A 72,089-nucleotide genomic window follows, 5' to 3' on the forward strand; every position below is an offset into this window, starting at 1 on the left:
TAGCAGCCGCCTCAAGTTCAACCCCTACAAATACCTCCGCGGACACCGAATATATTATCCGGGAAATGAGAAAAATGGAGAAGATAATGGAGACAATGGAGAAGACAATAACCCAAAAAGTAGATGCTATCAAAGAATCTATCGAAGGCAAAATAGAAGCGCTAAGAGTGGACGCAGAAGCACATATTAAGCGCACCGCGGCACTGGAAACAGGTCTGGAAGACCACCAACAAAATGTCGTGCAGATCTACAAAGACGTAGAGGATATCAACGTTAATCTAACTGCTGAGATGAAGGGAAACTACAAAGAACTCAATACGGAGCTCAACGATATAACGATTGAGCTTAAGCGAATCAATGAAGAACAGAAAGCCAAAATATTCGAGATGGAATATCAAAGACGCAAGCTGAATATTCGTATAGTCGGTCTGGATGAGTCGGTGAGCTGCGCACACCCTGAAGAGTTTGCGACAGAATTACAGAAAATCTTGGGACCAGCGATCCTTCCTAAAGTACCCGAGGTGGAGCAGTGCTACAGATTGGGGACCCGATCCAGTGACAATAACGTTAGACCCAGAGTGATATTGGTTACCCTGCGCCAAGTCAGAATAAAAGAAATTATTATTCGTGAAACTCGCAGGATGAAAGGCAATCTGAAATACAAGGATATATCAATACACTGTTTTGAAGATTATTGTCGGGAGGTGGTGGAACTGCGAGCCAAATTCAAGACGGTGATGTCTCAACTCTATCTGGAGAAATACAGACCCCTATTAATATACCCTGCAATACTTCGCATCGTCGATAAACAAGGAGCAAGGGTATTCCTCAACTCGCCTGAAGATGCAGCCAAATACATGGCAGCACAACACGCAGGATAGTGTATAAATGGCCTTTTAATCTCTGTTATGCATGGACACCATATAGTATAAACTTTAATGAACCGATGATTTGGGACAGAGAGACCTACGAGCTCAGAGTTATTGAATGTTTTCCCCGTTGGGCTTCTATTATTGCGAACATATTGGATTCAAAATTGGAACGATACAGAGAAGATGAACATGGCGTTGAAGTGATCCTTATTTTAAGAGTATGGAATTCTAACAACACTCCAGAACATACTGGAACATTCGAACACTGTAAAAACGACATATTGGAATAATCTAGAACATCTAAAACATTCTTTGATATAGGGAACATTCTGGAATAACAGCAATACGTGGCCAGACATACTACCAGAAGCCCTTCGGGGGAATAACCAACAGCATCTAGCTGCAGAACCACAGAACCATCACAGCAGCGGCTGGCTGGAATAACATTCTTCACAACGGATCATCGCCCACCCCTGGCCAGGGGAAATGCTGCTTATACGTATTTAAAAACTGCTTTTTATTAATTGGAAATATTTCCACTACTTCTCCAATTTATACTTTAGATGTTTAAGCATAGCAAAGCTCTTTTAGGATTTAAGTTAATGTTCTCTTCCTTTTTACTTGTTTTTTTTCTTCTGTTTTCTCTGATTTATTGAGGTTCTCTTTTCAGTTCAATACCTCCATATTATTCATGGGTTATTATAAATTACACAAGTTCATATAAAATGTAAGTGATTATGGCATGATAATTGAAGCTTATTTTTGGTCTTTATTTTTAGTTTTATCTTATTTAAATTTTTATTTAACGGGAAAGTGGCCAAGCCACAGTTGACATTCTACTTATGGTAGAATTTAGAGTGTTAGATCCTATGGTATACATAGGAATGTTAATGATAATTGGATCATTCTGGGATATCCGGTGGTTTAAGGGAGGGAGTCATACGCGAAGGTTGTGTTCATGGAACACAATCCTGTACGACTCTCGGTGGGAGGGGAGGGTAGGGGATTTTTATATGTATGTTTTTAAGCTCGGCTCTCAACGGGACCTCACTAGTTGGATGTATATCGATAGGTTATGTAGATAACCTAGTTATATTAGTATTGGCTGAGCGTCCCGCTCTGAGCCTTATTGAGATACCCCTTATCTCCTATGATACCTACTGTATCTCCCACGAACAAATACATGCACCCCACCTGTATGGGGCCCCGCCCCCATGGTGGCACCGCCCATATAACTGTGACTCTGGTCACCAAACACTCTTCCTCGCCAAATCCCGTCCCAGGAAAAGATCCCTCAAGAGGGAACTCAGGGCCGCGCAGAGCGGGACGCTCAGCCAATACTAATATAACTAGGTTATCTACATAACCTATCGTTATATATCGTATTTGCTTCGCGTCCCGCTCTGAGCCTTATTGAGATATGGGGAAGAGCGGACGCGAGGCCCGACAAATGTACCCCCTGAGGACCCGTAAGCCCACATCAAGGGGTGCGGGGAGCCCTGTCACCCCATCCTTCCTAATGAAGGGGGGGCGCAGTCAACTCCACCTGAATGCAAACAAGAGGGAACTAGAACCCCTTGAACACACCGTACAGGCGGAACCACGTGTGACTCAACACACTGTGGCCCATACCCATACCCAGAATAGGCATTGAGATATCGTGTGGATTAATAGTTGAATTGTCATAGTTTGGCACTATACCGTCGAGTTGGACGTATTTCTATTAAGCTAATAATAGTCTATTATGTATGGTGCATCGTTCGGTTAGAGTTATAAAGTGAGCAGCACCCCCATCGTTCCTGACGTTATCTGGAGTCTTAACCAGGCTGGGCAGACCACTTGTGGTGCTTGCATCCGAGGAGCTCCGGGCCAGGACGAGTGGACCTGTACATTGGATTACTTTACCCGGACGACGGCGAGCCTTCCACGGCTTGGATTATCTACATGCTTTGGGTGCTTTGATTATTCCATGGATAACGGCCAACACTGCTGAGTGTTGGAACTACCCCCCGGAGAGGAGTCCAGGTGAGACGGCGCTCTACACCAGTGAGGTCGCCTCACGTCTCTCCGTTGTGGACCGGCAGCTACCGTCCACCAGAGGGTCCAGCTGTATTCATCTGCGGACCGAGGTTCTGTGGGCATCGTGTTCAGGACTCTGAATTCTCCCAAGAAATCGTCGGCCAGATGGGATACCGCCAGCGGCTCTTCTAACCCCCCCTCCTACTGTCTTACAACCAGCGGGACCCCCCCCCCCCCCTTAGTGTATCCAGCTATAATCATTTAAGTACCATCGCTATAGTTCCCTAAAGAACCGGGTTGTATACTTACTCCCTGCGTAACCAGAGATTGGACATTCAATGTTGATTTACCTACGAATACTCATTTGCCATACAAGTGCATTTCAAATCATAAATGTCATCAAGTGAACGTTGTATATACCCTTTGCTATATAAAATATTCGATTTGTACATTTGTGTGGACTTCGTTTCATCAGGTGGGAAAGTGTTCATCATATCTATATCATGTACTGGATGGCCAGAAGTTAAAGTACAAGAGGTAGTGGTTTAATAATACCATACCTATCAATACAGTCAGGGAATTGTACCCCTCAGTTACAAACGCGGTCTCGAAGGACAGCTGTCCCAACGGCGCCTGCTCGAGCGGCTCAAACGGGGCCAAGGACAACCGACCGAGGACCAATTGAAGATCCCAAGTCGGAGCCAAGGAGCGTTGCACCGGCTTAACGCGTCGAGCGCCAAGCAGGAAACGCTTCACAAGAGGGTGGCTGAACAAGACATCCCCTCAAACCCCTCATGATAGGAGGATATAGCTGCTGAATATACCCTCACCGTCGAAGCCGACAGTCTATCAAGGAGAGACTGGAGGTAACTAAGGACAGCATCCAGGGGGCAGGAGACTGAGTCCCGGCCCCCCGCCTTACACCACACTTGGAACATACGTCATCTGCCCGCGTAAGCGCGACAGTGGAGGGAGCATGCGCATTCCAGATGGTAACACCATCAGGATCAAGAACCTGCGCCCCTCAACGTACCCGTCCCAACAACTGACCTAACAGATGTATGGGGAAGAATCCCTGGCGGCACGGCATCGGTCCCAGACCTGCCTGGCCATGTCCAGACGTAATCCTCACCCGTCAGGATGAGGACCGCCCCGCAACAGTACACCTGCACCCACATTCTCCCTGCCGGGTATGTGGGGAGCCCTCAGGCCGCGCAGATGGAGGACGCCCATAGCCAGCCGCCCGCCGCCTGGTGCAGACAGGGGGAGCGTACTCCTCCCAGTCTGTCGATACACGACACTGACGTCGTATCGTCCGTCCTGATCAACACCATTTGTGGACCAGAAGGACCGCTTTCAACACCAACACATTGAACGTAGCGCAGACCGGGCAGCATGGTTTGCCAGCTGCCCCCTACTGCGTTGGCCCGACGCGTCACCAGCGAGGGAGGCGTCGGTGAAAACGCGACATGAGACAGCGCCGTAACCGTCCTAGGACGGAACCTCCCGAGCGTGTTGACAACACGCTCTGAGATGGATGCCCATAGCCCTCCAACCGTTGACTGGGAAGAGGAGTACTCTACATCCAGTCTACAGCAACCCCAGGCTGGTAGAGACCTGCCTGGTACGAGACCTGACGATCCACCTTGACCGCGAAGGACCAGAACGTCATCAGGGCAGAACACTCCGTAACCCCGGACGACGCAGAGGCCCCAGTGCGGACTCCACGCACTTGGTGAAGATGCGGGGAGCCAGAGAAAACCGAACGGCAGCCTCTGGTACTCATACGCTAACCCTGCAAAGGAAGTGTAGGTAAGCCCTAGGATGGAAGATCGGGGATGCGCATACGCATCCTACAGGTCTATGGAGGAGAACCAGACCCCCACCTGACAGTGTTCAACAGGTAGGAGACGATCCAAAAAATGCTGAACCTTCCCATGGGACAGGTCCAGCCTGGGTCTTACACCCCTCCCTCCCAACTTCTCGGGCAGAGAACACCGGGAGGAGAACGCCACGACGATGGCTTGCTTCGTCCACAGAGATTGGATCTCGTTGACCAGAGCTGTCACTGCTGGAGACCCTGACAATAGGGTCTGTACCAAACCTGAAAACGGGTGGGGTTGTGTAAACACAAGTCCCCGCCACAGCGTTCTCTCGATCCACCTCGACATATGGTACTGCCGTAGTCATATGTGACGACACTCCCAACGCACCCGCCGTCACGTGGCGCAGGTCCGCCAGGAACTGTAGATAGTTGGCCCGGTCCCCCCGCTGTGCGTAGCCAAACCTGGAACCGTGCGAGGAGCGCGTTCCGTGTCGGAACACCTGACCCTGACACCACCCACGAGGCAATCGCACCCAAGGGGGAACCCCGACAGAAAGGGCCGGTCTGATACGGGGGGCTTCCGATGAAAAAAGCCCCCCCACTGAACACCCCTCCAGAACATGCTGAAGGAGTTGTTCTGCAGCCGGACATGCAAGGTGTAAGCCCTGCAGTGATATTACTACCACCCCAAATCATGTGAGCTGCGACCACTTGCCAATATTTCAGGAGTGGGAGGCACCAACATGATACCTGGCCTGGCGAAGGCGAGGCCGGGGAAGCCCGCACTGTGTGCCTCAAAAGGTTTCGAGCCCCCCTGCTGACAACACTTAAGTTGACAGACGTAACACCAGGCTCAACCAACACAGTTCAAGGTGTGGGAGCCGCTTGACAGCACAACATTCTCACGGACAGACCCAGGCTCAGCCATCAACTGGGTGTCAGCCCCTGTCCCCATGAGAAGCGAAAAGGGGGGCCGCCCGCGCATCAACGAAGGCACGCGGCCCGCAGCCAAAGGAAACAATCAGAGCCCACTTCTTCCGCTGGTGTTGGGGAAGGGAGTGATCGGAGAGCGGGCTGCTCGCGGCAGGACGGTGACGGCTTGTTTGTTCAAGCCGAACCCATCCTACATGGCCGATCCCTCGGCCGCCAAGGCTGTCGGCCTTGTGGACACCTGTCGAATCAACGCCCAGGATACCTCCGGCGGGGAAAAACATGGCCGCCTGTCGAGGGCCTCGTCATCGCCGCTGACGAGGCCGTGCTCTCTCTTCTTCTGGCTGCGTGGTGTGAGGCGGTGTAGGGCCTAGGACAATACCGCCCGCGCTCCAGCAGAAGACCAAAAAATCCCCTGCGGAGAGGGGAACCCTGAGCGGTTATAGCTTGCGGCTGGGTCAAAGCTAATAACGCCAACAACCTCGCACGATGTGTCGACGTCGGCTGGCCCTCAAGGCCCCTCCACCAGGCACAATTTTTTTAATAGAAAAAAACAGCAATTCGAACACAGTTCTAATCGTTGCCAATTCCATACCGTGGCGGTACAAGCCTTAACAGCCCACCAGCCACTCACCAGGCCGACCCACCCATGGCGTCGGCCGGGCAGGGCATTGTTTCAATATGTCAAAAACAAAGGACTGATGTTAACACGGAGCACCAGTGGTGATTGCAAACAGCAACCTCCACTGTGGTGTGCACCATGAAAAGGTTAAATGAATAAAAGAACTAAACCACAAAATACTGTAGAATGAGCAAACCCATACACACAAAGTTAAGGGGAGACGGACCAGAGCGAACTAGTCCCGCCTTCATTCAAAATATTCACAACAGGACACCAGCCCTAGTTTAGCCCATTTACCAAAAAAGGTAAACAAAGCCCCCCCCCGCACTACTCCCCCAGTATACCGATTGACCGTCAGTATGAATGGTTGAGAGGAGAGAAAACTGTAGCAAGACAGACCTTCTCATAGCAGAGTGACAAAACGAAACAATAGCCCACTACACAGGGCCGCCTCAGGGGGTGGGGGGCCTCGCGTCTAAAAACGCACAGGGCCTCACATTTCTCCCAGGCGGCCCTGCCCTTATACTACTGCAGCCTAGCGCGAGGCGATGTGGGACCCAGAACAACAATTGCCTGCGCACAGACACGCAACATGTTTACCATGTCGGCTGGACCCATAGCCCCACTACCCGACGCCAACCCAGATGGGAACACCGTTCAACAAACCCCGCCGGAACACAAGGTAACATACCTGGCTAGGAAACCTAGCCACGGCCTACCCTGTTGTCAACCCATTTACCCGAAAAAAGGTAAAAAAGGACTCAGCAAAAAAACCCACAACAGCTACCGACTGACCTTCATTGATGAACCGGGCAAGAGGAGGGAGAGTGACAACATCTCACGGCGGAGACATTAGAACAGCGTAGCAATTAGCAGTAGTAATAGCATGCGGCATTAGCGATAGCATGTAGCATAGCATTAGATGTTTTAGCAGCACGCCCAAGACAGCTTGGAAACCGTTCCCTGCAGTGAACGTTCACCAAACCATCCTGCCCCCGGCGCCAACACACAACATGGTTGTGTAACAAAACAAACTAGCATTACTAACACTAATACCCATGCCTGAAGACACAGGGCCTACCTGAGTACAAGCTGGCCCGACAGCCAGTCTTGTACAGCTGAACCTCGATGTGCTGTCATCAAACGAGGAACATCAACATAGGCCCGTTGTGTCGCCGAAAACATGCGTCGAAGATGCCAGGGGCCAGCAACCTCCGGTAAGCTTTCAACATTATGACTCTGATCTTTTTCATCCTGCTAGTTAACGAATGGTGCACGCAGCCAGTACGATGGGACGAAAATAGAGGAAGAGTGTTTGGTGACCAGAGTCACAGTTATATGGGCGGTGCCACCATGGGGGCGGGGCCCCATACAGGTGGGGTGCATGTATTTGTTCGTGGGAGATACAGTAGGTATCATAGGAGATAAGGGGTATCTCAATAAGGCTCAGAGCGGGACGCGAAGCAAATACGATATATAACTATTGTTGCCTCGCACTCCAGAAGCATTACCAAAAACTACACTACAACATGTATAGATTATGGCTAGTTTGAATATAATGATCTGGAACACTGGGGGAATAAATAACCAACTCAAACGCAAAAGCGTGCTCACACTGATGAAAAAAGAACAGGTGGACATTGCTCTGCTAAGCGAAACGCACATTCTAGAGAAAGACATAGATAAGTTAGCGGACAACACATATCATAATATTAGTCACTCTTCTATTGGTACGAGAACTCGGGGTGTAGCCATAGTCGTTAAACGTAAGTTGAATATTGAATTAAAGGGAGTATGGTCTGATGTAGAAGGTCGGATAACTATAGCTAAGATTGTACACAAGAACAGGAAAATAGCATTGGTAGCGGTATACGCCCCAAATTTGTACGAAGAGGGTTTCTTCACTACACTAACCAATGCAATGTTAGACATTCCCGATTACTCATTTATAATAGGTGCGGATTTTAATGCCATTTGGAATCCAAGGATGGACAAATCTTACCTCAATGTTTTATCTGGCTAAATAAAGGTTAAATAAATAAATAAGAAACTGATGATTTGGTCCTGTTAACTTTGAATTTTCTATGGGGACTGCCCAGATCCCTCTCATGGACATGGACCTCACTTTGAGAACCTCTAATGATTCTAGTTCTTCAGTATTCATCTCTAATTACTCTAAAATTGCGTATTACTGTGTTTAAAAAAAAAAAAAAAAAAACCCTCCACTAAAAACGCCCCTGGACGTCACCCTATAGTTCACTCCGAATTCCAACAGGTGTACAGACATTTTATCATCTACAAATACATTCGGCTGCAAAGCCAATTACATGCAAATATTTACATGCATATACAGGTGCAATGAAAAACATATGTTTAAGATATTGTTTAAGATATATCAACAACAAGACTCAACAAGACGTTCGTCAGCAAGGTGGCAGGATATTGTAGTGTGAACGATTGTGGGTCATGCGCATGCGTGCGCCATGCGTGCCAGCAGGTAGTAGAATTTCGCAGAACACCGTTTCAGATGATCCCCAAAAGGTAGAATGCAGGATCTGCCACTGACAGGAGCTTCACCATCACACATGGAGGAGAGGGGGACGTCACATATAGTTGTTCAGCAAGTCTGGCCCGACTATTATTGAGAACTGAATCAATCAGAGGGTCGGTTTGTTATAATAACAGAATACACGGGGAGTATCGCCGGGACACTGTCCAGAGGGAAGGGGGCAATAGAATCCGGAGGCTAATATCCCCAAAACCGGAGGTGAGTTTAATAAGATTAATAACAAAATGAGCTATATATAGCCTACCGTCTGCGTCGAATATGATATATAGGCATTTAAATAATAAATACATTTATTTAATTTTAATTAGCAATAAAAAAAAATTTAAATACGCAGACTCTATGTGTTAATCTGGACCTTCAGAACACTAAAGTTGGCAGTTGTTGTTAGAATGTTGGAAGTTTAAAATTCAGCTGCACTCCAAAAAATCAATTCAGCATATATATTTAATCAGATATTGCCTAATTTGCATATTTAAACATACAATTTCAAAAAACTTGTAATACAAAAAATAATGTTAGCAATCAACTTCGGAAGTTTCATGGTGATATCTGTTAGTTAATTATTTTACCCTATTCAACTGTAGTGAATATGTATTGGCGGCCGCCATCTTGAAAATTACCCCTTTCGCAAGGTTAGATTTTAGTAGACTTTTGTTTTAGTATGTTAGTAAGCATGACCAATGGTACCAGAATCCATTGAAAAACAGTTTTGTTGCTATTTTGTTTGAGGTTAGGTGTTTTTTCCCCATATATGACCCGTCTAATGTCACAAAAGAAAGCTAAAGCTTTAATGTTTCATTAATCAAGCATTGCATGGAGAAATTGTGTACAACCATTAATAATTTACAGGAAATGTATTGCTCATGAAAAAAAATACATTGTTTGAATTAGTGATTATAAAAAGACACATTTTTACAAAAAAGTCACTCAAGGATTACAATTATGAGTCCCATCATTTCTGCAGTGTCCTGTTTGTTGTGAGAGTCCGTCTGTGTGGTGCTGCCCTCTGTCTCTGAGCTGAAAGACTGCGGTGGTGGTGTCTCCAGCCTCCATCTGATGCCGGGGAGCAGGTAACAGCCTCAGGATCCACTGGGTAGGAGCTTTTCCCCTCCTCCTGCTTCTTCTCTGACTCCCACTGACTCTCAGCTTCCTGCCCACCTGCTTGACAGACAGCTCCTCTGGGGAGAAGTCTTTAGTGTCCAGGGTCAGGAGGGCAAAGCTCCAGTTTGTATGAGACTGGCTGGATGGCCACAGAGGCTGGGACACACTCTATCTGCAGAACTCCACTAAGTGTGTCTGACTCTTAACCACCACTGGCTGACTGATTATGACGATTATGATGCCCTCCCTCCCACAGGTGATTTTCTTTTTTTTTCTTCTCCCCCCCCCCCAAAAGAATAATGATGTATGATAAATATAATAATAATTTTAAAAGTCCTGCCTCTGAACACCATAGTCCAATCGGTTGCAGCATCTAATTTAGTTCTGGAATGAATCTCAGAATCACTGTCTGACTCCATGGGCGACTTCTCTCTGGCTGCCGATCGCCCCTCAGTCCTCTCGTACATTCATGTGCCTGGTGCCAGTGTATGGCAGCCATTGAGCCTGCGTAGCCCACGGTTGGGTGCTACCAGTGGTGGTGAAGCAGGCAATTTCCACCCTACATTGTGGGGAGCGCTTTGAGTGTCTACTCAGAAAAGCGCTATATAAATGTAATGAATTATTATTATGTGTTGGCATTTTTATTGATTTTTTTACACCACAACCTCCAATGCATTTCTATGGGTTATTTTAGTGCAAGCCCTTACGGGCTTTCGTCATATGTAAGTCACAATAATAAAACAAATAGTCTATTGGCTGAGCGTGTGGCATTCGTTTGACATCACATCCGGAATCACACCAACCAGGAAATAACCAGTGATGCCACAGATTACTTGTAAAAGTAATCTGATTACTGATTACTGATTACTCCTTTAAAAAGTAATCTAAGTTACTTTACTGATTACTTGATTATCAGAGTAACTTAGTTACTTTGAAAGTAACTAGGTTACGAAGTCGTCGTCGTTCCCCCAACAGTTTTTTTTTAAACGCTTTATTGAAAGTGCATAAATTGTTTTTAACTTGTTTCTCTGCACATAACGTAAATTGTTAAACTAGTGCTTCAGCTTCTGTACCATCAAGTATGGTAAAGCAACAGTCTATGATGCTCACAGCATTAGAGCAGCCAGCCAGTGGTTTTACAAAACCAGTGTATCACATCTAACAAATGCAGGCTGAACTATTCAATTATATCAACTGTAACTATTAAATTGTTTTTATAGATGTCTCTCTATAAACATACAATCAGTCTCTCTTTAACATGTAAATTAACTGTAAATCTGGCAAATAAGAGCTTTTGCTCTGCCACCATCAACCCTCCTGTACCTAGTCGAAGCGTCGGCTAGTGTTGTGATTCCAGATGCTTTCAATGCAATTGGATGTGCTGTTTTTAGCGGTAGACAGTATTTTGTTTCCTCCGCCGTGAAGTAGTGACTGAGGCTACGTTTAGACAAGCGTTTTGGGGTGGAATTCTGAACAGAAACCGCAAAAGTCATCTTGCGGTTTCACTTTTAATTTTGCCAAGCGTTTTGGGGTGGAATTCTCCGACGACGGAGCCCTGCTGTCACACGATTGGCGCATATGTCACATGACGTGTTGTGAAGACCCGCCCTACTCTGCCTCTGATTCGCAGACTGTGGATGGGGAATGTGATTGGACTAAAGCAGAGTCACTCACAGACAGAGGGACCAGTCACGCCGCGGGACACATTCTTGTATTTAACCCTTTCACTGCCACACCACGTCACTCCCAAAAGAAAAACAGCTCAAAATGTATTTTTGACTGTCGAAAACGAAATAAAATACTGCATTCCGCCTGCATTATGAATTTATGATGAGATAGTAACGAAATAGTAATGCACAGCCACTTGGACAAGTAACTGCAATCAGATTACTGGCTTTTAAAGATTAACGCGTTAGATTACTATTTTCGGGGAAAAGTAATCAGATTACAATAACGCGTTACTTAGTAACGCGTTACTGGCATCACTGGAAATAACTAATAGTTGTCGTCGATGAAAGTTGATAATAATCACAAGATACATTCAGTGCTGGATCTAACTAAATGGATTTATGGAGACACATTTATGGAAAGTTCAAGCCCGGACCACAAAGCTTCTGGAAGGGTTAGCGCGACACGCAACGGCTCTTCCAATTCGTACGGCGATGTTCTACCGGCAGCAAAAAAAAAGTGAGTCTCAGCCTCTGTGTTATGATATTATGATATGAAAATGTAATCGTAGTGCTGTCAGACCCAGATACAGGTTGTCTTTGCCCTTTAGTTTTTTATTGAGTGCTTCGTTTACATATTAAAATCACAACGATTTTCTTCTGGGGGACAATGCCGGGATGCCCACACACCCTACATGTCACCTTTTCCACCTCTTATCAGTTACCAGGTCTGGTTATATACTGTAGTTACTGAAACTGAGTGAATATGGCACCAGGTCTGGTTATATACAGTAGTTACTGAAACTGAGTGAATATGGCACCAGGTCTGGTTATATACAGTAGTTACTGAAACTGAGTGAATATGGCACCAGGTCTGGTTATATACAGTAGTTACTGAAACTGAGTGAATATGGCACCAGGTCTGGTTATATACAGTAGTTACTGAAACTGAGTGAATATGGCACCAGGTCTGGTTATATACAGTAGTTGAGTCAATTTTTTTATAGGGTGCCATTTGGACTTCATAACTTGGGATAAAAAAAAGTTTATTTACCTATATTTTAATGTTCTATTATATAAAGCACATATCTAATTAGCTGAAAAACACATTGGTCGAGCTCAGGCACCTAAATTATATTATATTTAGATATATTAACAACATGTGTCACAAGGGATATGTCCACCCTGTTAAGGACATAGACATAACTGTTTAATTGTGATTTCAGTGAATGATTGCTATTGAAATTATTAGTGTATAGGAATTGTATGTCCCTCAATTTAGTCAGATATTTATTTTACAATACAATTATTTTAAACAGCATATATTGAGAAAAACAACTGCACATTATGAGAACGGGACATATTCTTCCACTTTATTTCTTAAGAAAAGTGAATTATGATAATAATTACTCAAAGTTTCTAGCATGTATAATCAATCCCTTCCATATCTTTATGTAACTACAAATATCCACTTGATATTTGGTAATCTCATTAAACTATGATAGAAAAATACCAACATAACAGGGTGGACAGAGGTCTAACAGGGTGGACACAGTAGAATAACAGGGTGGACAAAACACCAACAAATGACAAAACCTTAATGTTATTTAATGAATTTGATTAATTATAACGTGAATTAACTTGGTTTATGATGGACTAAGGAAGAACTGGAACACAAAAAGGAAAATTACTTAAATAACTTGTCCACGCACTTGTTTATGTTTGTGTGTATGACTCAGTTTGTACTGAATGTGTATGTATGTGTGTTTATATGTATGAGAGTTGCGTGCATACAAATCATGTGTGCATGAAATCAAACTAACTCCCTGGGAATGTGAAATTAGACTAACTCCTTGGGAATCTTAAACTTGGACCAAGGAAGAACTGGAAGAACACAAAAAGGAAATAAAACTGTATGTGCATATGTTTGTGTTTATGTGTATGACAGAGAATTTATACTGTATGTGTGTGTGTGTGTGTGTGTGTGTGTTTGTGTGAATGAGTGTGTGTGTTTGTGCTTGTGTGTGTGCATGTACAGTATGTGATAGACTCCTCTGTAGCTCTGACGTGGGGGTAACCGGTGTAAAAGTAGCAGCTCAAAGTCCAGCCCCAGCTCCAGACCCTGCCCTTAGCGCATGTCTAGTTGTAGTTCCCCAAGTGATCTTCTAGATATTTCCACGTGGACTTATCCAGTTGAACCGAGCGTTTGTTGAGTGCCTGTGGCTCGGGTATAAGACACAGAAGTTGGTCATCTGCATACCAGCTGATATCTTCACGTGGTGTTGGCCAGAAGTATTTGTTTACCCCATTGCGATGCATGCACTTCACGTGAATGCTATTCTCCTCCACGGCCATGATGATGCCGGGGTACACGTCATCGTCATACTTGACAACACACCACTTTCCAATGTAAGTGCTGTCGACTGCCTCTGGTCGCCATGGGGTCTCTCTGTTCTGCGTTGGGGGCGTCACTGGAACTCCATTTAGAGTAGAAACGTTTAGTTCAAAGCAGGCACAATCCAGTCGACCATCCTGCCTCTGACAGAAACAGCTGATGTCCCTGTACTTGATTTGCCCAGGTAAGAGGCTGATTACCTGGTGCATCCTCATTGTGCCCTTAACAGGAGTCAGAGCAGGGATCTGAGGCGAGAAGAGATGATATACAGTACAAGTATGAGATATAATATTCAAAATAGAGATATTATTATTATTATTATTATTATTATTATTATTATTATTATTATTATTATTATTATTATTATTATTATTATTATTATTATTATTATTATTATTATTATTAATATTATTATTATAATATTCATTAGAGCAAGAGACAGACAGACAGAGGTACTTTATTACTTGTGAATGTTTTTGCAGGGGTTGGGGGCATCTTTACCTCTGTCTTTGCTTCAATTTCATCTTCACTGACAAAGAAGAGCTCCACTGTGGATTCCAGTCCCCTCAGTTTTTGAAATAGAGTGAGGGCATCTGGAACATCTTCCCCCAAGCGCACAATCCGGTCAGCTGACCGCTTCAGTGTCCCTCCGATTCCATCTGGAGCTCCTTTGCCATGGCTGGCCTCAAAGAAATTCCACGACAGGTCTTTGAAACCATGCCTGAATGGCTCAGTTGACAGGAGGTAGAAGTTGCCCTTCTGTTTGTACTGGGTTGCTGGGCCATCACTGAAGAAGTGAAGCCTCTCCACCTTTGGGTAATTGGCCTTCACCATCTCCAGGACAGGCTCCAGGTGGGCCCAGATCGCTGGTGGGTCATGTCTTCGCGAGGGCGAGATAGAACAGAATGATATTGGTGTCTGTTCAGTGGTGTACAGCACACCGGTGTGCAGCGTTGCCTGTTGGTGGGATCCCCCAAAATGCACCGACTGGATCTCATTGTGATACTTGCATGAGTAATTTTCACTGAAATCGATGTGGATTAAGCACTCATTTTCTTGGAGGCTTTCCCGTAGCTTTCTGTAAGCACCATATTGCCACCTGATGTTAAACAGGTGCTTACGGAATTTGAAGAGACGGTCTTGAAAATTACTGACCAGTTCTGCTTGTGTGCTGTGCACCTCCTTCTTAAGGGTAATGGTCTTCCTCTCTTCCTCACCTGTCCTTTCAAGAGACCATTGTACAACTTGTACAATTTCCTCTGTGGCTGCTTTCAAGGTTGGGTGAGCGTTGAGACGGCACTCTTTGCAGTCACCATAGGCGCAGGCTTTGATTCCCGTGGCACAGACAGTGCGGTCAGCCATCTCCTCAATGTTCTTGGAGTCCACAATCCCATGACTGTAGAGGGTGTTAGCCATGAACTGGAGATTTTCGTGCGTTTTGCATTGGCACGTGGCCCGATCTGCATCAGTAGGGGCCACGACCCAAAATGGCCGACATGCACAAAACAGACAGTACGAGACGTTGTCTGATTTTTCAGATGCAAATCTCCTATGAAGGTTCTTTAATGTGTCAGTAAGCAGTCGCTTCTGCATCTTCTCCTTCCTCACAGTTATGGTCTGCTTGCGCCCAGTTGTCATACGACTGACATCGTCACGAATAAAGAAGGTACGTATATTGGCTTTACTCTCTGCTCTCCTTGAACTCTTCCTTCTCTGAAAGGTGGTGAGGTCTGCATCCCTGTTCAACTTATCCCTCTTCTTGGAGAATCCAAGAGCACTACAAGCGAATGACAGGAGTCTGTATTTTTTTAATAGCCTACCACATGTCACTTTGGCTATCGTTTGCTTCACTCATTCTCTTCTTGAGGCTTTGTAAGACTGAGCAATGTCCGCAACTAAGGCAGAGTGAAATGTAAGGGTCTTGCGGACATAAGGAGTGACGTTCTGATTTTGAAGCATCCGATTCACCAATGCACGTGGGGATGAGGAGCTGGCCTTACACCTTGAGTATCTTTTTTTATACTTTTCCTTCATTCTCATCTCTCTATCCAGTTGGGCCTTTAAGAGAGCTATCTCCTGTTGGAGCCTTCTCCTTCCATTTTTTGCCCTCTTTTCACCTTGAAGGCTTTGCCTAAAACAGAATAAACAAATGATAATACATCCTGACTTATATTAACTCTGCATTTTTTTAAAGCTCACAAAAGTCTTAAAAACAACAATGTATTTTATTCTCAATGTACAGTACATGTCCTTATATATTACAAACTTGCTCAAACCTTGAAGGCTGAATCTCTGGAGTTGCAGGGGGAGTGTTCTGTGATTCTCTGGCCCTGGCTGCTTTCTTTACCTCCCTCCATTTCTTCCTCCTTGCGCTTTTCTCTCTCTCACCAACTTCATTGATACCAGTCTTTATGCCTTTCTCTCTGTCCCTTTTCCATTTTTCTCTCTCTTTCTGAAGGTATTGCTGTCTTCTCTCTGGGTCAGCATCACGGCGTGCTCTGTAACTCTGCTCTGCACTTAATGGGGATGCCATTCCTAAACAAATGCATGCATTTCCTTTAGATAATATACCTATATCATACAGTATACATAATAATATACAATATAATATACATATCAGTGTTTCCCCCAGTATGTTATTTTGCAGCAGCACCTGGATCCAATGCTTTGCACCTATATGTTAACTTATCAGTGTAAGGCAACCAGGGGCAAATAAATATTAGTTATAAACTAGTTATAAATAATAAATATAAAAGAATGCTGCTGTTGCATATAGGGAAAACACTGCATACATGGCAACAAAACTTGTTATAAGTCAACATTACTAGATATATGTCCACCCTGTTAGGTTGGTGTCCACCCTGTTAGTTGAATAAGGCTAACAGGGTGGACAATAACAGGGTGGACATTTTGAGCTAAAGTTAGCCTTTAGTCTGCCTGTGTTAGCATAATGGCTAGCATGACTTTCAATTCTTGATGAGGAATCTATAATTCCTCACAAACACTTTTTTCAATTATTACATTTGATTGATCTCCTCAATACTTAAGCCTAACAGGATGGACAGTTATTTTCAAACATATCAAACTCACTTAATAGAAACATCAAAATAGGATAGTAAGAGAGGTAGAAAAGCAGACATCTTACCACATTTGATTTTCCCTCCACTGTTGTGATGTCACCTCATGAGACTGATGTCATTGAGAAATGTGTTTTCTTCTTAAAGGGACAGTAAACACAGCTCCACAGAGTGGACAGTGACGCCGGGGACGGACATAAATCAAATTTCTTTTTATAATCTTTTTTTTATTTTTTATTTTTTTTTATAAAAACAGCATTTGATAAAATGGAGTTTGACCAAGACAATTTTATAATCATGATATATTTAGAAATTTATATGTTTTTATTAGTTATTCTTTAGATTGAAGTTGAATGAACAGCACTGGGGACATGGCATAATACCACAATTTGCCATAATACCTCTTTTAATCAAAGCTTTTACAATTTATAAAACAGCAACTTAAGCCCATATCATTATTCATGATAAATAACAATTGACTATACATGAAAAACCAAATGGAATTAGTTTTTGTCCAAATCTAGACAAATTACAAAACATTTTGTACTGGGGACGCAATAGGCACCACATAAAAAAATTGACTCAGTTACTGAAACTGAGTGAATATGGCACCAGGTCTGGTTATATACAGTAGTTACTGAAACTGAGTGAATATGGCACCAGGTCTGGTTATATACAGTAGTTACTGAAACTGAGTGAATATAGCACCAGGTCTGGTTATATACTGTAGTTACTGTAACTGAGTGAATATGGCACCAGGTCTGGTTATATACTGTAGTTACTGAAACTGAGTGAATATGGCACCAGGTCTGGTTATATACTGTAGTTACTGAAACTGAGTGAATATGGCACCAGGTCTGGTTATATACTGTAGTTACTGAAACTGAGTGAATATGGCACCAGGTCTGGTTATATACTGTAGTTACTGAAACTGAGTGAATATGGCACCAGGTCTGGTTATATACAGTAGTTACTGTAACTGAGTGAATATGGCACCAGGTCTGGTTATATACTGTAGTTACTGAAACTGAGTGAATATGGCACCAGGTCTGGTTATATACAGTAGTTACTGAAACTGAGTGAATATGGCACCAGGTCTGGTTATATACAGTAGTTACTGAAACTGAGTGAATATGGCACCAGGTCTGGTTATATACAGTAGTTACTGAAACTGAGTGAATATGGCACCAGGTCTGGTTATTTACTGTAGTTACTGTAACTGAGTGAATATGGCACCAGGTCTGGTTATATACTGTAGTTACTGAAACTGAGTGAATATGGCACCAGGTCTGGTTATATACAGTAGTTACTGTAACTGAGTGAATATGGCACCAGGTCTGGTTATAGACTGTAGTTACTGTAACTGAGTGAATATGGCACCAGGTCTGGTTATATACAGTAGTTACTGAAACTGAGTGAATATGGCACCAGGTCTGGTTATTTACTGTAGTTACTGTAACTGAGTGAATATGGCACCAGGTCTGGTTATTTACTGTAGTTACTGTAACTGAGTGAATATGGCACCAGGTCTGGTTATATACAGTAGTTACTGAAACTGAGTGAATATGACACCAGGTCTGGTTATATACAGTAGTTACTGAAACTGAGTGAATATGGCACCAGGTCTGGTTATATACTGTAGTTACTGAAACTGAGTGGATATGGCACCAGGTCTGGTTATATACTGTAGTTACTGAAACTGAGTCAATATGGCACCAGGTCTGGTTATATACTGTAGTTACTGAAACTGAGTGAATATGGCACCAGGTCTGGTTATATACTGTAGTTACTGAAACTGAGTGAATATGGCACCAGGTCTGGTTATATACAGTAGTTACTGAAACTGAGTCAATATGGCACCAGGTCTGGTTATATACTGTAGTTACTGAAACTGAGTGAATATGGCACCAGGTCTGGTTATATACAGTAGTTACTGAAACTGAGTGAATATAGCACCAGGTCTGGTTATATACTGTAGTTACTGAAACTGAGTGAATATGGCACCAGGTCTGGTTATATACAGTAGTTACTGAAACTGAGTGAATATGACACCAGGTCTGGTTATATACTGTAGTTACTGAAACTGAGTGAATATGACACCAGGTCTGGTTATATACTGTAGTTACTGAAACTGAGTGAATATGACACCAGGTCTGGTTATATACTGTAGTTACTGAAACTGAGTGAATATGGCACCAGGTCTGGTTATATACAGTAGTTACTGAAACTGAGTGAATATGGCACCAGGTCTGGTTATATACAGTAGTTACTGAAACTGAGTGAATATGACACCAGGTCTGGTTATATACTGTAGTTACTGAAACTGAGTGAATATGGCACCAGGTCTGGTTATATACAGTAGTTACTGAAACTGAGTGAATATGGCACCAGGTCTGGTTATATACTGTAGTTACTGTAACTGAGTGAATATGGCACCAGGTCTGGTTATATACTGTAGTTACTGAAACTGAGTGAATATGGCACCAGGTCTGGTTATATACTGTAGTTACTGAAACTGAGTGAATATGGCACCAGGTCTGGTTATATACAGTAGTTACTGAAACTGAGTGAATATGACACCAGGTCTGGTTATATACAGTAGTTACTGAAACTGAGTGAATATGACACCAGGTCTGGTTATATACTGTAGTTACTGAAACTGAGTGAATATGACACCAGGTCTGGTTATATACTGTAGTTACTGAAACTGAGTGAATATGGCACCAGGTCTGGTTATATACAGTAGTTACTGAAACTGAGTGAATATGGCACCAGGTCTGGTTATATACAGTAGTTACTGAAACTGAGTGAATATGACACCAGGTCTGGTTATATACTGTAGTTACTGAAACTGAGTGAATATGACACCAGGTCTGGTTATATACTGTAGTTACTGAAACTGAGTGAATATGGCACCAGGTCTGGTTATATACTGTAGTTACTGAAACTGAGTGAATATGGCACCAGGTCTGGTTATATACTGTAGTTACTGAAACTGAGTCAATATGGCACCAGGTCTGGTTATATACAGTAGTTACTGAAACTGAGTGAATATGGCACCAGGTCTGGTTATATACTGTAGTTACTGAAACTGAGTGAATATGGCACCAGGTCTGGTTATATACTGTAGTTACTGAAACTGGTTCCTGCTCATTTACAAAACCCTCCTTGGGTTGTCCCCCCCCCCCCCCCCTTACCTATGTCACCTGTTGCAAATTACATCTGCCACTTACAACACTCGTTCTGCTCAACACATTCTCCTAAAGATTCAGAAAACATACACTGCACTTGGTCAAACGTCATTCAAGGCTGCTGCTGCCAGAGACTGGAACAACCTACAGAAATCTCTCAAACTGGTCACCTTTATGCCTAAGTCAACATTCAAGCACTCTCTGATGAACATTCTCACTGATTCCTGCAACTGTTTCTCAAGCCAGTAACATCCCCAACCCCCTGTCTGTCATGGTGCCTGTCATGGTGATAAATGTTTAATCCTGAATTCCTTTTCATCCCCCCCCGGCCCCCTCCCTTCAAGAGGCGTTGTCGCTTGCCAGGCCATCATTGTAAATACGAATTTGTTCTTAATTGATTTGCCTGGTTAAATAAAGGTAAAAACAGGTGGGTTTTGAGGTGGGACTTAAATGTTTCTACAGACGGGGCTTCTTTAAGTAACATCTTGGATAGTTTGGGGTCAAATAGAACACCAGAGTTTTTCACTATGGGGGAGGGGAGGACAGAGTGGTTGTTGATAGCAGTCAGGGTTTTTACGGAGAAGGTGAGGTGGGCCTATTAGAAGGATTTCAGTTTTAGTACTGTTAGTTTGAAATTTCTTTATTGGGAATAACCCCTTGAGATGAAACCATCTCGTTTTCAAGGGGGTCCGCAAAGACAATACAGAGTTATTTGACAATCTTATATAACAAAAGCAACAAACAACAAATACAAAAAATTTAATAAAAAAAACTAGACAAAACAAAACAGAAACAAAAGCAACAAAACAACAGAGTAAGCAACGCCAGCCAAGAAAATAAAATAATCCAAAGATAAAAAGCATACAACAGTATGTCAACAACAACAACACAACGACAAGAACATGAACTGCAACACCAGCAATGGTTAATCTATCTCATATTATTCTATTGAGGTCCAAAGCATAAGCAGATAGTCTCACCGTGAGAGGACAACATATTTTTAAACAATTTAAAAGATGATGTTGAACGGATGTGGACAGGTAGATTGTTCCAGTTGGCTGTGGTGTAAGCCAATAGCTAAGAGAGTGGGCGGGACTTGAGTAGAGTTCAGAGTGCAATTGTGTATGCTCACGACATGTTGTATGGTGATACACGGAGGTACATTAAAAGCTATAACTACGGTACCTACTGTCTGACTGGCTCATTGAGGTATATAGGAACACATTACACGACATGGTGTCTGAAGTGGACCTACTTTGAGCCAAGTTCGACGGGGGATTTCATAGTGTTTGTTCGAGGCTAACGGGAAGCTAACCAGCTAATGCCAAGGAGGAGACGGCGCAGGAGGAGAATAATGGACGGTCAAGCACAAGCAGCAGGAGCTCCAGTACCTGCGCAAAATGCGGTAGTTCTTCCGTCTGCAACTTTCACTATAAACCCTCCAGAACCTTTTGACTTTTCTAAACCACAAGAGTGGGAAAAATGGAGCAGGAGGTTTGAACGCTTCAGACTAGCTAGCAACCTGAACAACTCACCCGAAGCTAACCAGGTAAACACGCTGGTTTACTGCATGGGGGATGAGGCAGATGACGTGCTACGCGGTCTCAGCTTGACCGCCCAACAGCGGGAAGAATACAGCGCAGTGAGGGAAGGATTCGATGGCTTCTTTATTCCCAAAAAGAACGTTATCTATGAGAGGGCCAGGTTCAACAAGAGGATGCAGCAAGCATCAGAAACTGTGGACTCATTCATTACAGAACTGTATGCTTTAGGTGAAAACTGTGAGTACGGGGGGCTGCACAATGAACTGTTACGGGACAGATTGGTAGTTGGTCTCAGAGACACAGGGCTATCAGAGAGGATGCAGTTAGACAAAGATTTAACCCTGACAAAAGCCATTAACATGGCGAGGCAGTCTGAGGAGATTAAGAGACAACAGACTGACCTAAGGAGTGAGATGACTAGTAGTAGCAAGATTGAGGTGGATGCAGTGCATGCTAGCAAGGGGAAACCCTGGGCTGTAAACAAAGGACAGCCACATGCCCAGGCTAAACCAAGGCAATGGCCTCCTAAAGGAGAGGATTATAAATCTTGTTTCAGATGTGGTAAACCTTCTCATCCAATATCACAGTGTGCTGCTAAAAATGTAGTGTGTCACAACTGTGGTAAACTGGGCCATTATGCTAAAGTATGCAAATCAGCCAGTGGTGTGAACGCTGTCACAGAGGACAGTAGTAGCATATTTTTAGGTAGTGTGGAGGCAGGAGATGACCCATGGACTGTAGACATCGGCATCAGAGACTCCAAGGTCAGATTTAAGATCGACACAGGGGCAGATGTTACAGTCATGCCAGAGCAGGTGTATGAAAAGCTAGTTCAGTCAGGCTCAGAGCACAAGCTGATCAGTCCATGTAAGCCACTGTTTGGGCCCGGACGGGTGGCACTAGAGGTGAAGGGAGCTGTGAGGGAAGTGTTGTGCTATGGAGACAGGACTGTAACTGAGGATGTTTACATAGTCAAAAACCTCCATACATCCCTGCTGAGTAGACCAGCCTCTGTCAAGCTTAATCTAGTAGCTAGAGTAGATAGCATAAGCTTAGACACAGTGAGGGAGAGCTACCCAAAGCTCTGGGAGGGGTTGGGTCTGTTGCAAAAGGAATACACAATCAAGCTCAAGCCTGATGCCAAACCGTTCGCACTCAGTGTGCCACGACGAGTGGCGCTCCCATTGATGGGAAAGGTCAAGACGGAGCTTAAACGTATGGAGCAGCTGGGGGTCATCACCAGGATTGAGGAACCTACAGACTGGTGCTGCGGCATGGTCATAGCCCCGAAGAAGGCGAAGGACGAGGTCCGCATCTTTGTGGACTTAACCCCTCTGAATGAGGCCGTGTGCAGAGTAAGTTTATTCTCCCCTCAGTTGACCAAACCCTCGGCATGCTAGCAGGAGCACAACTCTTCACCAAACTGGATGCTAATATGGGGTTCTGGCAGATTCATCTGGCGAAGGAGTCTGCACTCTACACTACATTTATCACCCCATTCGGCCGTTACTACTTCAATCGGCTACCATTTGGAATTTCTTCTGCCCCAGAACATTTCCAGAATCGGATGGTGACAGAAGTCACAGAGGGTCTCGAAGGAGTCGCCTGCCATATGGACGACGTCCTCATATGGGGCTCATCTCAAGTGGAGCACGATGCAAGAGTGCATGTTGTCCTGGATAGGGCACAAAAGGCCGGAATCACTCTCAACATGGACAAATGTGAGTTTGGCGTGCGGGAGGTGAAGTTCCTTGGACACGTTGTCTCCGCGGAGGGGGTGAGGTCAGACCCGGACAAAATAAGAGCGGTTCAACACATGGACCAGCCAACTGACATGACTAAGCTCAGGAGCTTCCTGGGCCCCGTTCCCCGTACCTGGCTAACTGAATTAGCCGGATAATTTTCAGCATAGCTTGACTTAAGCCAGACCTTTCCATTCCCCGACGCTCGATTGTCTAAATCACTATGACAACAGATCAAAAAGTTTGAACCTGGTCGAGGGCAGGGTTAAGTTCAGTTAGCTGGATGAACTATGGCCACGCCCCCGCAAAGAAATCCCAGCTCCCTTCCTGAAATATTTCTCACAGTCTAGATCCCATTATGCCATTCTGAATTATGTTTTTGTGCTTCGTTTGAAATGTAAAATAATAGGTCTGCAGTAACGCTGATAATAAATCATATTCAGCCTATGAATTTACTTTGTCCTATATAATGCACGTCATATTTATACGGATACGGCGCTCGCGAGTCGCGACACACAGTTATTTTAATAACGGACTAAACGGATCATTGCAAATGTGAATCCCGCTGGGATATTTTTAATGAATGAAACCTATCGGGTGTTTGGCTCTGATTAGTTTAATATTCTTCGCTGTGTATTTGCTTAACGGAGCACCTGGATGCGTTTCATTCAAGCTGAAGCGTCTATGCGCGGATTGTGGATATGAATTATGAGGAATCTGAATCTGTGGAGTATTTAATTGTATCACTGTGACAGTGTCACACGTTATTGTGATATTGTAACTGGGATTAAAATATATGAGGAGATGCGCTGTTTGATGGATTTGATGACGTGACGTGACTTGATAAATTGAATGAGCCTTTGACGTTTTTGATGAATGAATTTGAGAAAATGCATTTATCTTTTCAAGCACTGTTATCTGATGATGAACATGAGGTGTCACTGGTATAAACCAAATGGTAATCAATTCAATGCATGTATGGATTAGGTCCGAAACAGATTAAAACCTGATTAATAGTGTAACTGCAAGCCTCCCTCCAAGCCTCTCTTTGGAAACCATGTATTTATATAGTACATAATACCTAAGCACATACAGATATCCTCATGATATAATTCGTATCAATTAGATATACTATTTGGGCTTGTTTTTATCGTTATTCTGAAAGAGCTGAACTAATTATTTTCGCTAGCAAGATCTCATTTGATTATTCATTCCATAAGCCTATACTGCCAGCAGGTACGTTTAAAGAAATATAATCTGATTGATTGGGGTAATGAGGGATTTAAAATTAGCCTATAGATTATGCATTTAACTTGTCGGCGAGGCTATTGAGCCGTACTGTATTGTACCCATTCTGCAATCTGTTAATAAAGTTTTAAATCAATCAATCAATCAATGCCGTTAGAAAATCAGGATTTCTGCTATCGACACTTGCTGTCTTTTCAGCTGAGGCGGGCGCGCGCAATTATCCTGAGTCTCAAGTCTGGTTCGAATGAACGAGACTGAATCCACCTTCGAGGAACAGGAAAATCCCGGATTCAAACATCGGGTTAATTGAATCTGGATAATGGGACTCTTGATCGACTTAGTTGAACCAGGTACGGGGAATAGGGCCCTGGGCATGGTCAACCAGCTCGGGAAGTTCATTCCTAATCTGGCGGAGAAGGACAAGCCGCTGAGAGACTTGCTGTCTAAGAAGAACCTGTGGGTCTGGGGACATGAACAGCAAAAGGCATTCGACAACCTCAAACAGGAGCTCTCATCTACACCTGTTCTCCAGCTGTATGATCCTAATCGTGACCTGAAGATTTCGGCAGATGCCTCGTCATACGGATTGGGAGCGGTCATGCTACAGAGAAACAATGACGTCTGGGCACCTGTAGCGTATGCCTCCAGGTCTCTCACACCCACAGAGCAGCGGTACGCCCAGGTAGAAAAGGAGGCTCTGGCCCTGACCTGGGCGTGTGAGAGGTTCAATGACTTTATCCTGGGTCTGCGTTTCGAGTTGGAGACAGACCATAAGCCACTGGTGAGCCTGCTAGGGGGACAGGCGCTCAACGCTCTCCCACCACGGATACAGCGGTTCCGTATGCGTCTCATGAGATACTCTTACTTCGTCACTCACGTCGCTGGGAAGAGTCTGACTACAGCCGACACCCTGTCGCGTGCACCTCTGGGGGACGGCGGCACCGGACGGGACAAAGAGCTGATGGAGGACACCAATATCTACGTCGACTCCATCATGGATAACCTACCAGCAAGTAGCAGCTACTTACACGATCTCAGGGAACAGCTGGGCAACGACAGTGTGTGCACACAGGTCATGCAATACTGCGTGCAGGGGTGGCCAGACTGGAAGGGCCGGAGAGGCACTACTGGGCGGAGCGCGCCGTCCTGAGTGTGCATGATGGACTGCTACTGAGGGGCACGAGATTGGTGATCCCCTCCACATTGCGAAACAGTGTTTTGGAAAAGATACACGAGGGCCACCAGGGGGTGGTCAAGTGCGGAGACCGGGCAAGGCAGGCTGTGTGGTGGCCAGGGTTGAGCAGTCAGATAGAGGAGCTAGTTCTGAACTGTAGAGCGTGTCTCGAAGAGCGGGTGAACACGCGGGAGCCACTCATGCCAACTACACTCCCCGACAGGCCCTGGCAGAAGCTGGGGGCAGACCTGTTCTCCCTGAACGGTAGCAACTATCTGCTCTTGGTTGACTACTACTCCAGGTATGTGGAGATAGCCAAACTAGGCCCAACAAGATCATCGGATGTCATAGTTCACCTCAAATCGATGTTCGCTCGGCATGGAATTCCAGAGACTTTGATATCTGATAACGGGCCCCAATTTTCGGGACAGGACATGCAAGCCTTCGCTGCACATTATGGCTTTGTGCACACAACCAGCAGTCCGAGATTTCCCCAATCGAACGGCGAATCGGAACGAGCAGTCAAAACGATTAAAAACCTGCTGAAGAAATCATTAGATCCATATCTAGCCATGCTCGCATACAGGGCGACGCCTTTGAATAATGGTTTCAGCCCAGCGCAGCTGCTCATGGGACGCCGTCTGCGCACGACGGTGCCTACCTTCCCAGCGGTGTTGGAGCCAGCACTTCCCGATCTAAGGAGGCTTCAGCAAAGGGAAAGAGAGAAGAGATGGATGGATTCGAAGCACTTCAACCAGAGACACAGGGTGAAGAATCTCACAACGCTGTCACCAGGAGATCCGGTGTGGGTCACCGATATGAAGTCACCAGGCACAGTGACAGCCGCACATCACACACCACGGTCCTACCTTGTCAGCGGGCCACATGGCACAATCAGACGAAACCGTCATCACCTAGTGCCTATGCCCGAACAGAGACACGAAGCCCGACACAGTCATACACCACAGGAGGACATTCCTGTTGTGCCTGGTTCTCCTCAACCTGTACTGTCTAGTATGGACTCACCTCGGGTCTCCCCTGACACGGTCAGAACAAGGTCGGGCAGAGAGGTAGTCAGACCTCATAGACTAGATCTGTGAGAGGAACATTGTTTGATGTTTTAATGTACACGTAAAAAGTGCATTGTTTAACCAGTTTCATAAACAAATTTATTCTGTATGTGAAGGTTATGTGAAGATGTTCATGTGGAACTGGGATACGTTAATGTTATTCTAACAGGTCAAAAAGGGAGATGTGGTGTAAGCCAATAGCTAGGAGAGTGGGCGGGACTTGAGTAGAGTTCAAAGTGCAATTGTGTATGCTCACGACATGTTGTATGGTGATACACGGAGGTACATTAAAAGCTATAACTACTGTAACTGAGGGGTTACAAAACCCTGACTGTATTAAAGATTGTGATAGATTAAACCACTGCTAGGTATGTACTTTAATTACTGGCCAGACAGTACATCGAATAGATATGGTGGACACTCATAATAACACGGCATTGACAAAGAAATAGTATTTGAGGGTATTTTATTATTATGCAACATTAGGTTACAGAATGAGAATTAGGGTCGCGCTTGTATGGCGAAGAATATGCATAAAGTCAGTCAGTAGCATGAGTCACTGGGAATAGAATGATTCCTAAAATGGGTACTAGGCTGACGCCACCTGGCGTGTAATAGCAATTATAGAAGGCAACGCTGGTACCGCCTGGAGACACTGGGTTCCTCCCAGAGGTGTAAGGTCTGGAGGATAGAGGAATGTTCGGATACTCAGTCTGATTCAATGAAGAATAAGGGGGTTCACGTACAGAAGCCAGTCCTTGTAAATCCAACGATCAGCAACAAAAGCAATAACTGTAATCCAATGCTCGATAGCAAACGATGATAGCCAGCTAGCCTCGGTCCATGAGGCCAGCCCGAATGTAAATCCTCACGAGGTTAAATCCCAAACGACAGTGGAGATTAACGATGCTCTTCTCCGGGTAACACGTTCCACAATCAATATAATCCAACCAGTAATGGTTCTGCAATCGCCGCCGTTGGTTCTCCTGTGCACATGTCCAGCAGGTTCTCCGACTAGGCCTCCTCGTGTGCTGGTACTAAGGTATTTAGTCCACGCGCACTGGCTAAGGTCCACTAGCTAACACGAACGAACCGCTGGGTAATGCTACACACGAACGAACTGTGGTTGGCACGATATACAATAAATGAACGACTATTTACTTCACATTAAACTAAGTTGAACTTGACGTTACTGCATTAAACTCTGACACTTTACTATTCAATTCGCACGTGGTTCTCAACGCTCTGTTAGACGCACTGCTGCTCACTTCACTGTTACCGAACTTGTCACACTGCTGCTATGCGCACCTGCGCCGATATATATACTTAAATGGCTTTCTAGTTCCAAACCTAACCACTTGCCCGGAATCAATACACTGCCAAGGGCATGTCCTGACTAGCCCAGACTCGTCCTTGAACCCTGTCTGAGTGCGAGACTGCCTGGCGCCGTCGTCAGGGGGCATTATCCATAGGGAAAGTGAATATTACTAGGATTTACACGCAGGCTTAAAGGGATATAACGTGTATATATAAATAATATACAAGGTATATAAACAATAAATGTAGATTCTCAGCTTTAATCTGGCCCTTCACAACAGCCGCCTCCTAATTAGTCCGCACCTAATTAGTTAAGGGAGACAGATTAATAGTCCAGTCAACTGATCAATATCTGTTGTGAGGAGTAGGTCAATCTACAAAGTCAGTGGGTCATGGTCGTCATCAGGGGGGTCAGGGAGCTCTGGCAACTCTATCAGCTTCGCCAAGGGCCGGGTGTAGGTCCGCCCTTGGACTATGACTTCTGCTGCTCTGACCTTCCCATCGGCACCAGTGATCACTTTGCTTACTCGGCCGGCCGGCCACGTAGCTCGGGGTAGTGACTGGTCTATGATCATAACGACTGTGTCCACCTTCAGGTTGTCCCTGTCCTTTACCCACTTCTGACGGGCTGGACGGGATGGTAGGTCGCTTAGGAGGAAGAGGGCCCGAGACTGGTTGATCTGTGCTTGGCTGTGTCTCCACATCCTCCGTCTGTTCCTCTTGTTCGGTCTGTACCCCGTCTGAGGAGGGGCCGGTTCCGGCCGCCCCATCGAGAGGTAGTTTAGGGTGCTGGGTTCGAGGTCAGCTACGTCGCTTGGAGCGCAGCTGAGGGGGGTGGAGTTCGGAACTCCCTCTTCTTGAGCCCACGGTTCTCTCCCAGGCTTCTCGTCTAATGTCAATAGCCTCTCAACGGGCTGTACGAGAGAGTGGCCTGTGTCGCTCACCTTTGCGTACAGGCAGCGTGTAGACGTGGGTTGGCTGGTGAGTCCGTAGAGGGGGCCCTGGAGCGTCCACCCCAGTCGGGTCTGAACCGCGACTGGGCATCCTTTGGGTCCAATGTGGGCCGCCTCGATAGGGACAATGAGGTCCGCGTGGTCGGAGCCTATGAGCAGGGTCGGTGTGGCGCCGTCGATGAGCGGTATAGGTAGTCTGCGTAGGTGCGCGTACTTCGCCATCAGCTGTGGGATGGGGTAGTTGTAGCTTGACAGACCTATGTCATGGCCTGTAAATGCCTTAGTGATGCTGTACCGCTTCTCGGGCTGCCCGACCGCTGCTATTGTGAATGAGACGTTCTTGCCCTTTATGGTTTTTAGGTCTCTCTGAATAGTGCGGATTGTCATTGTTTCTTTGGTACCCCGCAGGCCCAACTGGGCTGCGGCGGAAGCGAGGAGGAGAGTCTTTTCCGACCCATCATCTAGGACGGCGTAAGTGTCCATGACCTTGTCCTCGTAGCTCAGGAGCACTCTGACCACTTTGATGAGCACTCGGGGGGTCCCGTTATACTTGGGGTCTATGTGGAGCACTCCTGTTGGTCGGTTGCCTTGTCGGGCTAGTCTTCGCCTTTGGGCCCCGCACAGTGATGCGCGGTGAGCGGTGCCCGCTGTGTACGCCTCACGCCACTGATCAATTTCGGCGGGGTTCAGTGTCTTGTATTCGTCGCACTGTGCCAGCCAGTGTCCGCCGTCGCAGTAGTTACATGCGATCTCCCCTTCCTCTCTGGCGGGGGAGTTGTAACTCGGCGGTGGTGGTGCCGACTCGCGGTAGTACGGGTGGCACCGTGAGTCCCCGTGTCTGCTGGAACAGTCAGGACACCAGGGGGTGGTTTCAGGACTGGTCGGTGGTGACACCGCCTCGGCCTGGTACATCACCGTGACGGGCCTACTTTGGATTCCTGGCGAACGCTTGTTGCTCTCATGCAGGACTTCTAGATGGGCGCCGTCACACTTGCCGCATCTTTTCTTCAGGCGGCAATCGGCTGCCATGTGGCCGCGCGCGCAGCAGAAGCAGCAGCGTTTGTCCTTAAGCCACTGACCTATTTCGGCTGTGGTTAAGTCTTTGAAGGCGTCGCACTGTGACAGCTGGTGTTCACTGTCACAGTACTGACAGACGGCCTTCCACTTCTCCTTGTGGGGGTTGTGGCTCGTGTGCCGTGAAACAACCTCGGCCTGGTGCATCACGGTCACGGACCGGCGGTTGTCGTTGAACCTTCTCGGTCCATCTCTAGGGTCAGAGCCACTCCACACGAATGTGTCCAATCGTAGACTGCTGACCTCCCTGGCGAGGAAATCAGCCAGGTCTAGGAGGGATGGTTCTGGGCCGTTGGGGTCACTGTGGTCTTTCTGCCGCCCAAAACCGCTCTTGACTGGCTGGAGGGAGCTTCTCCAGTATCCGCTCCATGTTAGAATTCGCATACAGTTCATATCTCCCCTTCTCCTTTTGGGACCCCAGCATCCCCACGAGGGATTATACCTTAATAGAGAGGTCATCTAGTGCTCTATTGTCTTTGGCTGGGGGGAGGCGGTCGATATCTCGTATTTCTTGGATCACGTAATCCCATATGCGTCCATAGCGCGCGTCGAGGGCCACCAGAGCATCTGAGTATGGGGTTCTTGAGTTCGAATATGCCAGCGCTATGTTATGCGCTCTGGGCACCTTGAGATGCTTGAGGAGGATGGCATATTTATAAGGCTCGTCGTGGACATCGGACATTATAGTCTCTAAACACATGCGTAGTTCCGTGTACTGTGCTCTGTCCTCACGCGTAAAGTCTGGGAACGTCGGTGTTCCAAGGTAAGACGCCATGGATGGCTGGGACACCGATGAGCGTAGGGGGAGAGGCCTCCTTGGCGAGTCTCCCCGTACGTGGGGTCGTGGGTTAGTGCTGGGTGGGTACCAAAGGCCGGGCCCCCAGGTGCTGCTCCTCGTGCTGACTGTGTATTAAACTCACCCATGGGTTGGGTCGGGGGTTTGTAACGCAGTGGCTCGGGGCTGAGGTCGGGGCTGTGCTGGGCCTCCTGGTCCATAATAGGTTCGTGCTGGTGGGCTTGATGTCCTCCCTCGTCCTCCGCTAGGTCCTGGAGTCTCCTAGTTAGTTTCTCTGCGACGTAGGCGGGATCTTCCCGTTGGCTGGGTCCCGTATAGACCGGTCGGGGAGGGGGCTCAGCGACGTAGACAGGTTCTTCCTGTTGGCTGGGTCTCGTATAGACTTGTCGGGGAGGGGGCTCGGCGACGTAAGCAGGTTCTTCCTGTTGGCTGGGTCCCGTGTAGGTTTGTCGGCGAGGGGAAGGTGCCCTCGACCCGTGTCGTGATGATCTCCGGGAGCTCCGTGTGGAGGGGGGGGGGGGTCGCCCTCGCGATCAATTGTTCTATCATCTGCGCCTGCAGACGGTCGCGCTCCGCCTCGCGCTGTGCATTGCCGTGTTCTCGCTGGATGTTCTCTTTGGTCTGGAGGCGCCTCTCCTCCAGTCTGATGCGTTCTCTTTCGTTCTGTTGTTGCGCTTGGAGGCGCTCTCGTTCCGCTGCAGCCTGTTTGCGCGCACTCTGTTGTTGTGCTTGGAGGCGCTCTCGTTCCGCTGCAGAGTGTTCGCGCTCACTAAGTGTCTGTGCTTGGAGACGGTCGCGCTCACCCTGGATACGGTCTCTTTCTGTTGAAGCTGTCAGCGTGGCGATTAAGGCTTGCGCCAGTCTCTGGTCAGCCTCGCTGGGGGATGACACTGATGGAGGTGATCGGGCGCTGGCAGGGCTTGGTGGAGACCTGTTCTCTTGGCGCGCTCCGAGATCTATCTCTTGAGCGCGGTACTCTTCTCTTGGTTGCGCGCCGAGGTCTGTCTCGGGTGCGCGCTCTTGGGTTGGTTGTGCTCCGGGGTCTATCCCGGTGGCGCTTTCTTTATCCTGGGGCGCTCCGGGGTCTATCCCGGTGGCGCTGTCTTGAGGTATAGTCACGTCATGTCCCGCTTGGTCCCCCCAGTGAGCTAAGTCAGTTTCGTTTGAACCCACTGGGGTCTCTACTGGGAGGGCCGACAAGTCGATAGGATTGGGCATGCTTAAACTATCCGTTTTATCCGTATTTAACGTCTTTTTAGATAAGCTAGGGGGTAAAACGAAAGCGAAGTCCTCCAGGTATGGAGGTGGCTGACGTTTGCGCTGCGGGCGCTCTAGTTTGGGGGAGCCGTTTGGAGAGTGTCCACCGCTGGCCATATCAATATTAATATGATATTAAAGATTACTGATACCCTCCGGCTCGAAGGACCAATTGTAACTGAGGGGTTACAAAACCCTGACTGTATTAAAGATTGTGATAGATTAAACCACTGCTAGGTATGTACTTTGATTACTGGCCAGACAGTACATCGAATAGATATGGTGGACACTCATAATAACACGGCATTGACAAAGAAATAGTATTTGAGGGTATTTTATTATTATGCAACATTAGGTTACAGAATGAGAATTAGGGTCGCGCTTGTATGGCGAAGAATATGCATAAAGTCAGTCAGTAGCATGAGTCACTGGGAATAGAATGATTCCTAAGATGGGTACTAGGCTGACGCCACCTGGCGTGTAATAGCAATTATAGAAGGCAACGCTGGTACCGCCTGGAGACACTGGGTTCCTCCCAGAGGTGTAAGGTCTGGAGGATAGAGGAATGTTCGGATACTCAGTCTGATTCAATGAAGAATAAGGGGGTTCACGTACAGAAGCCAGTCCTTGTAAATCCAACGATCAGCAATAAAAGCAATAACTGTAATCCAATGCTCGATAGCAAACGATGATAGCCAGCTAGCCTCGGTCCATGAGGCCAGCCCGAATGTAAATCCTCACGAGGTTAAATCCCAAACGACAGTGGAGATTAACGATGCTCTTCTCCGGGTAACACGTTCCACAATCAATATAATCCAACCAGTAATGGTTCTGCAATCGCCGCCGCTGGTTCTCCTGTGCACATGTCCAGCAGGTTCTCCGACTAGGCCTCCTCGTGTGCTGGTACTAAGGTATTTAGTCCACGCGCACTGGCTAAGGTCCACTAGCTAACACGAACGAACCGCTGGGTAATGCTACACACGAACGAACTGTGGTTGGCACGATATACAATAAATGAACGACTATTTACTTCACATTAAACTAAGTTGAACTTGACGTTACTGCATTAAACTCTGACACTTTACTATTCAATTTGCACGTGGTTCTCAACGCTCTGTTAGACGCACTGCTGCTCACTTCACTGTTACCGAACTTGTCACACTGCTGCTATGCGCACCTGCGCCGATATATATACTTAAATGGCTTTCTAGTTCCAAACCTAACCACTTGCCCGGAATCAATACACTGCCAAGGGCATGTCCTGACTAGCCCAGACTCGTCCTTGAACCCTGTCTGAGTGCGAGACTGCCTGGCGCCGTCGTCAGGGGGCATTATCCATAGGGAAAGTGAATATTACTAGGATTTACACGCAGGCTTAAAGGGATATAACGTGTATATATAAATAATATACAAGGTATATAAACAATAAATGTAGATTCTCAGCTTTAATCTGGCCCTTCACAACAACTACGGTACCTACTGTCTGACTGGCTCATTGAGGTATATAGGAACACATTACACTGGGGAGGGCATTCCAGATTGTTGAGTTGGAGAAGGTTGTGGTTCATCCAGATTTTTATTTCAGGAGGCAGGAGGAGAGGGCAGTAGTAGCAGCAGTGGTGTCAGGAGGGGATCTTATGTTGAAGTTTGTCCATCAGCTCCAGACTGCTGTGGAGCTCCTGCATGTTTGATTGATTGATTGAAAGCTTTATCAGATTGCAGAATGGGTACAATACAGTACGGCTCAATACAAACAATTGTTAAGGGGATGCAGACCAGAAAAATACTTCCGTCTTGTTTACATCAGGGTCCCCCACCTGTTTCTCTGCAGTCGATCCCGCTGGCAGAGAAGAGGTGGGACCTCTGGCCAGAAACTGCAACACTGTATACCGTATACATTTATCTATATCAGTATGGATATATCTGCATATATACCTGTATACAATTCTGTACACTGTACACACTGTAGATATACTTTATCTGTTACATGCACTCTGGTTAGAACTTATTTTCATTCTACTGAACTTGTGTGGTATGATGATAATAAATCTGAATCTAATCTGATCTAGGACGTTTGTTGTGAGAGTCTGTGTCTGTTTAGAGAGAATAAAGCATATCCTCCAAAAATGACTTTAGTTAGTCGGTTTTTTTGTGTAAACCTCCCATTGACTGCACTTCATATTACACTTACTGCACTTCGAGCGCCATCTGCTGGCAAAGTTAGAGTTGGTCCAAGGAGCGCATTGAGGAAGTCCCCGCCCAGCGGAAATGACGTCAAGGCTTTGTGTAGCTTGGGCTAATGGGCTAATGCTAACTTGTGATTCTGAACAGATCTAGAGATCGTGTAAAGAACGGACTAACTGCAGCTGCTGGAGAGATATGTGAAGTATTTTAATGGACTAAGGAGCAATATGAACCACAGTAGAGTTTGGTCGCCACCTTGAATGTTCTGACGTCTGAACGTGAGATGAAGAAACACTAGCATCTCGAAGACACTCTGACGTCACGAGACCGCCGCCATCTTGGTATTGGGGAAACAAACTGATTTCTACGATCAAATGTCCGCGTTGAGCTCCGTTTTTATTACATATTTTATCACATTCTTGTTCATTTCATAACCTTTTCATATAATTTTGTTTTTGAAAATATTGAGGCCAACATGCCATTTCACTATTTCGAAAGCCTTTCTGGTGATTCTAAAAGTGCATGTTTCCCCCAAGCTTCGAGTATGTTAAGAGTGGGGGAGTGAGCTGAGCGGCCTTCACAGCGCATGCGCGGGTCCAGAGTGGTAGAGTACGTTATCAACAAGAACAGAGCGCTGTTGTCAAACATGCACCCAAATAAACTGTTTCCTGGTTTACTGTCACCACCTTCCAGAGGGAATGAGCCCGAAGTCCGGCTACTTCTACCAGTAGGTTACATGAGCGGTGTTGTTGTGTCGGACTCGGACTCCCTGCAGAAGAACCGCCTCGTGTTGTTAGCAGAACGCTGCGGACTCTACTACGTTCAGAACAACACAGGAGAAGGTAAACAAAGGTAGGTTCATGTCCACCTCTCCGTTTTGTTACAGTAACATCTGCTTTTATTAATCTACTGACCGCACATCTGATCTGTTGGGCGTTTCTGCCACTTTTCCATCCAGACTGGGCCTTGACCAGAGGTAGCTGGAGCAGCTAACAAGCTAAGCTGCTATGCTAATGCTAAGCTAATGCTAATGTTACTACTGAGTTTGTGAGAATATGTGACGTTAGGTCAGAAACTGGTGCGACTCTGTGTATAGAGAGAAATGTGCGTTTATTCAGCTTGTTAATCATAATGACCGAACATCTCAACAAGCGTTTCAGCCACTGTGTCGGCTTTACTTGAGAGGCTATGCTAATGCTTCTATTGAGCCGTACTGTATTGTACCCATTCTGCAATCTGTTGAATAAAGTTTTCATTCATTCATTCTAGGATGAGGTTGGCCTCCAGTAAGGCCATCTGCACCTCCTGCTTCTGTTCACTTGTTTAATCTCCTCCAGTAAGGCCATCTGCACCTCCTGCTTCTGTTCACTTGTTTAATCTCCTCCAGTAAGGCCACCTCCTGTTTATTTTCCCTTCTTCGATGGAAGTGTGGATCCAAGTAACTAGCTTTGTTCAGCAGCATGAACACCCTCTTTTCCTCACTATACCGCTCCTCCAGATCGGTAATGATCTGTGTCTTAAGTGTTTCCCCTGAAGAAAAATTCAGCAGCGGTGCTGTGCCTCTAGGGGTGTCCGGGGGCATGCCCCCCGTAACTTTTTTTTTAAACATTTTAAAGTTAAATGCATCAATCTGGTGCACTTTGAGAGCAAAATAAAGAGGCTAGATCTATGATGAACTTTGTGCTCAAAACACAAAATCGACTAGATTGCAGTGCTTTCTCCCTGCAGCCTTTTCCTCAGGTCAGTCTTTTACATTAAGCACCCCCCACAGCCCAAATAAAATGACAAAAAAAACGATATTTTTTTTAATAGTCTAGTTCATAGCAGCGGCGGTCCTCCTAATGCGCCGCTGCTCAATGCATATAGGGGAAACTTCTTCATCAGCGCCGGTGGGTCGCCTGGCGTTCGCTTGCTCAGGCGAGAGAATAGAAGGTGTTTTAAAGGCTGTGCGGCCGACGCAGTTCGATATGTTGCCACTTTGAAAGGTTTAAAAACCCTTGTATCTTTAGTAAATAAATATGCATTCATATTAGGACAGGTTTGCATTTGTCCAGCCTACATTTACAATATATTATTCACACAAAGTATTGTCAACAATTACAATTAAATTGTTACAATTAGGTCCACTATTCTGCCTATTTTTTTTGGATCAGCACTTGTTGAAGCATGCACGCCAGTGTTGAAAAGACAGCTCTGTTGATCCAGTATTTAAAAACGGATAGACTAAACTGGTGGCCCTATTAATTGAATGGAAGAGACACAAGACGTAACTGACATAATTGCTAGCATTGTCCACTAGCATTGTCTGTTGTAAATAATGGAGTTCCACAAATCATGTCTAACCCAGATTCGGCTCAAACAAGGGACTAAACACGTTCCGCAATTATGCCACATCAATGTGGAACGCCCTACCCACAGCCGTAAAAAAAATGTGAATCACTGTAGGGCTGGACGGTATGGTCTAAAATGTATATCACGGTATAATTTGAAGCATAGACTGTAACGGTATATCACAGTATATTCATTTATCTTTAAATGTTTTTTTTTTGTATCCACTTTTTCTCCCCATTTTCTATTTTTCTCCCATCCCAATTTCGTATTATCCAATTCTACCCTCCCCTGTCTCGAATGTTGTTAGACCATGCCTCCCACTGGTCGGCTGCAATGTGGACCAATGGCAGACCCCAGGTGGTGAGAGCAGGCAACTGCACCTCCTCATCCATCACCCTCAACATAGGGGCCCCCCAGGGCTGTGTTCTGAGTCCCCTCCTCTACTCCCTGTACACACACGACTGTGTGGCTCAGCGGAGTAGCAATACAATCGTCAAATTTGCTGACGACACAGTGGTGGTGGGCCTGATCTCTGCCAACGACGAGAGGGCCTACCTGGAAGAGGTCAAGGTCCTGGCGGGATGGTGCCAGGAAAACAGCCTCTCCCTGAACGTCAGCAAAACAAAGGAGATGATTGTGGACTTCAGGAGGTCGGGGGTCAAGGACTACAGCCCCCTCAGCATCGACGGGGCACCGGTTGAGAGAGTCAACAGCTTTAAGTACCTCGGAGCCTACATATCCGAGGACTTGACATGGACCACACACATTAACAGTGTTGTGAAGAAGGCACGACAACGCCTCTACTTCCTTAGGCGCCTAAGGAAGTTCCAAGTCAGCCAGAAGATCCTTAAGAACTTCTACTCATGTACAATAGAGAGCATCTTGACCGGCAACATCACCTCCTGGTTTGGGAATAGCACTGCACAAGACCAAAGCAGACTACAAAGAGTGACACGTTCAGCCGAACGCACAATTGGAGGGGGGCTCCCCACCCTCCAGAACATTTACTACAAGCGTTGCAAGGGCAAGGCTAAGAGAATCATTAAAGACTCCAGTCACCCGAACAACTGCCTCTTTGAACTGCTGCGGTCAGGCAAGCGATACAGGAGTCTCAAGGCGAGCACAGAAAGACTCAGAAGAAGCTTCTATCCCCAGGCCATCAGGCTGCTAAACGAACAATGAATGAACACTACACAACAACAACCACCAAACGCACATAGCACACACATCCACACGCACACACTCACTTTAAACAAACACACTGTAGCACCCACTCCACACACTTATAGCACACACCCACTTTAAACAAACACACTGTAGCACCCACTCCCCACACTTTATATTTATGGATGAAGGATTGCACTACAACTCGTACACCTTACTGTAAATTGTACCTAAAATTGTACCTCATCCCATTTCTGCTTTGCACTAGATAGTACTGTACATTAGTACACTGCATAGTATTGTGTATTGTATATTATATGGTAACTCAGAACATTGTACATATGTCTATACCGAACACTGACCTCATTTTCTTCTTCTAAATTCATGCTATATTATGTTATTATTAGGGCTGTCAGTTTATCGCGTTAATTAGATTAATTAATTACACAGCAAATTATCGCGTTATGAAAATTAACTCAAAATTAATTACAATTTTTTTTTTTTTTTTTTTTTTTTTATAATTTTTTTTTGTATCTCATTCATTCTATAAGAATGTAGAATACACATTTACAGACTCTCTCTTTTTTTTTTTTTTTAATATGGTCCATTTGCATGTTCTTGGTATCTGATTATAGGGACATCTATGAATCTCAGTGAATGTATTCCCAGTGTCAGAAATACTGTGGGCTAGATCCACAAAGAATGGATTGCACGGTGCAAGTTGCACCCTTACTTACAATTCATTATGAATTAAAATGGGGGACCCTGATGTAAACAAGACGAAAGTCTTTCTCTGGTCTGCATCCCCTTAACAATTGTGTGCCGTACTGTATTGTACCCATTCTGCAATCTGTTAATAACATTTTCATTCAATCAATCAATCTGCGCGGTGATTGATTGAATGAAAATTTTATTTTGAGTAAATTGTAATGAACCAAATGAGAATATCAATACATTTTTTTTATCTTTGACTTTGAATAACACCATGCTCAAATTGACCAGAGCTGAAACATCTAAGCAAATTAATAGATGGAAGATGATTAAACAGAAGGTTTTGTAGATACAGTACTGAATTCTGCCATCCGGACACATGCAATTTGAAATATGATTATAGAATATAGAATATCAGGCATAAAATGGTTATGCGATTAAAATGCGATTAATTAGATTAATTAATTACAAATCCTGTAATTAATTTTTTTAATCGCCTGACAGCACTAGTTATTATGTTATTTGATACTATCTTGTCTAGCACAGTCTCTGGAGCGTAACAGTAAGAAGCATTTTGTATGAAAGTATCCTGTACTTCTGTATGACAACTATTAAAGAACTTGAACTTTAACTTGCATCACGTGTCCCCTCCGGTACACGAGGAGGCAGCTGTCGCATCATTTCACCTGCACAGCACGACCTCTCAGCGGCGAGGAGTAACGCGTGGGAGGCTCACGCTGCCCCCGTTGCTTCCTGATTCTGCTGTACAGGCGCACCAACCGACCTGTAGGAGTCGCTGTCCACAGCGTCCGATCCCCACCCACCGGCTTTCTGACCCCCTAATACTGCCAATTGTATTAGTATGAACGACCAGCCGAGCCGGAAGCAACACAGAGAGCTGGGCTCGAACCCAGCATCTACTGCGTTAGTGGAGAGCGCCATGCCCACTGCGCCACTTAGCCGCCCTAAAAATGTCTATATAAATGCTTCTGAAGGGGTAAAGATCTGGCAGCTATTACTGTACTCTTGTATTACTAGGACATATTTCACATAGTAGAGAGGTATTTCAAGAAAATGTATTGTGCAAAACTGCAATAGAAAAATGCAAAACCTTTTCTCAAGTTACTTCCATCTCTGAAAAACACTTTTCATGAAATACAATCAAATCAAGCAGCACAAAGTGAAAATAAAAACTACTGCAGGACACGAGGTTTCTTTCCCTCAAACAACGCAAACACAATAAAACTCCATAACTTAACTTTAGTGTTTGACAACGTAGAGAGAGAGCGTGATGCAATAGGTTTACGTTTGAGCGTCCTAAGTTGCCGTAGTTGATGTCACACCAGGATGTCAATGTCAATACACAGTTGGAAACGAGAGCAGCCCGATGGATAAAGCGATATAAAGAAACGAATAGCCAATAAATGTGAAGTTATCTTTGAACCTCTGTTGTCAAGCCTCGTCACTATAACCTCCCTTTCCTCACTAATGAAACTGGTGCCGCACAGTCACGTAAGAACGTTAGCATAGCGGCTAATGTTAGCCCGTTGCTGCGCTAAAACAAGTCTCCTCTCAGCCTCCTTAGCCAAATTGAAATGCCCAAACTATATGACGAGGTCCGTGAGCAGGTGGAGAAAAACTCAGTACAATTAAACGCTATGCAACGACCACGTCATTGCTACTGCTGTGACTAGCTGCTCTAGTCTACCAGTCACAAGGTATGAAGGTATAGTCAAAATCCATACCGTTTATACCGTCCACCCCTAATCACTACCCAGTGCCCACCTTCAAAACCGCTCTCAAGAGCACCTACGGGAGGCTGCAATTCGAACCTGGCCCCTGTAAATGTCTGAACTGCCCTCCCACCCACCCGCACCCTTCTAATGTACAGTTCCCTCCCCCTCGTATGTATATATATTTACTGTTAGGATCTGTTTAACAGTACTGTATATTTACTGTATATTTATATCTTGTATGTCACAAATGTAATACTATTGTATATGTCATTATGAATTGAAAATGGGGGACCCTGATGTAAACAAGACGAAAGTCTTTCTCTGGTCTGCATCCCCTTAACACATTCGGGGCCATTGGGATGAGTCTAATTATTCTCAAGAGGACCGGGGAATGTAAACAAACGTGGGCTGTTTGTACAGTTTAAATCTTAAATCTATACTTTATAGTATTGCTATCTGTCCATTCTCATTGTCAATTGAGTCCATAAACCGTCCCTTCAAAATGGCTTAAAAAAAACATGCAGGCAAAAACATCAATAGGTTCTCATTTTATAGCGCCGTGAATATAAGCGTTATACCGGATTTGGGTCTAGTATATTTTCTGGAAGCCGAGATATAGGGCTAATGGCTAATAACGTTAAATCCAATGGCATTTCGGTTATAGATACGCTCCAGTTAAAACTCAAACTGCATATGATCGGTACGATCCTCATGCATGAAAGGGGGGGGGGGGGGGGCGGGCGACGTCGTTTCTGATTATCGATTACCAATGACCGCGTTAGTCTCATTAGCCACATAGGCCGAACGCCTGGTTGGCTATCAAAACAAGGCCCGGGGCGGTCAGGTGTCGTAGCGGAGATTGCGTTCGTCACCAACGCCGGAGACGCTGGATTCGCCTGTTCGAATCCAGCTCACAGCTCCGGCGTTGTCACCAGCTTGGCTGGCCGTTCACACTAATACAATTGGCAGTATTAGAGGGTGGGAAAGCTGGAGGGGTGGGTCCGGGTCGTTGTAAACAGCGACTCCTACAGTTCGGTCGGGGCGCCTGCTCAGCGCGGATAGGATCTAAGGGGGGTAGTGTGATCCTTCCACACGTTACACCCTCTCAGTGAGAGTCCGCGCTGCCAGGTGAAAAGAAGCGGTTGATTGGCTAGACGTGTGTCGGAGGAAGCATGTGATAGCCTCCACTCTCCCAGACCGACTGTGGGGGGTAAGTGCGCAGCGACCAGGAAGGGGATTGGGAATTGGCATAACGACTAACATTGGGATGGGAGAAAATCGGAGGAAAAAGGAGGGGGAAAAAAGATTTAAAAAAAACAAGGCCCGATCGGGATGTACTTTACGTGAAAAATATCTTACCGTGGATCCCCAGAGCATTTCCCCCTTATCGATCGCCATCTGGTAGATCGATATGTCCATTGGCTGATGATAAATCCCCTTATTGCATGGTGAAATCTGTGATGCAAAACGTAATCCAAGCTACTATGCTACACATCCAGAGTCCACCGTTCGGCCACAGGGAACACTGCATTATCGCGATAGCGCCCCTAAGAGGATCTGGCTGGTATTGCACCTTCTCGAATTCATAGAGTAGGGTAGATCTGCAGTGCCGCTCGGCGACCTTGAATAGGTTATTAAAATGGAATAAAAGCAATAACAACTTGCCACGGATTTATCCGTGCCTCTGTCCACAACGGGTGGAATCGAAACACGGAGATATACGTCCTTGGGCGCCATTGTGTTAACAATTGTGTGTATTGAGCTGTACTGTACTCTACCCATTCTGAAATCTGTTAATTAAAGTTTTCAATCAATCAATTGGGATGGAGGAGATAGCAGCAAACACGTCTCGCCCATGCAGAGGGGAAAACATTCTATCCTCTAGACTGGGCACGGGCAGGATATTCCTTTATTGATCCCCTTGGGCATAACAAAAAATATTGTTTGTTTCCTGTTGGTTGTCAGTTAAGGCCATGGGTAGGTAGGGAATTTATTTAATTTAATTCTTTATTTTATTCTTTCCCACGGCGACTATGGATAGGGAATTTCTTTATTTAATAAAAATGTTCACAACAACATGGATGCTTGTACTCTGCCAGCATGTTTAATATCCATAATACTAAAGGTTTGACTAAGATTTCTACGAAACTTTATTCAATTTTTTTTTTAATTTTTTTTTTTAATTCTTTTAATTCTTTTAAACTCGTACAATATATTGGGTCGCACCTAAATCGGCAGGGTCGGTCGGCAACCGGAAACAAACCATTATTTTTTTTAGGCCTTGGGGAGATTCAGTTGTCATAGCAGCAGGGGGTACAGGTATGGTCAGGGTAATAGGAGAGCAATACATATAAGCAATAAACAAATGTAATCTGAATATACAATTTTAATAAAATAAACCGCAGAGTTGCATATGAGTCTGTATACCCTATTGGTCATAATATAACTTACAATAAATATAGGCAATATAAAATATGACTAAAAGTAAACGGTATACACAAAGGTGCAGATCATAATGAGTTATAGTCCATGCAGGGTTTAGTGGTTAAGAGTCAGACATTCCTAATGGTTCCTCAAGTTCTGCAGCCGTTAGTTCTCCAGCTGCTGGCAGCAGTCCGTGCCCCCGGTTGTGGAGCCTGATGGCCACTGGCTTGAAGAACTGGCAGACGGGCACACAGACACACACGTTGTTGACCTAGTAACGTTAGTGCCAGCTTGCTTGCTGTTGCTGTGGCCTGGTGTTTTGAAAGCGCTCCAGTCCTTACCGAGCGGTGAGGAGGATCTGATGGTGATCCGGGCTTGTTCTTAGTGGTAGAAATTAGGGATGCATGATAATTATCGGGCCGATATCAGCAATTATGACGTCATCCTGATAAACCCGATAACATTATTGATAGCTCCGATAATATATAATACATTTTTTGGTTAAAAGAAATCCGGTGTGGGTGGATTGGGATGACTGTTTGTTTTTACTGTAGGCTCCTCCCGTTTTCCCAGTACTGTGGGACGACTGATAGCGTGTGGTTTAGGAAGAGGGAGTTTTTCACAAATCCAGCGCTCCATTTCTCATGCCTGGCTGTGACGTAGTCGCGTAACTTTCAGAAGCAGCACAGATGGTAAACAAAGATGGCATCGTCAGACTTTTTCAAAGTTTCAGAGAAAAACAGTTTGCTTGCTATTTGTAACAAATGCAGAAGTTCCACGAGGAGGGAAAGGGGCAACAAGCTATAACACATCCAACCTAATAAGTCACCTGAAACATCACCACCGCTACGATGGTGTATTAAAATCCGACGCCGAGCAGCTAAAGGCTAAGCTAATCCAAAGCCAGCTGCAAAGGAACCGGCGCGGCTTGTACCTATTGACGAGGTGTTTGCTAAATTAAAGACGTTTGACAGAGACGATTTGTTTGGTTTATTTAATTATTTTTGAGGTGTGCTGTCCTATAAATGCCAAGTAATAGTTTTTTCATGGACCCACAACAGTCTCCTCTCCTATAGCGTCAAATGTTTTATCTGCTGACAAAGCACAATACCTGTTGGTTTTTAGTTCACTCATTGTTCAGGGAGACACATTGTTAATGACATTGACGGATTGTGAATTTTGTGATTGACTCAAATTATATTTATTTGGAAAAATAAATATAGTCACTTTATTTGAAGAGTCAAAACTGTTCTCTTGCCTTTGTTTTGTTCATAGTAGTAACGCTCATGTCATGATAAATCTGGTTAGGTCAAAACTATATATTATCGGTATCGACCTTGAGGAGCAGAAAGTTATCGGTATCGATATCGGGTTCAAAAAAATCAATATCATGCACCCCTAGTAGAAATCTGTTATCCAACTGTTGAATTATCTGTGGTGAGGGATGGGTACCTTTCACATTTGAACCGATACCGGTACCCAACGGTACCTTTTTTCGGTACTTTAGTCTCAAGAAATTTAATTTACCTGCCTCAGTCGTAAAAAAAGAAATCCAAACTTCAAATAACTACAATTTCGACAGTTTTCGGCTTGTCATTGCTCCGACTGCTTTGTTGTTGAATCAAGTCAAATCCTAGGTAAGCATATATTGTGCGTGTGAACGTTGACATGAAAAGAAAAAAGTAAAAAAAAAAAGGTAAAAAAAGTAAAAAAAAAGATTTATACATTTTTGATTTCTTTTTAAAAAAATGTTCGGTTTCTCACTTGATTCGATACTCGGTAGTACCGACGTGTTTCGGTTCGGTACCTCAAAATTACCAAATTCGGTACCCATCCCTAGTGGTGACGATCCATGGCTGTTCTTTTATATTATTATTATTAGCTGCCGCAGCCTCAGATATTAGCCCTTCATTAGCAAAATCCAGAACGAACGTTAGCTTAGCAGTGTTTCTCATCTGTTTATCTGACATACATTATCCTAGTTTAGCTTGGCTTAGGAGTCCATGGTAAAGTTGTATTATTTGCAGTTTACCAAACAATTCTTTTTCAATCTTCTGTAGATGTCCATGATATTACATTTAGAGTTGTTCCGATACCAGTATCGGAATTGCCTCCGATACTGCCTAAAATGCTGGTATCCGTATCGGCGAGTACGCCGAAAGGCTAGCCTCCGATACCATATGACGTAATTTATCAACAACGTGCAGTATCCTCCTACTGAGAGTGAGCATTATAAAACAAACGTGTTTTTAATCGACCGTGAATTAAAGTGTCAATGCTGTTTGTCATTTTAACAGCAGATACTTTCTTAAATGCCATCGTCCCGAGAGAGGGGTGTTGACGGGGAACTCTGATGTATTCGCTTGCTGGTGTTATTAGCATTAGCTAGTTTTAGCTTAACGTTACCTTGGCTAAAGTTGGGACTAGGGGTGCACGATATTGATTTTTTTGACCCCGATACTGATAACTTTCTGCTCCTCAAGGTCAATACCGATAATATATATATATTTATTGTATTATTTAAAAAATGTGTATTCCTGTAGTTTTGACTAACCAGATTTATCATGACATGAGCGTTACTACTATGAACAAAGCCAAGACAACAGTTTTGACTCTTCAAATAAAGTGACTACCGGTATATTTATTTTTCCAAATAAATATAATTTGAATCACAAAATTCACAATCCGTCAATAACTTGTAAACATAACACTGCAAAATGTAAACATTTGCCAATTGCCATAGTGAGGTTCATCACTCAGTGATGTCAAAATAAAATAAAGGCCTCTAGAACTGTTGCAAATCTTTGCATAAGCCTGGGATTAAAATTCAATACTGGCAGGTAAAATCGGACAGTCAGATATGTCTTTATGTAACCAAAGTATACAAACTAGGGATGTCCGATATTATCGGCCTACCGATATTATCGGACGATATCGGCATTAAAATGTGATATCGGAAAATATCGGTATCTGTTTTCAAAAAAATATATATATTATTTCTTTACATTTCTATAACCTTTATTTACCCAGGCAAGCAAGTAAGAACAAATTCTGATTTTATTTATTGTCAAAAGTATGCATAATGTTTTGTTAATTCCACAACAAGAGATATGTAATGTTAATTACCTGAAATTATTAATTTTTTTGGGGGGCGGGAACCCTGCATATATCGGTATCGGTTGATATCGGTATCAGAAATGAAGAGTTGGACAATATCAGTATATCGGTATCGGTAAAAAAGCAAATATCGAGCATCCCTAATACAAACTGAAAAAGTGCATTCCTCACAGTATCAAAAACAAATAAATAAGCTACTGAAACAAGTTCCACACAGTAACAAACAGTCATTTTACAGAACAAAGGATTAATTATATTACTTATAATAATCCATATAAATGACAGTGAGTGAACCCTTTTTTCCACTAAACTATTAAAGCATTGAGGTTTCAAACTTTCAATTGTTTTTGTTTTTTTCTCAAAGAGAGAGAGATATTGTCTGCTCTGGGAGTGGAGACCACTAGTCACCACCACTAACTTGTGTTTCAGAAACCTTGTTTAAATATGCTGATACTAACGCATATACATGTGAAAAAGTTGAGCCAGGTACTAATATCTAATTGTGTGCCCAGGTAAACGAGAAGCCATTCTTCCTGTTTTCAATTATCAATATTAAGCCCAATGCCAGTGATGTATATCCAGGAGAGGTCATATTCCACGTGGAGTGAACTCCTATTGAGCGGAGCATGTAACGCCTTACTTTTATACATAATAAAGTACCTTGGACCTAATGAGGAACTAAATGTTATCAAAGTATATAGAACAAATATTATTTACTTGATAGTTTTTGAATTCGAGGTAAACAGATGGATAGGTGTTTACTGAATGTGTCATTAGGAAGTGAAGTAGAAGCCATTCTGGAAGGATTTCAGGTCATCCGGTCTGAGACTTGAGTGACGATAATCAATAGTTTAACATCAAATTCCTCAATGGGTGCTTAATCATGATTATTACATGGCGTTTTAACATTCGCCGAAATGTTTGATTGTGATTGGTCAATAGCCCCCGACAGCGGTGAATTATTTTTCGATAACCACCGGTGATTATTGTTTTTCGCAGCTGGAGTAATCAAGCCCACTGACACACACTGTTTCAGCTGCTCAGCATATGCACAGCTGCATTCAGTCATCAGTGCAAGCTGCCGGCGATGACAGCGGGAGCGACAGAACAGAACTGCGTCTGCATTTGATCTCGTAAAATGAATTGGGTATATTGTTAGTAAGTTAGCCATGTAATACGCGGGATAATGTATAGCCTATACTCGGTCATTGTAGCAAAATAATTGACCTTCACTGACGTTTAAAACACCTCGGCGCGGTGCCTCTGTATTCTAAACTCTGTGTCGGTCAATTATTTTGCGACAATGACCTCGTAGCTATACATTATCCCTTACTTATTATGCCCTCTAAAGTAAATGTTACTGTATTTATAAAGGACCTTTCAATACAGTTAAGTAACAAAAGAGCTTCATAAAATCAAAATAAAAACAGGACTTTACACATTAAGAAAATGCCTGCAGGTTGCTTTAAAAATTAAATCAAACTTTATTTATATAGAGCCTTTTGTGCAAGATTAAAATACAAAAGTGCTTAACGAAGAAGTCATCAAATAAATGCAACACAATAATTGAAATAGGAATAAAACGACGACAAATAACTAGTGGTAATGAAGTAATGAATTAGATAAGAGCTAATAAAATAGCATGGTGAGACAGAGACTCTGACCGCTATGAGGGCCGTCTCTGTGAAGTGACCAGCCCTGAAGCCTGACTGATTAGGGTCTAGGAGGTCATTCTGTAAGAGATAATCAGAAGGTTGGTTGGATACAGCACGTTCAGGTGATTTAGAAAGGAAGGAGAGAAGAGAGACAGGACGATAGTTGTCTATGACGGTGGGGTTCAGGTAGGGCTGGGCGATATGGCCAAAAACGTTATCGCGATAAAATTATTTTCATATAACTCGATATCGATAATTATCGTCGATATAATGTCTGTCAAGTTTAATTAACTTCTTATGCCCGGCGCTGGACGGGCTATTACTTGTTTTGCTGCTGCGAATGTCTCGCTGCGAATGTCTCGAGTTGATGTCGTCATCAGTCCGCGCACGTCATCAGTCCGCGCACGTTAGCAGTTAGCCAGAGCGAGCGGTGTATTCCATGACAATGTACTAACTATTACCCTAAAATACCCCGTTCCGCCCCAATACATTGCAACGACGTCCACTGTATACCCCACACTACTATAACCGTGGCCTCAGAATTCACGCCACACACATACTCTGCACGTAAATATATAAAATGGCGCCGTGCAAGCTAATTAGCCTAGCTAGCCTGTTGTTTCTAAGCGGTGTATTCCATGACAATGTACTAAATATGGCCCTAAAATACTCCGTTCCGCCCCAATACATTGCAACGACGTCCACTGTATACCACACACTACTATAACCGTGGCCTCAGAATTCACGCCACACACATACTCGGCACGTAAATATATAAAATAGCGCCGTGCAAGCTAATTAGCCTAGCCAGCCATGTTTACTACTTGCCTCCTGGTCTCCTTCCGCTGTCGGCCATCTCCTTCACTGATTGGTTGTTAGTGCGTGTGCTCATATCCAAGCTTGGAAAATCGATATCGAAACTTTGCGACCACGTTTCATGTTTATTTCGAGGAAATAATTTATCGCGATAGTTATCGTTATCGTTTTATCGCCCAGCCCTAGGTTCAGGGTTGTTTTTATGAGCGGTGTGACTCTGGCTTGTTTTAGGGAGGTGGGAACCAGACTGTACCAAAGTAGTGTCAGACCGAATCACCCACGTCATTAGTTTAACCATTTATTATAATGCAGAATAAATGTCAATGGTAATAGTTATTCTTGGTGAGGTGGTTCTACTCTTAGGGGTCCTCCCTGCTGCAAGAGATTAAAGCATAAGGTTTAATGTTGCTCCATGTGAGTAGACCTTTAGGCCGTGGTGGGACATCTTAAATCCAAATGAAAACCTATAGCGAGCTGAAAGGTCCCACTCTATCCTTCCTCATCATAACTATATGGCTGAACACAGCTTTTCTGTTCAATGTTGACACCCTGATCCTCCAGATGTGTTCTGCACAATTACCACTAGAGGGCAGAATGTCTAGAATGTATCACCTGAACGTCACTCCTTACAGTGATACAGGTATAAAGACACTATTGTAATAGTAGCTGCTCTAGGGACGTGTTGGCACAGGGTGAATGAAAGTGAAGGTGAGCAGAGAAGAGTCACAGGCAGATGACTGGTCAGGTTTGAAGACAGGAGAGAGTTCCACTTTAAACTCTCTGTGGGTTTTATTCATCACGGAAATGTGTGTGTGTGTGTGCTGCAACAGACAGAAAGATTTATCAATTAATCGATACAACTCATATAATCTCACTCTTAAATGCAAATAATAGTTATAGGCAAATTAGATACTTTAAATATAAGTCTTTATTTGTCATCAGATTAACACAAACACACACATGCGATGGGCGACCCACAGGAACATGCATGCACTGAGTCGCTGACAAAATGTTCTCTGCACCTCCCATCCCGTCGTCCTTCCCCCCCAAGGGCAGCCGGAAGCAGACAAGGGCTGCAGCGTGTGCCGCGGGGACCAATCCATGTGCTCCTGTCCGTCTTCGTCAGGGACGAAGCATTAGCGATCTGTTGTGCATGTTTTTCCATTGGGGTTTATCTTATTGGGTAAGCCTTGCAAGCACAGGGAGAACATGCAAACTCCACACAGAAAGGCCCGGGAGATACCCCACCTGGGTTACTGGCAACCTGGGCCCTGTTTCTTGTACCTGGTTCAACTAAGTCGATCAAGATGTCATTATCCAGCTTCAGTTAACCCGATGTTTGAAGCCGGGATTTTCCTGTTCCTCGAAGGTGGATTCAGTCTCGTTAACTCAAGCCAGACTTGCGACCCAGGCTAAATGCGCGCGGCCGCTTCAGTTGAAAAGCCAGCACGTATCGATAGCAGAGAATCTGATTCTCTAGCGGCATTGATTGATTAATTGATTTAGAACTTTATTAACATATTGCAGTACGGCTCAATCGCCTCGCCGACAAGTTAAATGCGTTATCTATAGGCTAATTTCAAGTCCCTCATTACCTCAATCAATCAGATTATATTTCTTTAAACTTGCCTGCTGGATTGAATAATCAAATGAGATCTTGCTAGCGAAAATAATTAGTAAAACTGTCATACAGAATAACGATACAGCTCCCTTACCCATTGATTGATGTATGGTCGATCTTTTACTTATCTTCTCTGTGGTCTAACGGGTTGTTCTTCTGACTTTCACGCAGACGACCGGGGTTCGAGACCCAGTCGTCTCCTTCTTTTTGCAATATAGGAATAATTCAATTTGGTGCACGTTGAGAGCTATATAAAGAATGACATCCTCAATGCATGTAGATTTATAATATTTTAACTTAAAACTATGCTACCTTTGCGTATAATCATTAATATTATATTCCAAAAATGTATATTGGAAAGACGGGGATTCGAACCCCGGTCGCCGGGTTGCCAGGATTGAGCACTACCGCTGAGCCACTGTGCCAGATGGGATAAATTCATTGTTTATACATTAATGAACGAGAGACCCGTGTTTAGAATATTCTTTGTTTTGAAGGAAGTTTTATCTCTATCCTCATTCATTAATGTGACGTCAACGGCTCATTCAATTTCTCAAATCCGTCAAACAGCGCATCTCATCAGACATCTTAATCCCAGTTACAATTAAAATAACCACATAATGTGTACATCGCACGAGCGAGCGCCACGGTATATATAACGTGCATTATTTAGGACAAAGTGAATTTAGTATCAGCATTTTGGGTCTATTTTACATTTCAAAAGCCCCCTCTGGAAGAATGGAGCACAAAAACGTAATTCAGAATGGTATAATGCAGATCGTAGACTGTGGGAATAATTTCAGGAAACGGGCTGTCACTTCTTTGCGGGGGCGTGGCGATGGTTCAGGCTAACTTGAACTTAAACTCTGCTTTCGACCAGGCTCAAACTTTTGGATCTGTTGTCATGGTGATTTGGAAAATCCAGGTACGGGGAACCGGAAAGTCCGGCTAACTCAGTTATCCAGTTAAAGTTATCCGGCTAACTCAGTTATCCAGGTACGAGGAACGGGGCCCTGGTCCCCAAGCAGGATTCGAACCCACGACCTTCTAGCTCTGAGTTAACCACTATACCACAGTTTGTTTTATGTATGATATTGTAAGGAAGGGGCAGGACTAAGTAATTGCTTCCTTCTGCTCCTTCTCAAACTCATTTGTTTATGATTTAATGATGAATGGAAGATTTCATTTAAAAAAAAAATCTTTTGTTTATCCATTTTATTGTGTTTTTATATGGTTGATTGTTTGAGATAAAATAAACTCAATTCTCTGGGGCTCATACAGAACCAAGCATTTCACTGTAATGTACATGTACTTTATACGTGACAAATAAAAGCAAACTTGAAACTGTAATAGTGCTAATCAGTAAGTCATACTGGCCAGCTGTGTAACTAGCGAGAGTAGGTAAGGGATATGTACAGATATATATATCTACTGTGGCGTTCGGGCAACACAACACAGACACTGTATTTAAGGGGCAAACACCATGTTTATTGTCTATATGGGAGAGAGAAGAATTGAGGGCAAATTAGACAAATTATAAATATAATGAAGGGGAATATATCTACTGCTTTCTACAACTAGCCTACACTGTAATCATAACTATTATTAATTCAGAAATAATGTTAGAGAAAGAAGTAGCCCTGGCACTCTTAATAAGATTGTTAAATTCAGATATCAACTCTTTGAGATAGAGAAGATGTACTTGGAGGTTGGGAGATTTCCATTGCCTCTCTGTTTTGCGACACAGATGTCGTAATTCAACCAAGGGGAGCGGTTTACGGCATCTAAAATGGCCGCGCGTCGCTGTTAAAACTAGCAGCTGATTGATTGATTGATTGAAAACTTTATTAACAGATTGCAGAATGGGTACAGTACAGCTCAATACACACAATTGTTAAGGGGATGCAGACCAGAGAAAGACTTTCGTCTTGTTTACATCAGGGTCCCCCATTTTCAATTCATCATAACATATATGACACACACGACATACAGATAGACAGTACTGCTACATCTATACATTTATGACATACCAGATTTGCAAATTCAGTACCGTTTGTGATACAAAAAGAGTCCAGAAAAGAGAGTATATACATTTGACGTAGAAACTGTACATTGGAGGAGATTGGGTAGGTGGGGTGGGATTGGGTGGGTTGGGGGGGGGGACTGTACATTGGAGGTGGTTGGGTGGGTGGGGGGGGGGGGGGGTGGTGTAAACAAGACTAAAGTCTTTCTCTGGTCTGCATCCCCTTAACAATTGTGTGTATTGAGCCGTACTGTATTGTACCCATTCTGCAATCTGTTAATTAATGTAATCAATCAATCAATTGCGATCTTGCGTTACTTGCGGTCAATAGAAAATAATACGCTCCTTGAGCTCACCCTCTGAACTCACCCCTCTCTCTGAACTCACCCCTCTCTCCTGAACTCACCCCCTCTCTCCTGAACTCACCCCTCTCTCCTGAACTCACCCCCTCTCTCCTGAACTCACCCCCTCTCTCCTGAACTCACCCCCTCTCTCATGAGCTCACCCCCTCTCTCCTGAGCTCACCCCCTCTCTCCTGAGCTCACCCCCTCTCCTGAACTCACCCCCTCTCTCCTGAACTCACCCCTCTCTCCTGAACTCACCCCTCTCTCCTGAACTCACCCCCTCTCTCTGAACTCACCCCCTCTCTCCTGAACGCACCCCCTCTCTCCTGAGCTCACCCCCTCTCTCCTGAGCTCACCCCCTCTCTCCTGAACTCACCCCCTCTCTCCTGAGCTCACCCCCTCTCTCCTGAACTCACCCCCTCTCTCCTGAGCTCACCCCCTCTCTCCTGAACTCACCCCCTCTCCTGAACTCACCCTCTCTCTCCTGAACTCACCCCCTCTCTCCTGAACTCACCCTCTCTCCTGAACTCACCCCCTCTCTCCTCTGATACAGTACTGTTACCCATAGATCCTAACAGAGAATATATACATATGATGGGGAGGAGACTGTACATTAGGACAGGGGTTCCCAAACTTTTCAGGCCGGGACCCAGAAAATAAGGCGTCAGAGAGCCGCGGCCCAATGCACATCGTCAGGTTTTTTTTTTTGCCATGTGACCGATTTTTTAAGCCAAATATCACTTCAATCCTATTAAGTTAATTCAAGTTAGTTATTCATTTATATGTGCTATTTATGAGAGGGCTAACTTGTTGCAAAATAATAATGATAATAATAATAGCCTCATTAAAATACTATTGTTGCTTCGGTTGTTTTCAGCGTTTTATGTGCATAATCTGTTATTTAGTTTGAAATGTTCGTTGAAATAAGTAGATTTTTAGATTTTGTTTATTTATTAAGTTAATATAAAACCATATAGTCACATTTTAGAATACAATAGAATATAATTTTAGAATACAACTAGAAACACTGTCCTGGCCTGCTTCTAAGTTCAGTGGCCTGACAAAAATAAAAATAAAAAAAATAATAAAAATATTTTTTTTTTTTTTTTTTTTTTTTTAATCATCTCGCGGCCCACCCGTGGCTGCTCGCGGCCCACCTTTGGGTCGCGACCCCGACTTTGGGAACCACTGCATTAGGAGACTGTACACAAAGTGACGTCAGACTACACCTCCCTATTTTGGAGCAAATTGTTTGCATGATTAAAAACGATGGTTCAAACATCCGTTCGAAAAACCCTGGCGAATGTTCAAATCCCAAAAACAGGCTTGGGGACAGCTCTAACTGGAGCTGAGCTGAATGTGTTAAAATAGACATAAAAAAGTGAAGGATTGGTCTTTGTGAGCTAACTGTAATACAATGTTATTTTTTACAATCATTTACATAACATCTTAAGAAATTACTAATGTGTATGGGAACTGACAAAAAAGGTAATGGTAAAGGTAACGCTTAAAATGTATTATTGCAGCGGCAAAAGGCGCAGTGAAATGTTGGGTGCACCTAAATTATGTGCTGGTGCACCTAAATGAAAAAGTTGCAACCAATGTAAAAAGTTAGTCTGGAGCCCTGGTCTGTGATCAGTACATAACTATCCTACATGTCTGTGATCAATACTATCCTACATGACTGTGATCAATACATAGAACTATCCTACATGTTTGATCAATACTAGAACTATCCTACATGTCTGTGATCAATACATAGATCTATCCTACATGTCTGTAATCAATACATAGAACTATCCTATGTCTGTGATCAATACATAGAACTATCCTATGTCTGTGATCAATACTAGAACTATCCTACCTGTCTGTACTTTTTTTTACTGTTGCATGGTTTGGAGAGCTAGGAGGCAACATTACGCTCTAGCCTAAAGCTAACATTTCCTTTTTTTCCATTTTAAACCTTTATTTCAACTTGTTAGCAAGTGGCGGTTTCTCTCATGTAGATTAGATTAGCTGTCATTATACAGTACAAGTACAGTACAACAAAAATAAGTTTGGCAGATGTAGGCTATTGTCGGTACATTATGAACCATGACATGAAGGTATCTTTTTCTCTTAACCTGCTGTAATTTAGCCTTTAGTTTTTTGGCAAATAATCCACTGCGTCCACCATCATGAATTTGTTTTGTGCATCTTTCTGTCGACGTCTAGAGAAACCCCTAATGGATTGTCCAGACGTCCACACGCTTCCCATCACCTGTGGCAACACGGATGGTCTGCTGGACATAGACGAGCTTGCCAGAGGTGATCATTTTACCACTTCATTTACATTCTTTACATTCTTTAAAGTAATTTTGTTCTTAATTTCTATCATTCCTAAACACCTCATGGCTGTCATCAATCTACATTTTATTACGGACTCAGGGTCCATATAAAAGACGATACATAGAATAAATTACAGATAAAAACATAGTTTAAAAGATAAGAAAAGAAAATACTCATTAATTTCTTACATAAAGACAACTGTCTCAGTGTTTCCACTGCTGGGATTCAAGGACAAAACCAAGATGATCTCATTTACAGAGTAATTTACCCGGCAAATACATTCTACATAAGATTTCTTAAGACGGAGAGGGCGGCTGGGTGGCGCAGCGGACATTGCGCTTATCACCAACGCAAGAGATACCGGTCTCGAATCCGGCTGTCAGCGTTGCCTCCGGCTTGGGCCGGCCGTCATACTGACTCAATTGGCAGAGTCAGCGGGAGGGAAGTCCATGTCTGCTTTGCACTATATAGTATTGTATTAGTACACTGCATAGTATTGTATATTATATGGTAACTCAGTTACGTCTATTCTGCATCGAACATTGTACATATGTCTATACTGAACACTGTGACCTCATTTTCTACTTCTAATTTACATGCTATACTATGTTATTTGATACTTATCTTGTCTAGCACAGTCTCTGGAGCGTAACAGTAAGAAGCATTTTGTATAAAAGTATTCTGTACTTCTGTATGACAACTATTAAAGAAACTTGAAACTCTGGTCGTTGTAAACAGCGACTCCTACAGGTCGGTCAGGCTGCCTGTACAGCAAAGACAGGAGATGGCGGGTGCAGTGTGAGCCTCCCACACGTTACACCTCGCCAATGAGAGTCCGCGCTGGCAGGTGAAAAGAAGTGGCTGGCTGCCTCCACATGTATCGGAGGGGACATGTGATGGGCTTCTACCCTCCCTACGACCGGCCAGTGGGGGGCACATGCGAGCAACAATCAGGACGGGGGAGGGAGAATTGGCACAAGAGGAAATTGGGATGGGAGAAAAATCACAGAAAAAGGAGGAGAAAAAGTAGGTAAAGAAAAAGATTTCTTAAGACAGCTTGGGATGGAAGTCCTGCAGCCACAAACATCTTACTTGCACTACACCATCTAGCCCTCTTAAGTAATATTATCATGACATCATTATAAGCTACTTGTTTGTAAGCTTGCTTTTTTGTAGTTTGAGTGCAGTAGAGTGGTGTACAATATTCTCTGAACAATAGATCTTCACTACATCTGTACACATGGTAAACTAACTGAGAACAGAGACATCTTCACTACATCTGTACACATAGTAAACTAACTCAGAACAGAGACATCTTCATTACATCTGTACACATAGTAAACTAACAGATAGAACAGATATATCTTCACTACATCTGTACACATAGTAAACTAACTGAGAACAGAGACATCTTCATTACTTCTGTACACATAGTAAACTAACTGAGAACAGAGACATCTTCACTACATCTGTACACATAGTAAACTAACTGAGAGAACAGAGAGAACAGAGACATCTTCACTACATCTGTACACATAGTAAACTAACTGAGAACAGAGACATCAAGTTCAAGTTTCTTTATTAGTTGTCATACAGAAGTACAATAATAATAATGATGTTATTGAACTGAACAGAACTACACACAGGCTATAAACAGTGTAGTACAGTGTAGTACCCCTAACACTTTCAGTGCCAGCAGGGGGCGCACGATTTAGTGCTTGAGTGCCACCACCCACTTCAATGATAGCGTTAAAACGCCTAATCTATGTTTTAAATTATGGCTATGTGTCTAATCTGCCCGTCGCTTATCAATGACTTGTTTGCAGTCAACATTGTCAAAACGGATTGTTCTTTTATCGGTTCATTTTCGTTTTATAGCATTTTGAAAAGCCCTAGTTTTCAAGGGAAATATAAAGATGCCGTGATAATCGCCCTTTACGGGAATATTCTAGAATACACAAAAACGTTGTCATTTTTCTGCCTATTTATGAATAGTTTTCAAATAAACGCTAGATTATCGATAGTATATGTGTACGTATGCACGCTATATAGGCGATCTGAAAAATCGATTCTCTTATTTCCTGATCGCTCGCACAGCCACACACACACATAGGATAATCAGACCTGTTTTTACGTAGATATAAGCTTTTCCCCTAAGACTGCTAAAATAGATTCCTTACCTGAGATCAGATGTTATCCAAAAAGATTATTCCAATTCCTGATCGCCATTCCAAATATCGATCGCTTTTATTGATCCAACGCTACATACTGTACATATGTATTCCACGCTGTTCTGAGGGTCCACAATGAATCCGATCGGCTCGGGTTACATGCCTGAGAAGTAAAATGCTGTGGTAAGTTTTAAGGGGCTAGCGTTACACAATAAATGAGTTATAATAATACCACAAGTGTGGATTCACTCGCCCAAACCCTGTAGCCGTGCATCGCAGTCATGAGAGGGGCTAACTAGGTCGATAGTCCAGCAACATTGTGACTGTCCTATTCATCAATCTCACAATATTCGCTAACGTTAGACAGATGGAATACATTCTTCCATCTAAAAACATAAATTAAAACTTACCAGTCATGGAATCCATAAACTTCAATCGGTTCGGATCCTTTGAATGAAATGAAAATGTAAACAAACACTGGCGTTAGCGTTAGAAAGTAGCACTGCGTTGCGTGAAATCACTGCGCCCAGAGAGGAGTGGTTAGGCAAAAAATAGTTCAGAGTATATTTGCTTAGAAAACGTAAATTCAATAATTTTTTATTTCTCCACGTGGTAAATACACAGGTCACAACATGTTTACAAGAATGTTTTGGAGTGTATTTCGTGACTGTAGGGGACTGTAGGGAACTTCAGGGTAAAAGTCTGACCCACTTCCAGTGATGAAGCTAAGCTACGCTAACGGTGCAGGCGTTCCCTAAGCCTAATGCATGCACAGAGACAAAAAAGGTATGTATCTTCTTGTCTAACTCCAGGGAAGATGTTAAATAAGCTAATTTCCCAAAATGTTGGAGTTTTCCTTTAACAATAAATAAATCACTGATCAAAATCACATGGGAAAATGTGTTAATTTGTCTCTATAGAATTGTTTATGAAAATCTACAATATATAGGGCATAACAGCATGGAGACAATCTTTATTACAATATTATTTCCATTATTAACCTAAAAATCGATCTCGTCCAATGCACTACATTTTATTAAAAAGGGAAAATGGAGATGTGATATTTTTTCTTTTTTCTGTGTTTTTTTTTGTTGCTTTTTCTGTCCTGAAATTTAACAAAGATTTGTTTGAATCCTAAAAATAACAATTGTACTGAATTCCTTGGGTCAAACTTGTTTGGGAAAATGTTTTAATTTGTCTCTATGTTGTTAACTTCAAAAGTTATGCTGTTTTCTTTTTCTTTTCCAGGTTTTCGTTCAGGATGGGTGTAATAAAGGGTTAAAAATAAACCCCATGGGACATTATTTCAATCTTTTACCCGTCAGAATCTTAAAATAGTAACTTCAAGGATGAAGAAAAAACAGGTGGCGAAAAAAAATCCACCCTATGCAGGTGGACATATGTTTCCATCTAGACTATTATGTTTATGTTTATTAGGATCCCCATTAGTCATCATCAACGTGTTGACTATTCTTCCTGGGGTCCTCACTACCAGACACATAGTGGCACTGGGAGCTATCTCTCCTTCTTGGTTTTTTTTACCTTACGTTTTGAAAGGAGGGGACATTTTCTCCTGTGATTTGTCTGCATGCTATTGGCTGACAGTGTGAGCAGTGTGTTAGGAGTAATGAGGAGCAGATATGTGATGTTGTGAAAAATAAGTAAACAATAAGTGGCAGTTTATTGTGTAGACAATTTATAGGATGTTTTACTCTCGGTTGCAGAGTTTCACTTAATGGTAAAGTTATCTACTGCATCTTAATGTTTGTTATTAATATTATTATTATTCCTCCCTGCAGACCCCCCACAGCTCTCTGTCTGTGAAGAGGAGGTTCCCCCTGAGCAGCAGGAGAGGAGCCCCAGTCTGAGCCAGGAGGAGCCAGAGCCCCTACAGATGAAAGAGGAACAGGAGGAACTCTGGATCAGTCAGGAGGGAGAGCAGCTTCAAGGTCTGGAGGAGGCTCATATCATCAAGTTGACATACAATCCTGTCCCTGTGAAGAGTGAACATGATGAAGAGAAACCTCAGTCCTCATGGTTTAACCAAACCCAGGACCCAGAGTCCCTCCAGATTAAAGAGGAACAGGAGGAACTATTTCAAGATCTAGAGGAGGCTGATGGCTCCAAGATGACCTTACACCCTGTGAAATATGAACATGGTGAAGAGAATACTCTGTCCTCACTGCTCAGCCAAACCCAGGACCCAGAGCTCCTACAGATTAAAGAGGAACTACATCAAGGACTGGAAGAAGCTGATCTCTCCAAGATCACCGTAGACCCAGTGAAATGTGAAGATGGTCAAGAGAACGCTCTGTCCTTCCAGCCTCTTCAAACCCAGGGGGAGAAAAACAGAGAAGCATACTCTTTACCCAGCACCTCAACTGAACAGATGAAAACAGAACCTGATGGAGAGGACTGTAGTAACTTAGATCCAGCTGGTGATTTAGAACCAACTAGAGATGACCAGCTTCTCTCTTCAGACTGTTCTGAGACTGATGACAGTGATGATTGGAAGGAGAGTGGGGAACCTCAGTCAGGTTTAAAGATGCTAATATTAAACAAGAAAGAAAAAACATGGAGCAAAACGGGCAAGACATGTTGTGCTGTTCCTGGCTGCCAAGCAGCGAATACGTCCTTGCACTCGTTTCCTAACGACATCGTGCTCCGCAAGCAAAGGGCCAAGTTAGTTTCTGGAGACCCCCCAACTGCTGTAACTTCTCATAGTCGGGTGTGCACCGCACATTTTTGCAAAGACGACATTGAAGGACTTTATAATGTTGGGGTGATTTCCAGGCTGTTGCTAAAGAAGGGAGCTGTACCAAGTCTTCGGGATCCGAAAGAAAGTATCGAATCAGTAAGTACATGAGTCGTAATTAGTTACTAACTAATTGTTGCTACTAGTTTAGCTAACGTTAGCTATCTTAGCTCTGTTTTGATTGATTGATTGAACATTTTATTAACAGATTGCAGAATGGGTACAGTACAGCTCAATACACACAATTGTTAAGGGGATGCAGACCAGAGAAAGACTTTCGTCTTGTTTACATCACGCGTCCCCCATTTTCAATTCATCATAACATATATATTTTTTTTATCCACTTTTTCTCCCATTTTTCCATTTTTCTCCCATCCCCAATTTCGTATCATCCAATTCAACCCTCCCCTGTCTCGAACGCTGTTTCATGCCTCCCACAAGCCGGCTACAATGTGGACTAAGTCATAGATACTCGAGGTAACAGCAGTCTCATCTTTTCACCTGCGCGGCACGATCTTTCAGCATCAGGGGTCTGGGCTTTGGAGGGGCCCCGCCCCCATCGCTTCCTGATTCTACTGCGCAGGCGCACCAACCGACCTGTAGGAGTCGCTGTCCACAACGCCCGATCCCCACCCATCAGTTTCCCTCCCCCTAATACTGCCAATGTGTATTAGTGCGGACGACCAGCTAAACTGAAAGCAATGTGGAGCGCTGGGCTCGAACAGGCGAACCCAGCGTCTCCAGCATTCATGGTGAGCGCCTTGCCCACTGCACCACGTAGCCGCCCTTCATCATAACATATATGACATACATTGAGGTAATCAGAAATAACATCACACCACCTACACGTAGCTTAGATGTTTCACCGCCCTGTTCATCCACCTTGGCCTGTTTTCAACCCATCACCCTCTCTACTCTCTCAGATATCCATGAAACCGACCACCTACCCCTTGACATAGTTCCCTCTGTTCTTCTCAAAGAAGTATTTCACACAACTGGCCCCAACATCCTCTCTATCATTAACACCTCCCTAATAGGGCTGGGCAATTAATCGAAAAAAATCTCATTTCTAAGTTATGACGATATTTATTTTATAAAAAATTAATAAAAAAAATTATTAAACTTTTTTCTTTTTTTACTTAACTTTTTTAAATGACTATTCTGACTTGATTTATTTTGTATGTTACAAGATACTTTTAAGTTTAAGTCAAACACTTTCATATATATTATGTTTAAGTTTAAGTCAATCATTTTGATATGTTATGTTGTCTGTTTAAGAGCGTGCAATAAATGATTTTATTGAAAAAATAAGAATCGTGTGAGAGAATAGTGTGAGAGAATCGTGATCTCAATTCTTAGAGAGAAATCGTAATTCACATTTGAGCAAGAATCGCCCAGCCCTAGTCACTGGTACCGTTCCAACCTGCTTCAAACATGCAGTGGTCCAGCCCCTTCTGAAAAAACCCAACCTAGACTCCACCCCACCCAGCTCAATAATTACAGGCCAATCTCCAAGCTCCCATGCCTATCAAAGGTCCTTGAAAAGGCTATTCTCTCCCAGCTGTCTTCTTACCTGCACTTGAACAACATCCTGGACACATTTCAGTCAGGTTTCAGAGCCAACCACAGCACAGAATCTGCCCTGCTTAAGGTCACTAATGACCTGCTCCTCCCTAGTCCAGCCCTTTGTAAAAAACCTGGCCGTGCTCTTTGACCCCGAGTTTACTTTCAATAGGCAGGTAAACTCTGTGGTGAAGGGGTGTAGTGTTGTCATGATACTGGAATTCGACTTCGATACGATACCTTGAAAAGTATCGATACTTTCGATACAAAAAAAAAAATTATTATAATTTTCTTTTTAACAAATTTTGCTTTTGTTGCTGTTTGATTCTCCTCAGCTTCTCTCTGGTACTATACGAGAAGATAAATACACTTTTAAAACCCTTTGTTGAGAGAGAGGAGAGAGAGGGAGAGAGAGGGAGAGAGAGAGAGAGAGAGAGAGAGGGAGAGAGAGGGAGAGGGAGAGAGAGAGGGGGAGAGAGAGGGAGAGAGAGAGGGAGAGAGAGAGGGAGAGAGAGAGGGAGAGAGAGAGGGAGAGAGAGAGGAGAGAGAGAGGGAGAGAGAGAGGGAGAGGGAGGAGAGAGGGAGAGAGGGAGGAGGGAGGAGGGGAGAGAGGGAGAGAGAGAGAGAGAGAGAGAGAGAGAGAGAGAGAGAGGGAGAGAGAGGGAGAGAGAGGGAGAGGAGAGGGAGAGAGGGAGAGAGAGGAGAGAGAGAGGAGAGAGAGGGAGAGAGAGGGAGAGAGAGGGAGAGAGAGAGAGGGAGAGGGAGAGGGAGAGGGAGAGGGAGAGGGGAGAGAGGGAGAGGAGAGAGAGAGAGAGAGAGGTGGCCAGATAGCTAGGATCAAGGCCATTCTCTCCCCCTCAGCCCTAGTCATTCTGCTTTCATATCCTCAAGATTAGACTATTGTAACTCCCTGTACCTGGGGCTTAATAAGTCAACCATAGCCCGCCTACAACTACCACAAAATGCTGCTGCTAGACTGCTCATAGGTACCCAGAAGAGAGCTCACATCACCCCTGTTCTTGCCTCCCTTCACTGGCTCCCGTGCGCTACAGAATAGAATTCAAGGTTCTCCTATTGGTCTACAAAGCCCTTAATGGTACGGCCACTGCTTACCTAGCAGACCTCCTCACCCCCTATACCAACGGCAGGGCCCTCAGATTGTCTGACAAGGGTCCCTTAACCAGGGCCGCCTGGGAGAAATGCGAGGCCCTGTGCGAGATTTAACGCGAGGCCCCCCCCCCCCCCCCCCCAAAAGGTTAAAAAAATATATATATATATATTTTTTTTCCCCATACAGTCAACATATTCTTAAATAATAGCGCTGCCCGAGGCGGGGCATGATACAGTCAACATATAGCAAAAGAGAGAGCGAGAGAGAGCTCCGTTCTACAGTCATATACAGTGTACAGAGGGAGAGAGAGAGAGACACATTGGAAAGAAATTGAAATGCTATTTGGCCCTAAACAGAGAGTACACAGTGGCAGAATACCTGAGCACTGTGACTGAAGATCCTTGACTATACAGACTCAGCGAGCACAGCCTAGCATCGAGAAAGGCCGCCATAGGCAGACTGTGTGTGTTAGAAAGAGAGAGAGAGAGAGAGCATGTGTGTTAGAGAGAGAGCATGTATGAGAGAGAGAGAGAGAGCATGTGTGTGTGTGTTAGAGAGAGAGCATGTATGAGAGATCCAAAAGGACAAAGATCAACACTTAAATCCAAGAGAGAAGAGAGACACATTGGAAAGAAATTGAAATGCTATTTGGCCCTAAACAGAGAGTACACAGTGGCAGAATACCTGAGCACTGTGACTGAAGATCCTTGACTATACAGACTCAGCGAGCACAGCCTAGCCATCGAGAAAGGCCGCCATAGGCAGACTGTGTGTGTTAGAAAGAGAGAGAGAGAGAGAGAGAGCATGTGTTAGAGAGAGAGCATGTATGAGAGAGAGAGAGAGCATGTGTGTGTGTGTTAGAGAAGAGCATGTATGAGAGATCCAAAAGGACAAAGATCAACACTTAAATCCAAAGAGAGAGGGTCTATACCAGAGAAACCAAAGCAGCAAGGAGCCAATGGCCGACATCAGCTAAATAGGCTAGCCAGGTACTGTGACACCAGGCCACACACAGCTTTGGCCAACGGCCCAACGCTACCCAAGCTACACAAACGACCAAGACATTCACACACAGCACATGTCGTATCTCCAAATGTTGTGAAGTAGCATATGTTTTGCCTGGAAAAAACATCGTTATTAACAAAACATTCGGGAGGGGAAGGAAGGAAGAGTGGGGTAATGTCATGACATTTTCATTAATCTTACCTGCACCAAGGAACGCAGGGCGAAAGGCCGTAACACAGGTCTCCACGTTGACGAAAGGCCTCTCGCTGGCGGCACAAAAGAAGCTATGGCCGGAGCCTTGTCATGGTGCAGGCCCGACTACATCTTCTGTCAAAGATGATGTCGTAGTCAGAGTGCCAGAACCCCCTGCTATTCTCACGGCTAATGTCAATGGTCGTAGCACAAGCTAACAGCTAACTCAAGGCTAACTGATAGCATCAAACGAACGTTCCCAGCCGAGCGCAGCCGGCAGTTAACGTCGAAGCTAAACAGCTAACTGGCTAACAGTTAGCTCAACCAGGCTATCGCTAACGATTAGCTAACGCAGAAGCAAGCTATGCGGCTACATACAGCCAGGTGCTGACACCAGGCACACACCGTTAGCTACTAGTAGTACTATTAGCTAGTCGGCCAGTTTAGCTCCAGAGAGTGAGAGAGAGAGAGAGAGAGCGATGTCCACGGTGGGAATAGAATAGAGTTAATAGAATAGGTTAAAAACTCACCAAACGTCTTCATCTTGGCTGCAGGTTAGCTAACGCTAGATAGCCTTTAGCTAAGCTAGCTACTAGCCGACATCATCATGGGCCATGGCCTATATCCCGACTGCATCATGACAAGGCTCCGGCCATTTGTCTCCCGCCTTTCGTCAACGTTCCTTGGTGACTGACCGACTGATAATGACCGACCTTGGCTGGCATAACTAAGCATAATAGTCAAAAGCTGCACGCGCGAAATATTCAAACGCAGCTGACTCTTCTTCTTCTTCGTTTAAGTTTCCGGCGGCGTACTATGATGTAAGTAACCACTCCCTTCGTTGAAACCAATGCCTGCTGCAGAGCACCAGAGCTCCAATAGTGACCCAGGTGCAGACCCAGGAACAAGTCAGACACATTCTACAAACGTGTCTAATGTGAAATATATAAGCATATAAGCAAAACTAGATTTTAGGTATGTGATGAAAAAGGGCCTCGCGGGAAGGGAAACCTCGCAAAAAAATAAAAAAAATAAAAAATAAAAAAAATAATAAATAATTTTTTTTATTTTGCGAGGCCCCCCTTCCCGCGAGGCCCTGTGCGACCGCACTGCTCACACACCCCCTGAGGCGGCCCTGCTCTTAACCACCCGTAGGTCTAATTTCAAGTCTGGGGGGGGGGGCGTGCCCCTGACCTCTGGAACAGCATCCCAATGTCCATTAAATCTGCCCCCTCCATCGAGTCTTTTAAATCAAAACTCAAAACCCACCTATACCGCCTGGCCTTCCCTGACGCCTGAATACTTTCGACAACAAATCAAATCAAATCAAATAAAATTTATTTATAGGGCCCGACAACACACGTTAATGTCTTCATGGGCCGTACAGATCTTCTTTAAACAAGTCAAGAAGAAAACATAACAATAAGTCAAGAACAGAACAAGAACACCATAAGGTCCAAACATTTTTAGATGAATGCAAATAAATGAAAGAATGCAAGCACTCCCAGACATACCCCACGCGAAGGTAAGGAAAAACTCACTAAAACCTAACAATAGGGAAAAAAGCTCCACAGGCAGTGTGGAGGAGAGAAACCTTAGAAGGGCCATTCAAGGGGGGATCTCCCTTCTTAGATGTTGGTGATAGTAGTGTTGCAGACGGACAGTTGGTAAGCATGCACTCATGTGTGTAGTGGAACACAGATGAGTGCATGCAATAGCAACTGTACATTTTGAAAAATTAAAGATAGAGCTAATAGCGATAGCAACTGAACATTTTGAAAGATTAAGGATAGAGCTGATAGCGAATCTATTTGAGGCACAGGGGCGGCGCAAAGAGGGTCACGTCCTCCCCGTCTTAGTCAAGGGACATTTAACACTCCGGTCGTTGCTCAGGGACAGCTGGAGACAGGGAGATAAGGGGCGGCGCAGAGAGGGTCGCGAACTCCCCGACATCATCGCGGGACATCCGGCACTCCGGTCACCACTACCACTAAATGTTTGTTTCCGCGTCTCTGATTGGCCACACGTGTTTCTGGTCATGTGACATGTGCGCCAATCGTGGGGCCGCAAGTTTCTACACTGGTTAAGCTTAGGCGCTCTTTCAAAGTTGGTTACGGTTAGAGTTTGTCTTAGAGCATGGCGATAGAACGCCTGCCCTTCTTTCGACGGTTAAGCTTAGGCACTCTTTCGAAGTTGGTTAAGGTTAGACTTTGTCTTGGAGCATGGCGATAGAACGCCTGGTAGTTTGCAGGCTGTTAGACCCGGAAAATAGGCGCAGAACTTGCTGTCCCACGATTGGCGCACATGTCACATGACCTGGCCAATCAGAGCGCAAAACTCGCGGAAACAAACATTTGTTGTCGAAAGTATACACGCTTCCCTGACTCACTTTGACTCTTGCCTTGCTTGTTGGCGTTTTGTTTCCTTGTCTATCCGTTGGTTTTTTTTTTTCTTCTGTTTATTCTATACTTTTCTTTGTTTTCTTTGTTTCTTTGTTCTTAGCTATGTGAAGCACTTTGGTTGACAAGTGTCATGTCTAAATGTGCTGTATAAATACATTTGATTGATTGATACATGACATACAGAGACAGTACTGTTACATCTAGACATTTTGGCATACCAGATCTACAAATATACAGTACTGTTTGTGATACAAAAAAAGGTGTGGGGGGGGGGGGGACTGTACATTGGAGGTGGGGGGGGGGGTCAAAACTATACATTGGAGGGGGTTGGGTTTGGACATTTACAGCGGCCAGTTTCGAATTGCAGTCTCCCGTAGGTGCTCTTTGAGAGTGTTTTTGAAGGTGGGTAGTGATTCACATTCCTTTACAGCTGTGGGTAGGGCGTTCCACATTGATGTGGCATAATTGCGAAACGTGTTTAGTCCCTTGTTTGAGCCGAATCTGGGTTTAACATGATTTGTGGAGCTCCCTCTGGTGTTGTGGTCGTGGTATTCACTGACCTTTGGGAAGTATTTTGACATGTACATGCAGTGTTTCCCTTAGGATTTTTTTCAGGGGGGGGTCGTAGGCCCCCCAAAACTACTAGTGTCACGGATACGTGGTGTCAACAGTGTCATCATAGACGCGCGCAGTAAGGCGGTTGTTAGTATCGGTGCATTTCTCTGCACTGAGCTGAAATGAAACTATTGCACATAAATTAGGTAATTACAACACATAAATTAACTTATTTACAATTATACATACAGTAGTGACAACACACATATGAACTATACAATACAGGGACAGTGTTTCTGGATACTGGATTACTATTACGACTACTACCACTGCCAATACTACTGATACATATTGGAAATGTATCAGTTTAGGTAATTAATGGGAAACACTGAGGGAGGCACATACAACACTCATAACTATTTACAACTAGTGTCAGAGCGAGCGCACTCAAGTTGTTTGGAAATTCTGAGTGCACACTGGACGCTCTGACCAAAGAGTCAGTTTGTCAGAGCGGAGCAGATTTTCAGAGTGAATTTATTAACTCACCTTAACTAGGGCCCTATGAAATCAGTTTTTATCTTTTCCCGTTTTCGGATATGAATTTTCCTGTTTTCGGATTTCTCTGTTTTTAATTTTCCCGTTTTAGGATTTCTCAGATTTTAATATTTTTTCCTTTTTGGATTTAACAAAAAAAAACAATACAAAATTATGTTTTTAACTAACAATGTGACGTGTAGTTCAGTGCCAGTTCGGTTATGAGGTTTATTTTTTTCAATTAAGTTCAGTTCAATGCAGTTCAACTGCCAGTGCAGTGCAATAACTAAATAATAATTAAATAGTTAAATAATACAAAATAATCATTTGTTTAAAAGAAATCAAGAAAAAAAAACTGTAAAATGTCTTATTTCAAAGAGATGTCCTTTAAAGGTTCATGCTTCTCCCCATCTCTGGCTGACATCACCATTGTGATACATGATGGATAGGCCTTTGTGTTTTCCTCAGTGAGGGATTCTCTTTTGTCGGTCAGAAGCGTTTTGTACTTGCTGAAGCTTCTCTCTGCATAATTATTTTTTAAGTTTAAATATCAACATTATCTGGCCATCCTCAGTAAATACTATCAAACTTTCCAAAGACCAGAGTTGGGACGGGAATGCACGCACACACACACAGAAAGGGAGAATGGCTTATATCTACTATCCAGTTTGTTTTTATACTGTAACGTTACTTGAAGGAGAGAGAGAGAGAGAGACTGAGGCTTGTTACGCGCAACGTTAGTCAGTCTCGGAATTGTCTCAGAGTTGTCTCGGAATGGATTTGGTAGTTTTTTCTGCGTCTCCGTAGACTGTGCCGCACCACAGTCTTAGTGAAGATTGATTTATATGAAAACCGATTTATGTATAATTTAGCTAGCTCGCCAACGTTACTGTGATTAAAGCAAACTGTAATAAAAAATTAAACAAATTTATTATAATTTTTTCATGGGGGGCAGGGGTTACCGTTAGCGGGGCGAGCCACCCCGCAAAGGCAATGGTAGGGGAAACACTGACATGGGTACCTTAGTGGTGTAGTGTATCTTGTAGACCAGGCCCATTGCAAGTTGCTGTACTCTGTCGTCTACTCTAAGCCATCCTATCCTAGGTTGTCAAAGTGGGCAGGGGTGAGGTGGGTTTTAGGGGTAAGGTCAAGTAGTAGTCTGACCAGTTTGTTTTGTGATGTTTGCAATTTTGTTTTTAGCGCCTTTGAGGTGCTTTGGTACCATGAGGTGCAAGCATAGTCGTAGTACCCTTGAATGACTGCTCCTGCTAGAGTCTTCAGGGTATTCTTGTTTACCAGAGAGGAGATCCGGTACAAGAATCTAGTTTGTTGGTTGATTTTTTTTATTACATTGGATGCCATTTTGTCAGAGGAAAGATTTGCCTCTAGGACAGTGGCGGCTGCTGACCACATTTTTTGGTGAAGCACAAATATATTATATTATTTTAAAACATCCCCCAATGTGCCTGTCAGTAGTGGCTGGTGAGTTAAAAAATTTGGGAGGACGGGAGAGATAAAAAAAAATGTAATAAAGAAGTACAGACACAGTGTGGTTATGAAGACGGCAGACGGACACTACAGTTAAAGACAACAGGCACTAGTAGTAAATACCTTGGAGTAACTCTTGACACACACCTCACTTGCTTGATTTAACCATTTGATGCATACAGTCACGCCAATATGATGATTATAATTGTCCCTGCAACATATGTTTGCATTAAACCATGAAGATGCTTTACAAAATTATTCAATGAAAAGTTTAAAAAAACTGACACACTAATAATTTTATTTTTTATTAAAAATAAAATAATCTACTGTAAGACCATTTATATAAAAACTCTTGGGTGCCTAAGACTTTTGCACAGTACTGTGTTTTCTATCCACTTTAGCCAAACATACACACTACTGTGAGACAATTATAATCACACACAAAGGGATAATGGCTTATAGCAGACTTAATGATTTTATAATATTTCAGATAATGAAATTAAATGTTTATCATCGACTATCCAGTTAGTATTTATATTGTAACGTTTGGCCACTTTAAATCATTGAACGTTGAATGAGGAGCACTCATTCAAGGGTACTACGACTATGCTTGCACCTCATGGTACCAAAGCACCTCAAAGGCGCTAAAAACAAAATTACAAACATCTCAAAACAAACTGGTCAGACTACTACTTGACCTTACTCCTAGAACCCACCTCACCCCTGCCTACTTTGACAACCTACTGTAGGATGGCTTAGAGTAGATGACAAGTACAGCAACTTGCAATGGGCCTGGTCTACAAGATACACTACATGACTAAGGTACCCATGTACATGTCAAAATACTTCCCAAAGGTCAGTGAATACCACGATCACAACACCAGAGGGAGCTCTACAAATCATGTTAAACCCAGATTCGGCTCAAACAAGGGACTAAACACGTTTCGCAATTATGCCACATCAATGTGGAACGCCCTACCCAAAGCTGTAAAGGAATGTGAATCACTACCCACTTTGAAAACCACTCTCAATGAACACCTACGGGAGACTGCAATTCGAAACTGGCCCCTGTAAATGTCCTAACCCAACCCCCTCCAATGTACAGTAAATGACATAACCCAAGAATACACAAGACCCTCCTCTTGGAACCAAGTATGGTTTTGTCAATATTCCAATGTACACTTTTGCTTGTACAGTTGTACAGTTCCCCCCACCCACCCCTCCTACCCAACCCCCCCACCCCACCCACCCAACCACCTCCAATGTACAGTCCCCCCCCCCCACCCAACCTCAATATACCCACCTCCCCCCTTTCCTCACTAATGGAACTGGTATCACGGAATCACGTTAGTTAGTTAGATAGTTTGGCGCTAGCTGAGTGGCTAACAGCGGCTATCGTTAGCTGAGTGGCTAACAGCGGCTAACGTTAGCTGAGTGGCTAACAGCGGCTAACGTTAGCTGAGTGACTAACAGCGGCTAACGTTAGCTGAGTGGCTAACATCGGCTAATGTTAGCTGAGTGGCTAACAGCGGCTAATGTTAGCTGAGTGGCTAACCGGCTAACATTAGCTGAGTGGCTAACAGCGGCTAATGTTAGCCAGTTGGTAAATTCAATTCGATTGCATGTCATTGAAGGTCCGCGCTGGTCTGTGTCTAATGAAATGAGAGGAAAGTTCTGCGCTAAAGCAAGTCGTCCGTGTTGATAGTTTGTTTTTAGCCTAGCCGCGGTGGCTAACTGATGTTACAACATGTATACTTGATGTTCACGATATAGTAATTTACTACATCTCATGTAGAACAAGCCACGATACATCGAGTATACTCAATATATCACTCAGCCCTAAATACAATACACAAATATACAAAATAATGCTCAAAATACGCACACTTCCTACCTTATTTGTACATGAAGTCCATCCTCTGATCATTCTTTGTGAATTCTGCGATGACTTTGTCAGATGTCTTCATTCTAATCTGTGCCAGTCAAACGCCGCTGTCCGACAACAAGTTTGGGAGTTGGACGTCCTCTTGCAATAATAATCCTTTTCTCTTCAAAAGTCATAATTGCATGCTTGAGCAGCGCTGTCCACTTTGTTGATCTGTTGGAGTCTGGTCTCCTCTGTTAACTGGATGCTTGCAGAGGGGAATCCCTGCGTCACGGCACTCGCATAATTCCCATATATGGATCTTCTCTTGACTTGATTGGTGTAAAAGCTGTCAATCAAAACGAAGCCGGGCCACCCGGGTATGCAATTAGTAGGGATGTCTGATTACTTTTGTTTTTTTATTCAACAAACATGACCATGTTCACGTCTTAAACTCATACTGAGGCCTTAGTTTTGGTTTTAAATTGCATATCATCATTTATTTATTGTCACACAGAGCAGAAGAATTTTGCCAAAACAAACCAATAGTATCCAGCTGCAGAACGGCAGACCAGTTACACACTCGGACCCAAATTATTATTTTATTTTTTATTTTAATCCCAATTTCTCACATTACATTCACCCTGAATGTTGACGTTATCCAGGTGAAAATGTAACTTCATAAATCATTTGATGTATAATTAAATCAAAGGAAATGCGTTTGGGTCAGAGTGTGGCTGGTCTGCCGTTCTGCAGCTGGATACTATTGTTTTGTTTTGGCAAAATTCTTCTCCTCTGTGTGACAATAAATATATATTTCTTTTATCCACTTTTTCTCCCATTTTCAATTTTTTCTCCCATCCCAATTTCGTATCATCCAATTCAACCCTCCCCTGTCACGAACGCTGTTTCTTGCCTCCCACAAGCCGGCTGCAATGTGGACTAAGTCATACATAGCACAAGTCCCCTCCGGTACTTGAGGTAACAGCAGTCGCATCTTTTCACCTGCACAGCGCAATCTCTCAGTGGCGAGGAGTAACATGTGGGAGGCTCACGCTGCTCCCGACACTTCCTGATTCTACTGCGCAGGCGCACCAACCGACCTGTAGGAGTCGCTGTTCACAACGCCCGATCCCCACCCATCAGTTTCCCACCCCCTAATACGGCCAATGTGTATTAGTACGGACGACCAGCTAAACTGAAAGCAATGTGGAGCGCTGGGCTCGAACAGGCGAGCCCAGCGTCTCCAGTATTCGTGGCGAGCGCCTTGCCCACTACGCCACGTAGCCGCCCCTCTGTGACAATAAATAAATGAATGATGATATGCAATTTAAAACCAAAACTAAGGCCTCAGTATGAGTTTAAGACGTGAACATGGTCATGTTTGTTGAATAATTTTTTTTAAAATTTTGATCTGATCGGGAAATATCAGTATCGGTAGATACTCAAAATCACATGATCGGATCGGGAGCAAAAAAACGTGATCGGGACATCCCTAGCAATTAGAATTGCCTCTAATCCAGTGGTTCTCTAGTGGTACTTGGTGGTACTA

The sequence above is a fragment of the Notolepis coatsorum genome (genome assembly GCF_963971535.1).
Source record: "Notolepis coatsorum genome assembly, chromosome: 12".
In the NCBI taxonomy this organism is placed as follows: Eukaryota; Metazoa; Chordata; class Actinopteri; order Aulopiformes; family Paralepididae; genus Notolepis; species Notolepis coatsorum.